This window comes from Manis javanica, chromosome X, assembly GCF_040802235.1.
Source record: "Manis javanica isolate MJ-LG chromosome X, MJ_LKY, whole genome shotgun sequence".
In the NCBI taxonomy this organism is placed as follows: domain Eukaryota; kingdom Metazoa; phylum Chordata; class Mammalia; order Pholidota; family Manidae; genus Manis; species Manis javanica.
In genome coordinates this window covers 96,550,136-96,622,224 of record NC_133174.1, presented here as the reverse complement: position 1 = coordinate 96,622,224, position 72,089 = coordinate 96,550,136, and the positions used below count along the sequence as shown (strand labels likewise).

The 72,089-nt window shown below is 37.4% G+C and overlaps 1 long non-coding RNA gene across 2 annotated transcripts; it reads left to right on the top strand.

Moving 5' to 3' along the window:
• Positions 1-18,858: 18,858 nt before the first annotated feature.
• On the top strand, positions 18,859-56,335 carry LOC108392645 (uncharacterized). Of its 2 annotated transcripts, XR_001852070.3 has the most exons (5): positions 18,859-19,637; positions 34,522-34,577; positions 38,421-38,519; positions 39,962-40,137; positions 43,963-56,335. It is a non-coding gene; the product is annotated as an uncharacterized lncRNA (long non-coding RNA). The 2 variants fall into 2 exon arrangements; XR_001852069.3 differs by lacking the exon at positions 43,963-56,335 and having other exon boundaries at positions 18,861-19,637; positions 39,962-43,197.
• Positions 56,336-72,089: the final 15,754 nt, after the last annotated feature.

The window sequence follows — 72,089 nt, the reverse complement described above, 5'->3', positions numbered from 1 at the left end:
CCCTCAGAAGCTGGTTTGGCTTCTTTCAATTGTTTGTTTGCCTCAGTTAGTTTAGAAATAGTTATTTTACAAAGAAGCAAACTCCAAATCCTGAAAATATTTGGAGGCCTCAAGGCATCAACTACAATAGGCCCCCCCACTCAGATTTGTATTGTTCTGTGTTGGGGCTGTGGCTTTCTAATCTATTCTGAGAGGGATAAGTTTGGAGCAATCAGAAGTTCCCCATAATGGCCACTGGTGTTCTTTTGGGTTAAGTTGGTCCTTTTCATTAGAAAGGCACATGAGGAAGAACAGTAGACTTGAAACACAAAACTGGCCAATGTCCCAGAAAGAGGGGGTGTCCTGAAAGCATTTTGATGTCTGAGATCCCATTTCTTCAAGGTTTTTCTCTAGAGCACAAATAAAAATCCCTAAACAGCAGAGTTTCAACAGGAGCACTCTGGGTCCGAAAGGAGTTGGACTCAAGGCCAGCACCAGTTCTGGTAGGGACAGCCTGGTTCTGAAAAGGATTTGGACTGAAGCTAGCACAGGTCCAACAAGCACAGTTTCAACAGGAGCAGTCCAGTCCCCAAAAGGATGGGGACTGAAGGCCAGCAGTTTCAATGGCATAGTTCCAGCGGGAAAAGTCCCCTGCCCCAAAGGATGCAGACCAAAGGCCAGCACAGTTCCCCTGGCAACAGCCCAGTTCTGAGAAGGAACTGGGTGCTCCCAGAAAGAATAAGGCCTTAAAACAGATTCTGAATCATGCCTAGAGAGCTCAGAAACACAGAAGTAGCAGAGCTCGAAATCCAGGAGAAAACTGGGCCTCCAATGCCAGGTTGGCAAGTAGACCCTGAGTTCAGTGGGCTGTGTGGGTGCCAGTATAACAGAGGAAAACTGAATTAAATCCCTGGGATTTAAAATTTAACATGAACATTAACTTGAAAATGAACTCAAGTGGCCCCCAAAACTTTGTTACCACTAGCAGGTGGCATTTTCTCTCTCTCTCCGTTTTCTGAGGGAGAAATTGCAATGTGGGACATGCAACTCCCTGTTTTCAGGGTCAGAGATAATAGCAGAAAGCTGATTTTGCAGAAGCCATCCTGTCCCAGAGTACTGAGGAGGAACCTGTAAGAGAAACAAAAAGCAGTGGAATCCGTACAAGAATGTCTGCTTGCATCCTTGCAAGTTGCTACTTTATGTGTCTGTGAACACCGCAGCCCCTTTCCCCCAGTTTCGCCTTTAAGAGCCACAGCTGCTTGTGCTTGTGGGGAGCAACGGTCCTTTAAGGCATGAGCCTGCCACTGCCTCATTTGCTGGCAAATGAACAAACTATTCCTTTCCTTTCCTCAAAACCTTGTCGTTGTGTTTCGTGGTTTGAGTTTGGTGACAAGGACCAGTTTCCAGGAACACCAGCACCTTTTTACTCACCAGTCTCAGAGCTGTCGTGGGGGGTCTTCTGTGGATCCCACTTCTGATTGCCAAGTAATGTTAACCTTAACAATAAAACAGCTATTTCACCAGCAAAAGCGGGTTTATTGGGGAATAGCAGAGAATTGCAATGTGGGATATGCAACATACAGCAAAACCAACAAAGGAGAAGGCGTGTTACTTTGTGGAGGGAAGAAGGAAATTGGGAGGGGTTGTTTGGAACAAAAAGCCCACTGGCAAAAAGCAAGAAGAGTTCAGAGTGGCAATGGTTCCTCATTGGCTGAGCTGCAGGGCTAGTCCATTTCTTGTAGGTGATGCAAGGGCCATCTTTCCCTGTTGGGGCCTGTAATTGATGATTCCTGCCTGTTGATGATTCTTCTGCTGGGGTCTGTAATTGACAATTTGTCCTATAATTGACATGGAGGGATACCCTCTCCCATTTGGCCTCCTGTCTCCCCTGCAGGGAGGTTTCCCTCTGTTCATTTTCACAAATGCCTTTTTCTCAAACTTACTATGAAAGACTATTTTATAAAGATGTTACCCACTCCATTCCCAACTAGAGATATACAGATATCAACAAATCTGTTTCTTGGAGCAACCTGATACCTAGGAGCTGTTCCGTTTTCTTTGTCCCATACAGAGGGTCATCATCCTATAAGTATGTGTGCCTTATCTCATGTGCTGTGAGAGCGGTATTTTCCACAGCAACTGTGATGGTTCCTTTTAATGTGTCAACTTGGTAAAACATTATTTCTGGGTGTGTCTGTGAGGGTGTCTCTGGAAGAGCTTAGCATCTGAATCCATAGACTGACTAAAGACGATCACCCTCACCAGTGCAAGCGGGCATCACCCAGTCCACTGGACCTGATTCGAACGAAAAGGTGGGGGAAGGATGAGCTAGTTCTCTCTACTTGAGCTGAGGCATCCACCTCCTGCCCTTGGACACTGATGCTCCTGTCCTCCCTCTTTCAGACCCAGACTGGGACTGACCTCATCAGCCCCCTGACTCTCAGGCCTTCAGACTGACTGAATTACACCACCAGCCTTCCTGGTTCTCAAGCTTGCAAACAGTAGACAGCAGAACTTCTTGGCCTCCATAACCACGAGACGGTTCTTAGAATCAGTAAATACCTACCTACCTACATACGTACATACATACATATTCTATGGGTCTGTTTCTCGGAAGAACCCTAATACAGGAACAGAATGCTAGTAGCAGCCAAGGTCTAAAACTAGAGAATTATGCTTCTGTATGACTTTCTAAGAGAAAGCAAACACAGGAGAACCTATGTAGAAATTTGTTCTATTTATCTTCTCCACCCAACTTTCACTCCGTTTCTAACGAAAAATATATCAAATGAACAACTTTTGGCTCCCAGGGTGGGCTAGTACAACCTTCAGGCTTGACCAGGTGCATTCAGTCACTGGACTATCTATGCTTGGCCAGCATAGAATTTCTGCAGGGGTTTATATGTGCAAAGACCCAAAAATGCGATGGGTTATCTTTCAAGGGAGGGAGTTTCTTGTTACTCGAGCCATTCATACAAATCACAAATGGCTGCTTGTCAGGAACGTGACAGAAGAAACCCTTCTTCATATGGAAAGCTGTACCAGAGATTCTGTGGTCCCCTGAACCTCTAAAATTTCCTGACAAGAAGCTAAGCCAAGAACGGCTCTTCTAAGAAGAATTCCAAGTGTCTTGCTCAAAACCCTTCTCTAACTGATTTTTTTATTTTTTGAGGAACACTTGTAGGCACCCATAAGGACTCCTCAGGCCCCCATAGAATACTGTTTCTCCAAGAAGAAGATACTGGTGTTGCCCGTGTTCTTGTTTACGAAGCCGCAGAATGAGCTTCACAAACACTCAAGGTAGGAGAGCAAGGAGGAGGCTTTTATTTAGAGATAAAGTGAAAGGACAGAGCTTCCAGCTCACGCCAGGAGGGGACAAGAGAGTCCGGGGTGCGTTTCTCTAGTGGTTTTATAGGCAGATGAGGATTTTTCGAGAACATGAAAAAAAGCTTAGGGGTGTGGACTTACTAAGTGGCCCTAGGATATTTACAAGTAACTTGATACAAGTAACCTCCTGCTCTGTTGATTTCTCCCCTCCCCCACCCCCCGCCCCAGATACCAGCATCTTGGTCTGGGGGCATACTAAACAAGGCCACCTGCTCAGCCTGACCCCAAGGTGGGCTGAGGCATTGTTTGCTAAAGAGTAAGTTAAGTGCAATCTTACCTTTAAGATGGAATCCTTCTTGCCTTTTACTGTGTTATGGCTGGGCTTGCATGCTAAATTAGTTTGCCCAGTTGGCAAAATCACCTCATTAGATCTGAAGGAGAAAAGACGGCACATAGGCCTGGGCCTTTTAGCATGTTAAAGTGAATCTTATACATGATTATAAATAATTAGCATAAAATAAACATGTGCTACTCTTCTTTATCTGGCATACACCAACTGATCTCACTGAAGAATGACTCTAGTGCTGAAGATTTAACACAGAGTTTTAGTAGGGGGTTTTCCTTGAATGTAGTTACATTGCTCTGACTGCAAATATCCTGCCTTGCGTTTTTTGGAGGCCCTCACCCTACTCTGACTACACCCATGGTCCCCGTCTCACTGGGAGGGCAGAAAAGCCACCTCCATTGCCTAACCCAAAGCCAATCAGAAAGCTGTCCACTGGTAAAGACATTAATCTGTCTTCATTTGTGGTATGCAAAATGTCACCAACAACTTTGACCCAGTGTCACACAGGGAGAGATTTCTGGATATTTTATTTTGATGTTGTAGGGTTTCTCTTCACCTTTGCTGGATAGTAGTCACAATTTGTGTAGGTCACAACTCTCTCCCCAAAGCCTGCAGAAACCTGTCTTTTAACATCTAGAGCATCTTCTAGCAGTGTCTCCCTCCCTTACCATGGAAGGGCAGGAGCAAGGAACACGGTCCACTCACTCTAAGGCTTTTAACCCAGAGGTGAGTAGCACGGTACCCCAAACAGGGCATCTTACCACAAATCTGAAAATTCAGTGTCACAGCCTCCCAATCTCAGTGTTCTCATCTGAAATATGTAAGTATTCATCATGCCTATTTCTTAATGGGACAACCTTGACAGGAGGGAATCCCTGTCTGTCCCAACTTCTTGGCGTTTGGCCTTCACCTCACTCCTTCCTTCCCCTCCATCAGGTAATTTGTGTCTCCCATCTGGAAGGGCGGTTGTCATTACCACTTCTAGCCACCAGAGGCCCTCAGTTTTCATGGTCTAACTGAAATGGGCCTTTTTATGTATCTAATGTTTTCCCACTTTTTATACTGAGGTATAATTGATGCATAACATTATATTAGTTTCGGGTGTACAACGTAATGATTTGATATTTGTATACGCTGCAAAATGATCAACTGTATTTGGGCAAGTCAGGTTGACATTTACAAACCAACCTTTAGAAGCTCAGTGTAGCAGAGGGGGATAGGCCCAGGGAACAGAGACCCTACGGAGGGAGGGGGTTTCAGTGCACTAATGGATAGACCTCTACCTCTTCACTGGAGTCCTAGCTGCCACTAGATACCCTGCCTTTCAGTGGGGCTGATGATGGCTGCCCTCGAGTCAACCTCCCCCATCCCTGCTCCTGTTCCCAAGGGGTGAGTTTAAGGGGTCCTATATAAATGTGAATGGTAGCCCCTGGAGTTGTACAGAGCAGTCTCTGAGGACGTATGTCCTAGGGAATCTGACCCTACCAGCACTCCAGTTTCTATTCCACACTGTGCAGACTCAGGCCATCTTCCTCTTTCCCACTGAACGTGCAAATTAACTTTGCTTGAGGAGTGGATTTAAATGCCTTCTGTTTTACAATAGTAGGTTGGGAAAGCATTCCCCAGTCAGATACAATGTCCCAGGACCCATAATACAATCACACAAAAAAGATGCAGCTGTTAGAGTAGGTAGATAGCTAGACATAAGCAGGGAAGGGGGAGCAGGACTTCAGCTGGTTGCTTGCTTCCATCCTATGCACTCTGTAGAAGCAGTTCCCGAGGGATGGGGGTGAGGATACAGATAATAGATCGGCCTAGACAGGCTGGTTCCAACATGGAGGAGAAGTTGATTGTGACTTAACCTCCAAATACATTATGCACTCATTGACATAGTAGAATTCATGACCCTCCATCACAGCATAGTAAAAATCATGCCTCCCTTCACAGCACCTCAACAGGACAGTTTCAAGAGAACCAACTATGGTCAAAATCCCCCACCTGACATGAGGGTGGAGCAAGCCCCAACTCCAGGGAGACTCCACCTGTCCCCTTTGAAGCCTAATCTCACTTAGTGAATATTCATCTCCCTTCGTATAAAAAAACGGCTCCCGATTTATTTCCCTTGGTGCCACCTTCTCTCAGTCTGCTTACACCCCAGCTCTCGAGCATGTATTCTTTGTGTTTTTCTGAAAGTTTCTTCTCCAAGTAAATGCTTAATGCTCAGTGGCTCTTTGTGTCTGTTCTTGAATTCTTTCTTGCAATGAGAACAAGAACCCGTCTCCAGTAACACAGCCACTTCACATAAAGCCTGTTCAAACACACCATGTCTCCTACAAACTTTTACCTTGATTCCATTAACCCTTACATGTCTAACTGTAGCCTCTATTAGGACTTCATCAAATGCTTGGCTTCACAATACCAATTAAGGGGCATGTGTCCCAACATGACATAATACCCATTCTCATAAAATATCCAGGTAAAGGAGACACAATTTCTTGTGGCCTGTTTAAACTTTCCAACTTTGATAACCTTGTTGACTCTTACATTTATATGTTCTTTCAGTCTAATCGCCACCCAGGTCAGGGATTCACCAGTGTGTTTTGTTACCACTGGCATAAGGGGTGTATATTAAGGATTCCTGGAAACCTCGTTTCCACCCCCTGACCATTTTACTCACTCTCTGGCAAAAGACTTTCGGTCCTCAGTGAGGGGCTAAGCCATGGGTCTCTAGCCCTTTTGTGAACTTTTTACTGGAGATGGTCCTTGCTCTTGTTGCAAGAAAGAAAGGGGGGAATGTTAGATAAAAAGATAGACATGAGCAGCTAGAAAAGGGAAGATAAGGCTCAAAGACAAAGCCCAAAGCCCCCCAGCTAAAGTTCAGGGGAAGAGCCACCCAGACTCTGCCTAAGTCAGGGGTCCCACATGAAGACAACAAAGGCTTCGCGGAGAGATAACTTCCTTCCCAACCAGATCCCAACAGGGGAACAGTCAAACGGAACGAAGAACTACCTGAATTACACCTCACCCTGGGGAACTGACATGCTGACCGAGAGGGATGACGATATAGAAAGACCTGTAAATCAAACAACCTCACCTTGTCAGTCAAAGACGCAACTCCTTGCCTTTGTCCACCTGGATGATGTCCTGCTCCTCCCTTGGAGTGTATTCAAATAAAACATTCACTCTGCTTCACTGGTGTGTCTCTGACTTTGAATTCTTTGTTGCAGCAGAGACAAAAACCAAGAACAAACCCAACCTGTAACACCAGCATATTTTTGTCTTGGGGAGGCAGCTTTGAAGCTAGCGGCCCAGGCTCAGATGGCCTGAAATCTGCTCTAGGTCTAGTACCAAGAGCCCACCGAGGACTCTCTTTTAATTTCATTTGAGCTGTTACAGATAACAATAACAAGGGGTTACCAGGTCTACTTTAAGTTGTTTAAGTTCAGTGAGAGAGCAGGGTTTATGCACAAGTGGGGCCAAACTCCCGGCTGCCTCCACAAGGGGGCAGACTCGCTCTGGAGGTAATACTTGCTCTTCCTTGGAAATGTGGCCCTGTGGATCAGGGGGACATCCAGGGGCATCAGGAGGACCTGGGATATAGGCAGATTTTGGGGTAGCAGGGTGTTTGGGGGCTGAAGACCCCAGGGGATTGTGGTCTGGAGGAGAGGGCTCCAGGTATGGAGAGCCCCTGGGGAGCCACAAGGGCCGTGGCCCCTCAAATTCTTCTAGCCCTTCGGAAGGTGACACCCCGACCCTGAGGGGTGTGGGGTCGCTGCCTTTCCCACCGCCTTCTCTGCCTTTACGACCTGGAGCCGGGGCTCGCTTCCCTGCGGCAGACATGGCAGGAGGCACATGCAAGTCAGTGCCTCAAGCGGAGCACTTGTCAGGCTGGGATGACAATCTCAGTCAAGTTGGTGGCCGAGGAGGTGACTGCCGCTGAGGGGGGCTGTTGGCAGCTGGGCCTGCTGGGAGGTGCTGGGGGAGGGGGGGGGCAGAAAGGATGGCGGCAAACGGGACCACAGTCTGTGAACGTGAGTCTGAGACAGGAAGTGGAGGGACGGGGGAGGCGAGAGGGATGGGGAGGCGGGAGGGAGCCTGCGTCTGAGCGGGTGGGATGAGGTGGGAAAGGTTCAGGCAGGCCGGAAACGGGAGGTGGAGCGTGGAAATGTCAACAAAGGAACGCCTCCGAAATAGCGAGCTCTAAGCTCATTTGCTCAAGAGTCGATTGACTTGCCCGCGGTCCAGTGAGTGATCAATTTGTCTGGCTCACTCAGAGTCTTAGAGACCGGACTGGCTTATCCTGCAAGCCTGCGCAAGTCTTCTCCTTTACGTTCTACCTTTAAGTTCTGTCAGTAAAACTACGTAGTCGCCGTGTGGGAGCACTCCAGGTTCTGCCAAGTGTGCTTTTCCCCCCCAATTTCCACCTTGGGAGGGTTCGTGCCGGCAGAGACACAGTTATTTCAGGAAGGAAACAAAAGTGTATAGACCAAATATCAGCATGGTTAATAAAAAAACAAACTCAAAAGAGAGAAGGAGAATTTGGATGTTTAAACGTTATTAAAGCTACTTAGAAAAGGACATACAAAGTTGAAACGGATGTTGTGAGAAAGGAGAGTGGAAGTATTACAGTTGGAGCTGGAGAGTGGTTCATGCATGCTGCCCAACCCAAGACTGTAAAGGACGAATAAAGAAAAGTGAGAGAAGCTTTTACAGGACTGGGCTCTGCACATACGAGGGACTGAATTGTGTGCCCTCGACAGCCATGTGCTGAAATCCTTGCCTACAGTGTGGTGGTATTTGGACATGGTGTCTTTGTTAGGTAATCAGGCTTTGATGAGTTCGTGAGCGGGGTCCATATTGTGGGATGAGTGCCCACCAAAAGAGACCAGACAGCTTGCCCTCCACAGTCCTCCACCCCCACCCTGCCTTTCTTTTGTAACACAATCAATGAATGGGAAAAAAACTGTTACATCAAACAAAACCATAATCAAAATTCAACCACAGAGACCAGAAGCTTTATTAAGGAATGCTACACATATAATAATAGGGAGCTGTCCACAGATTTTAATTAGTTATGTAATAAGTTGAAAGTTTTCCTTTAGAGTGGTAGTTTCCAAAGTGGTATTCAGATACCTAGGAGGTGTGCAAATAATCCACTGGCGTCCAGGAAAAAAAATGTGTTTACATTATGTTTATTGTACCTCACAATGCATTGGCTTCAAAATTTGTGCCTTCATAATTTACCCTCCCCAAGTTTCCTTAATATATGTAGGTGTAGTATAACTGAATATACATTTTTATGGTTGGTTTGAAAATATTTCATGGAGAGGAATGCATAGTCAAAACATTTATAAATTTAGCTTTACAGAACCCAAAGTCACAAGCCCTCACACTATGGGTGCCATCCAAGGACACAGAAACAGGGGAGTAGATGGAAAAGCTAGTGACTCAGCCTCTTCAGTCTGCTCTCACCAGTGACTGCCAACATCCCCGACAAAAACAGCAGTAATCAGCCCCTACACTTGCAACAATATATTCAGTGACTACCCCAGTGCTCTTACATACACAAACACTCATAGTGATGGTAAACAACCAAATTATCTTATTTTGATGTGGGTATCACATACTCTCTGTCTGTAAACATCCAAGTTAAGTGTTTCTCCTCCCAGGGTAAAATGGTAAGATGGCATAGTCCAGGTGTCACAGAAACAAAAAATGCATCATGTTTTTATGGTTAGCGTCAGTTCTTCATGGCACCTGGATAGTGTGAGTTTATCCTCAGAGGCAAAATTGTAATCTCTACTTTAGATATTTAAGCCTCCCAATCCAGTAAATGGATGATAAATATTAGAAGAAACACCAGAAACTTATCAGTGGATATGTATTGCAGTGAAAATGTTTCTATACAAAGGTTTGCGGAAACAGTTTTTAAACAGAAGTATTGACAAATTTGGCTTTGCTGTCAGACACATACCTGCGTTCCAGTTCCAGCTCAGCATACTCTTACAAGATGTCCATAACATATGCTGGGGCTCAAGGACATCTCAGAAGTCACCCAATCCTAATTCCACTCTCATTTCCACATGGCTCTAATGATGCCAGTTCTCAAGGAGAAAGAGAAGGGAGGCATATCTGAGAAATTGTCATATCCCTGCAGTACGGGCCTCAGGTGTGAATCACATGGCAGAAGGGGACAGAACTCTTCTGTCTACCTGTAACTAGCACCCTCACTCACAAGCAAGGGTCACTTGGAACCCCAAATAGCAGGAGCTGGTTTTCAGTTCCTGTCAGCACAGGCCTTTGCTGAAGATCTCTGCCTCTGTGGAATATGCCGCACATGTCATTCATCATAGAAATTAGATTGTCACTTAAGTCATAAGACTAACTTCTCCATCTTATGACACCCTAAAATTATCTTTAGAGCCAGAACCTGAAACCATAACCCTGGCATTCAAAGAATATTTCCTCAATATTCTTAAGGAAAATAAATATTTACAGTAATTGTCATTATAGCAAAATACACTATGACAATAAAAAAAAGACATAATCAAAGCTATCACAAGAAGAGGAAAAGCAAACTGGCCTATTTGGAAATGAAATTTTATGTATCCATTATAAAGATAAGGAGAGTTTAAATGTATTAACACAGAAAAACAGTAAAATAAAATTACAGAATTAAGTAAAAAATTATATCATATATCATAAATCACACATATTGAAAAAGGTGCTGTATATTTCTTCTTAAGACATAATTACTGGTAAAAGCATTGATAAGAAAACTCGAAGCATATACAGTAAACTGTTGAAATAGTTGAATATGAAGGCAGGGGAGTAGTGCAATGGGAGGTTTGGAGAAATGAAACCTTAGAATTCCTTTAACTTTTTAAATATTTCACAAGGACAGCCAATTTGAGACAGGGACGGTGGGTGTAGTCAGAGTAGGGTGAGGGCCTCCAGGAAAAGCAGGGCAGAATATTTACAGTCAGAGCAATGTAGCAATGGGCAAAGTAGTCCCTATTGAAACTCTGTGCTAAGCATTATGCAAAGTCAAAGTCGCACTAATTCTCTAGGGAAAGATACCTAAGAAGATAGACATCTTCAGTGAGATTAAAGCTCAAAAGGCCAGGAGCAACTTGGCCTGGAATGTTTGAGTGTTCTGCAAGGGTATCAGCATAACCCGTGACTCCGCTGTCAGCCCTAGCAATCAGACTACCACCCAGCCCACCTTGAGGACAGGGCAAGTGATGCAAGTCCACACCCCTAAGTTTTTTTCATGTTCTTGAAAAATCCTCAACTGCCTGTAAAACCCCCTAGACAGTGCACCACTAGGGGCTCTCTTGTCCCCTCCTGGCGTGAGCCAGGAGCTCTTCCCTGTCACTTTATTTCTAAATAAAAGCCTGTACCTTGCTCTCCTACCTTGAGTGTTTGTGAAGCTCATTCTACGACTTCATGAACAAGAACCCTGGCATAAAATTGATCTTTTACATATTTTGCTAAATGTTACTTAAAAAACACTATACAAAGACAGGAAAAGATAAATCTGGCTTATGTCAAAAAAATGAACCAAACAAGTATAGCAATTTTAGATATAATAAAATTCAAGAAAAATATTTTTCATTGTACTTCCAAGGCTATTTCAAAATCTAAAAGGAATTTCTCATGATGAACTCGTACATACCCCAAAACAAAGTTTAAAATTTATACAAGAAATCTGCTAGACCTACAGTAAGTTAAATAACAATACCAAGGAAAATAAAATTACTAATACAAAAGGATATATGAACCCCTATGTTTATTGCAGCTTATTTACAGTAGCCACGTTATGGAAACAATCTAAGTGTCCGTCAATAGATGAACAGATAAAGAAGATGTGGTACATATGCACAATGGAAAATTATTAGCTGTAAAAAGAAAAGAAAATCTGCCATTTGCAATAACATGGATGAACACAGAGGGTATTATGGTAAGTGACAGTAGTCAGTCAGGTAAAGATGAATAGCATATGGTTTCATTTCTATGTAGAATCTGAAAAACAAAACAAACAAAAAAACCAGAACTAGACAATCAAACACAGAGAACACACTGTGAGTTACCATGGGTGAGGGGATGCATGAAATACATGAAAGGGATAAAAAAGTTTAAACTTCATATTATAAAACAATTTTGTCACAGGTTGGAAATACAGCATAGGGAATATAGCTAATAATATTGTAATATTGTTGCATGGTCACAGATGGTAACCACACTTACAGTGGTGAGCATTTCATAATGTATATAATTGTCATCACTGAAACCAATATAATATTCTGTATCAACTATATTTTAATAAAAAAATCACAAAAATAAAGAATACAAATAAATACTGATAAGAAACTTTAAAACACTACTCTTAAAAATGAATTGATTAAAATTTATATATAAAACCTAAAAAGTCCCATTAAAAAAGCAGCAGCAAAGACTTGCCCTGCTGGGATTTGGACTTGCTTGGGTCACATGAACTCTTTTTTCCTTCAGGTTCCTCCCTTTGGAATGGGAATGTTTATCGTATACCTGTCCCACAATTGTATTCTAGAAGCAGGTAACTTGTTTCCCACTGGAGAGGAAACTTGCCTCAGAATAGATCAAACCTAGAGTCTCACCAGTGTGTGACTTAGGTGATGAGAGTGGGACTTTTCCAAGTTGATATTAAGGTGAGATTTTAGAACACAGAGTTGAAGATGAAATGGATTAAGACTTCTAGGGATACTGAGATGGGGTCAGTGTATTGTGCACATGAAAAGGACATAATTTTAGAGGGCTGGAGAGTGGACATGATGGGTTGAATTGTGTCTCTGAAAAGATATGTTGAAGTCCTGACTCATAGTACCTGCAAGTGTAACCTCACTTACAAATAGGGTCTTTTCAGATGTGATCAAGTTAAGAAAAGGTCATTGGAATGAGGCCTAATCCATTATGACTGGTGTCCTTATAAGACTAAGCGACACAGACACAGTGACACATTCAGGGAAAATGCCAAGTGACAGTGAAGGCAGAAATTAAGAGTTAGGCTGCCACAATCCAAGGAGCCTGGGGCTACCAGAAACTGGAAAAGACAAGGAAGGATCCTTTCCTGGAGGCTTCAGAAAGAGCACTGCCCTGCTGACACCTTCATTTCAGACTTCTGGCCTCCAGGACTTGGAGGCAATAAACCTCTGGTTTGAAGCCACCCAGTTTGTAGTTACATCAGTCCTAGGAAACTAATACAACACCCGTACCAAATCTAGGACTTCCCTTTTATTCAGTTATTCAGGTTTTCTGAGTTTTTTTTTATCATGAATGAGTGTCGAATTTTTTCAAGTGTTTTTTTTTCTGCAAAGATTGATAAAACCATATAATTTTCTTTTGTAACTTATTAGTCTGATTAATTAAAATGTCAGATTTTTGGATATTGAACCAGTCTACATTGCTAAATTACACTTGCTAACATTTTATAAAGGAATTTTCATCAGTATTCATAATGGATATTAGTATACAGTTTTCTTCCTTTTCTTTATACTGTTTTTGGCTTTTGTATCAACATAATATTAGCTTCATAAAATGAATTGGGAAGTGTTTCCTCTGCTTCTATTTTTCTGAAGACATTGTATAGAACTGGTGTTAATTATGTAAACATTTAACAGAATTATCCAGTGAAATCATCTTGGCCTGTAGATTTCTTATTTGGGAGGCTTTCTAAATAGGCTTTATTTAAGAACAGTTATACATTTGTTGAAAAATTGATAATATAGTGCAGAGAGTTCTCATATATCCCCTCACATGATTTCTCCTATTATTAATATCTTGCATTATTTTGGTATATCTGTTACAGTTAATGAACCAATATTAATGTATTATTATGAATCAAGTACATAGTTTGTTCAAATTTCCTTGCTTTTTACCTGATTTGTTTCTGTTCCAGGACCCCATCCAGAATACTACATCACATTTATTTGTCATGTCTTCTTGGGCTCCTATTGGCTGTAAAAATTCCTTAGGCTTTCCTTATTGATGATGACCTTGGCAATGTTAAGGCATATTGGTCAAGTATTGTTTAGAATGTACTTCTATTGGAGTTTTTATGATTTTTAAATCATAATTAAACTAGGGTTATGGCTTGTTTTCTTTTGTGAGGATACAACATAAGTACCATTATCATCACTTCATATGAAAAGTAAATATTTCCATCATGACTTGTCACTGTTGATACTGACACCGATCCCTTAGGTGAAGTAGAGTTTGTCAGGCTTCTTCACTGGGAGGTTGCTCTTTCTCCCAACCCCCTTAGCATACTGCACTTTGGGGAAAGAAGTCATGACACTCAGCTACACTTTAAGGTGTAGGGATTTAGGTTCCCCTTCTTTTAGGGCAAAGTATGTGTATAAATTATTTAGAATTCTTATGCAAGAGAAAGTGGTCTCTTCTGCCCCATTCTTTTATTTATTTAATATTTATTTATATCAGTATGGAACATAGGTATGAATTTTGTACTTTGGGTTACAATTCACTACTAATTAATTTGTTATTCCAATTGCTCCAGCTTTGACAATCGGGGCTCTTTTGGTTGGCTGCTGTACCACCTTAACACATCCCCATCTATATAGGGATTTTTTTTAGCACTTCCTTATTTTCTAGAACTGCAAGATGCTCCAGACTCAGGTTTTGCATCTTTTTCCCATTTCCTGAATGAGCTATTTGTTCAAGGAGCTCTGATTCTTTTTATTAGAGAATTGTTCAAACAAGATCTGGACATTAGGTGTTCTCATTGCTACTCTGGTATCATTTCTTCTAGGACCTCACAGATGAAAAAGTGATTCAATATATGTGTGTCATCAAACCCTTTATACACACACACTGATAAATGTTTCTATATTTAAACATTTATATCTATATGTGTATTTTGTTTTTTTATTATTTCTCTCCAGATATCTTCCTAATCCCTTGTGATTCTTTTTATGACCATTGGATATTTAAGAGTGAGTAGTTTGATTTCCACATATTTGTGGGTTTTCGTGTTTTCCTTCTGCTATTGATTTTTAGTTTCATTCCATTGTGGGTGAAGAAGGTATTTTGTGTGACTTCATCTTCCTAAATTTGTTAAGACTTGTTCCGTGGGCTTCCTTGGGGAACGTTCCATGTGGATTCTGCTGTTACTGAGCTGAGTGCTCTGTAATGTCTGTTACGTACAATTGGTCTGTCATGTTGTGGAAGTCATCTGCTACCATGTCGATCTTCTGTCTGGTTGTTTCATACTAGGTATGGAAGCCCCTCTTATTTTTGTGTTACCATTTCTTCTTCCTGTGTGTCGAACATTTGCTTCATATATTTGGGACTGCTTATTTTCGGTGCACATATTTTTTTTGTATATATTGAGAAATGATCAGCACAATAACTTTATGTTATGGAAAGGATATTGGCTTTGTAATCAGACTTGGCTAGTAGCCCTGAGGCTCTATCACTTAGTGCTATGTGATCTTGGTCATGGAAGTCCCCTTTTCTCAGCCTCAGTTTCTGTCTTTACAATAAGAGGGAGCTGAACTCTAGCAATTGTTTTTAAACATTTCTGGTCAGAGTCTATACTAAGAAAAACATTGTACATCACAATCCAATATACACATATACATGCCAACAAATCTGAAACAAAAGTATTATGAAGCAGTCCTTACTCTTACTATGCGTGATATACTGACATTTTCTGTTCTTTTTCATACTTTTAATTGATGACTGTGACCCAATAATTGACTTCATCACCTCATTAATGCTTTACAACCCACAATTTGCAGAACTCTGAATTAGAGGGTATCTAATATTCCAGCACTCTGTTATTTTTGTTATACCTTCTTTTAAAATAATAGTAACAATACCTAGCACTTACTGAACTCTTGTTATGTGCTAGACACTTGGTATGTGTTAGTGTTTTAAGCACTTTATTCATAATAACTAAGTTTTCAACAACTGTGATTACTTTTATTAGTGCAGTTTTAAAGTTGAGGAAAATTAACATGGCTGATATTTGTACCAAATTTATAGTGGACCACAAAATAAATTTCATGATGTATTTATGTGTGTTGAATATCTTAGAACATAGCCATTTTGTACAATGATTATCTTGCCTGCTTTTACTATTTTAAGCTCTGGGGGGCACTATAACAAATTGTGGGGATCTGAGGGGAGAAAAAAATGAATAACGTATTATTGGGTCAAAAACTTTTTTCTCTTACTCTATTGTGTAATTAATCTTAAGCAGGTTCTTATAATATAATACTACATCAGGGGACATTCATATGTAGGTGTGATAACTACTCAAGTAGATATCTTGGGGAGATATATTATAAGCAGATTGTTGGTAGAGCAATACAAAAGACACCAAACATGTGCCCTCAGTCACCGTATATCTGTATTGTGTGAAGTATTGTAAAAAAACAAAACAGAAACATGGGTGCTATTTCCTCCCAATTCCAGTAATTATCCAACTGCTTAGAACCATCGCCAATATTCATCTTCTATGAATTAGCTGGAAAGCCCCAGAATATGATGATACAGTATTATTAGGTATCAATTCCACTGAATATATAGTGTGGGAGAGGTGATGGAGCAGATATGGAAGATTTCAAACCAGTTCTTCTTGGATAAACAATAGAGGTAGTTGATATTTAATGACTCTGGCAGTAAATCCAATAAAAATCTGTCATTTCCTTTTTTCATTCACTACGATCTGCTAGATTCTTATTTTAGCACTGGAGATTCAACAGTTAACATAAAGTACCAAAACTCAGGGAGCTTACTTATTGTTTGTTTTCTAAGTTTGGATTTTTGTTTATTGTATTGTTTATAGAGAGGACACATACATATATTCCCTTAAGTGGAGAGGAAGTGGGAATTATATGTTTTATTTATTTGAAATACTAGATGCTATTTATGCATAACAGTAGTGAAAGAACTATGGGAAATTCTAAAGAATAAATCAGTTCTGCTCTTAAAAGGCTTAAATTAGTTAAATTAGTGGTTTCCAGCAAGGGGTGATACTGCCCTCCCCTCGGGGAATATTTGTCAATGTCTGAAGATATTTTTAGTTGTCACAACTTGTGGGGGAGGGTAGTGCTACAGGTAGCTAGTGGGTAGAGGTCAGAAATGCTGCTAAACATTCTCCAGTGAACAAGACATCCCCACAACAAATAATTTTCTGGCCCAAAATGTCAAGAATGTCAAGTTGACAAACCCTGAGTTAGAGAGACAAACTATATACATTAAATGTTTTGTTTTAATCACAGTATTTAAATTTTGTTCATCACAGTATTAGGTGACAAATGGTAAATGAGTGATGTAACAAGGTGACAGAGATAAGAGAAACATCATTCTAGAATGAAATGTTTATCGATAGAAATGTGGCTCAAGCTGAAGTATGTCCCTCCTGCTTGAGATAGAGAAAAGCCTACAATACTGCTACTTTCTGACTTCATCTCCTGGCACTCTCCCCCTCACCCCTCCACTCCAGCCAACTGGCTTTTGCATTTCTTTGGAAATATCAAGTATTCTTCTGCTCTCAGGGAATCTGCTCTTGCTGTTCCCTCTCACTCAACTGCCCTTTCCCAAGATACCCACATACACACTTCCTCACCTCCTCAGGTCTCCGCTCTGTTCAATCTCTTACTGAACCCTTCTTTAATCATACTCTATATAAAATATTAACTTCTGCCCCCTCAGCTGCCTTTCCCCTTATTACGTTTTTGGTGTCCATAGCAAGACCTTGCCTTGCCCAGAGCAGGCACTCAAGAAATATGTGCAGAGTGAGTGAATTAGTTAAAGATTAATAATGGGAAGGTTCTTCATCCTAGGCTATGAGAAGAAGCTTGATAAAGGAGCCTGACTACTATTATCCCCAATGAGCTAAAACAGTGCTGCCTCATACTAGGTACTTCATAGTAAATGAACAGTCATGAAATAGCAAAGGGAGATTAATCACAACAAGTCTATAATCACCTTTGAAAAGTATTCACAGTGAAAGGGCAAGCTCCCAGATTCTATTTTAGCCAATTGGGACCCGGAACCTATTTCACCCAATCGGAGCTTGGTCTCTCTCCCCTCCAGTCAGCAAGAAGTATACCCACCACCCCTAGACCCTGCCAATTGACCAAAGCCACGACTCATCACCCTCCCAACTACCCCCAGGCACAGCCAATCAGCCAGAGCCACGGCCATCACCCTCCCAAACCGCCCTGGAAACCCATAAAACCTTTGTTCTGGGGAAAAAGCGCTCTCTTTCTCTGGCACCTGGCCACTGTGTTGGCACGGGTGTGAGATTGAGCTCTGGCTAGCTCGAATAAAGGCTCTTTTGCTTTTGCATCCGTGTTGGCTCCTTGGTGGTCTCCTTGGGATTCGCGACTTTGGGCACAACAATAGGAAACTTACCACATTTTGTGTATAGTCTCACATCTAACTATTAATTCCGAGTATTCTTACAGCTTTTTCACTTTACATTTGTTCCATATACATTCTTTGTAGTTTAGGAGTGGTTTCTGAAATTGCACCCTAGCTGTATTTTAAGCCAGGTATCCTTTAAAACTTAAGTACATTTTACGAAGTCTAATCCGAAGGCAGCTCTTTACCAAGCCAGTTCTACAATTTTTTGTTTTCATTTGCAGTACTCACTAATTCACCAACCGTGCATTCAGCAAAATACTTTTAGGGAGGACTTTCTGGGCTAGGCTGTGCATACGTTATCTGGTTTTGTTCATACTAAAGGAAACCCATATTATAACATTCAGTGATACATACGTGCACTATATATCAGAGCACAGGAATGAATGTACATACACATTCAATATATATTCACTATACCAACTCTGATTTACTTTCTGTTGGTGGTCCATGGCTCAAACCCTCAAACCCCTGAGCTATGACTACTTGCACCCCGCGTACGTCCACCTTCTTTTCTTCCATTGCCTTTCGGCGTCCTCCCTTCTAGAAGGGCCACGAGCGCTCCTTCCCCTCCCTCTTGCTACGCTTCTGGACCCAGGGCGACCAGTGATTTTCCTGCTACCCCTCCCGTGGCAATCCCGCGGGCACCAGAACCGAGGACCTGCTACGTAACCGCGCTCGTGGCTGCGTAGTAACAGCGCCGGAGCAATGGAAGTGCGCCGATCTGGGGGCGGGGCTAGAGATTCGACGCTCACTCGCGAAACGACGTGCAGCCCCCTTCGGGGGAGGAGCCTTTTCAGTCGACCAGGCTGAGTAGCGATCGTCGCCCAAGCGCGCGGTTTCTTACTCTCTCGCTTTGAACTGGGAAAATTCGCTTTGGGGGAGTGAAGAGGGTAGTCAGTGGCCTGACGATCACGTCTGGTGAGTTAGGCCAGCCTGAAGCCAGCCCCACACATGCTAGGCTAGACCGGCCGAACCGTGAGAAAAGTGGGGCTAGCGTCCCGGGAGGGGTGATCCGAGGGGCCGGGGCCCAAGGGCCCAAGTCCTGGATCCGAAATGTTCTTGAGCAAAGAACGGACTCACCTCTCCAGTGGATCACCCCTTCGGAGGTGGTGCCTGTCGCTGTGCTGGCTGTCCAAAGGTACCTGTTAGGGGATGAGCCACGCGACCGGATACCGAAACCGCCTCTTTACTGCTTTGATGTGACGATCTCCGACAGGGTGTACCAGCAGTGCTACCTGGTCCCCAGCCTAAACGATCTCGTGTACAAAAATATTCTGAATGTTGGCATAGAAATGAGAATTTCCAGAGTCTCGTGTCTTTACAACGAGAGAACAGGCCAGGGGATCCTGTGCATAGATAGCGTCCACTGTGGGAAGACCTTGGACACTATTTCCTTAGAAACTCCCCTTAGAAATAGTGCGCACGAGGAGATACAAAAGAGGCCTTGAAGGGGCGGTAGGAGTCTTTTACCTGGCGCTGTGGAATAAGGAAGACCCGTATGGAGATATCCGGCTAAGGAACAAGAAACCTGAGGAACACAGTTGTTATGGTAAGGAATTAAGAGGCAACAACGGAGGGTTAAAAAATTGTTTTTAAGAGCCTGGCGTTAGTGGGAAAGGAAAAGGAGGTGCTTTGGTATTGTTGAAGTATTACAAGCCACGAGTGGTAGGAGACAAGTTTTCCTGAATAACAGAGAGGCTAATGAAATTTGCACAGCCCCAGGCTGGCTTTTATGCCTGAAACAGTTTACATCTGATCTGGCACACATCCTTATTTGCAGTCAGTATTCCGCATGTGTTCATTATGTTTTTGACTACAGTGGAATTAGTCGTAGTTTCATTGCCATTCCATTTGTGGAAATAGTACTTTCGGTGTTGGTTGGAGAGTGCGTAGATTTGAATAAGGCATAAAAGTTGTAAATATTTGTGGGTTTTGCATGTTTTAAACCTTTTTTATTCAAAAAGGATGTTTCTTGATTTATTCTTTAATAGTTTACATTAATGAAATGCCATTGTGTCTTTGAGTGTAGCATTTATGTAAATAGTGCCTTTTTGAATGTGTGATTTCTGCGGGAAGGCTTAGAATTCTCATGTTTTTGTTTCTTATTTCTTAGCACGGGTAGTAGTGATCTGAGAAGCTCAATTCTTCGTCAGAAGTAGGAAGTTAACCTGAAAATGCCAGCTCATCATCAGCAATTGCTCTAAAATGTGTTTCATGTCTTAGAGATGAAGTAAGGGGAATGATAGTAACAACTGGCATGTATGAATACGGAATGTGGAGGAAATAAAATGCAAAAAATGAAAACGAAAGTACTGAAGGGAGAAAGATGATAATTTTCTACATTTACTGCTTTTTAGGTGGTTTTTTCCCTCATTATAGTCATAATGCTAGATCATAACCTTACTATGATGTGTAACAGCAACGAACCTGAAAGTGAAAAGAGGACTGGGTCAAAATGTGCAGTTAAAGTAATATCCAGTTATAAGGTGGAAAAGGTGTTTTAGAAATGTGTAGCCAAAGGTAATTTAAATAACTGAAGCTTTAAAAACAGGATCATCATTTCGGGGATGACATAACGGAATGATTTTTGTGTCAAGCATGGAGTAAGGCAGCCTGGCCATACTACTCTAAGTGTTGATCATTTTATTTTTAGAATTGGTTGTATAAATGAAAAATCAGTATGTAGAGGAAGATTTAAGGGGGAAATAATTTGTAAAAATATTTAATTTTTCTGATTATGAAAGTAATATCTATTCATTATTGAAACCATATTGTTCCTACAAAAATTAATATCCATGTGCTAAAAAATACAAACTACACATTTAGAAATATATTGAATTAAAAATGTAAGACACAAGTATAGTAAAATGACAAAATCTAGAAGTGGTGTATTGGTGTTCTTTCAGGTTCACTGTGTGTTTTAAAGTTTAAAATAAAATGCTGGGGTGGAGTGAAGGAACACTTTTACCTCCCCCTATGCCTTCAACTTTCAAAACTCCAAATTGTCAGCAGTTTGGTGTATAACTTTGAAAAAAATAATTGTATGGTATTGCATGATTTAGTATTCCCAGGATCCCAGGCATCTTTAATGTACATCCATACATATATTCTTCTGCCGTGTGGAGGCAGTGATTATATAAAATCATGCTCATGGGAATGAGTAATTTGTCATTATAGCAGTTATTTGTTTTTCAGGTTTAGAACCAGTGCTGAACATCATTAGGTTTTATACATATTTGTTCATTATGTTCACGTATTTCTGTTGAATGGATAGATTGCTGGAAGTGAAATTGCTGGTTATAGAGTATTGAATTTTTTATCTAATGGATGTTGACAAATCACCTTCTGAAAAGGTTGTACTAATTAACATTCCCATTTCCCCATATCATACTATTTTTAATTATGTCTTTTTGACTTTTTCTAATGAATTTCCAGGATTTCTTTGCTAATGGCTGTTACGTTTTTGTGTATGTATTGCAAGTTCTTCTCTCACACTGTCCCTTTTTTCTCTTTTGTTTATGGTGTGCTTTTTTGCTTTCAGAGCTTTCCTATTAAGGTATACTGTGTACACAGTAAAGTAGGAAAGTCTTACAAATACAGGTGAGTATATATCTATATACAGACACACACAAACACACATATATGTACACACACACACACACACACAGATTAAGATACAGAACTTTTTAAGCACGCCAAAAGGCTCCATCATGCCCTCTTCTGGTCAATAGCCTACTCCAAAAGTAACCAATATTATCATCTCAAAGCCAGGTTTTTAAAATGGAAGTAGATCATGTTTTAAACTCTTCTGCCTCAATCTCTCCAGTGACTCCATTGCACTTAGAAAGCGACGCAGACCTTCTACAAGGGTGCAGACGGCATTACAACCGTCAGCATGCTCTGTAAAGATGCCTGATAGTAAATATTTTTGTCTTTGCTGGACGTACCATCTCTGTTGCAGCTATTCAATTTTACTATTGCATAGTGAAAACAGCCATAGACAATACGTAAAGAAAGGGGTTTGGCTATATTACAATAGAACTTTACTTACAAAAACTGGCAGTAGGCCAGATTTGACTTGCGGGCGGGCCATAGTTTGCCAACCCCTGCTCTTCAGAATCCCCATCATTTTGTTTCAGAAAACCAGCTCTCTTTTTGATCCTCAGAACTCTAAGCTCTTTCCTGCCTCAGGTGCTTTGCTCTTACTCTTTCCTCTCTGTGGAATGTTCCCTTCCATCCTTAGGTTTTAACTCTAAGATATAAAACATATTAGAAAAGGGTTATTTAAACCTATATTGCCTCCCCTTTGTTACTACTACATGACCATTCAATTGCCCTTCATAGAATTTATAGCACTCTGAAATAATTCTGTTTTTTTCTCCTCCCAGAAGTTTATAAGATCTATGAGGGCAAGAACTCTGTTTTATTTTTTTTCATTGCTATGGGTCATTTCCTTTATACCCACAACAATGTCTGGCACATAGTAGGCATTCAGTGAGTGTTTATTGAATAAAGGAATGAATGAATGAAATTACATTAATGGATTTTCTAATATTGAACTACTTTTGAATCTCTGCTTGGTCATGGTTGTTATTTTTACATCTGAAAAACTACAGAAGTGAATTTCATCCACAGGTTTTGTATTTTTGGGGTGATACTATTTTATTCCAATTTAGGTGTCAGGTTAATTAATATTAGCCTAGTAGAATGGACTGGAAAACTTCCCTGTTTTTCTTGTATTTACAGAAATCATGTATTCACTGAAGGGTTGGTAGAATTTACCTCTAAAACTGTCTGAACCTAAAACCATGGCCCAGGATTGGTGGTTGGAAGAATGACTCCTTTTCAATTCTTTGTAGAAAAAGTAATGAAATGAATAATGCTTCTTGAGTCCATTTTTGAGAGTTAATATTTTACTAGGAAATCTCATTTCACCTAGGCCTCAAAGTTCTACAAAATAGTCTGTATTTCTTCATATCTATCTTTTTAGGTACATCCCCTTTTACATTCCTAATGTTTGTGTGTTCACCCTTTTTTATGATCAGCCTTGCCAGAGGTTTGTCTATCAGAGGTTTGTCTATTTTATTGCTTTTGAAAGAAAAGATTTTTGGCTCTGCTAATTAAGAAGTCTAGAGTAGGGAAATATTTTCTACTTTATTTTTACCATCATCTTTAGTTCCTTTTACTTCCCTTGTTCACATGTTTTTTTGTACTACCTTCTTGAGTTTAATGTTTGGTTTATTTTTGCTTGTTTATTTCTTTCAAAAGCTTTTAAAATTCTGAAATTTCATATGGGTACTGCTTAGATTTCATTTCTCCTCATTACCCTTATCTTCTGATTTTAAATTTGAGTTCCTCTTTAACCACCAAAATCTTAGAAAAAGCTTACATATTAGATATGAAGTTCCTTATTATACCAAGTTTTTGAATTTTAATTAAAATATTCCATATTCTTATTTTTTAATCTATTTTACTTGCCCATTTTCTCTGACAGGAATATTGGCTTCTCTTTATGATGGTGGTTTTGTTCATTTCTTCTTATAATTTTAAAAGTTTTTGATTTAGATGTTGTATACTGTGTAAAGTTTCATAACAGTAATATCTTGTTGGTGGATTTTACTCTATTAATATGGAATTTGTCTTTGTGTCCCTTTTGCCTTGAATTATATTTTTTCTGATAGTAGTATTTAGCACTTCCCCTGTCTTTTAGTTAACATTTAGGGCAATGGTTCTCAAATTGAGTGGGCATCCATATTATTTTAAAATCCAAAGTATTTTGAAATGAAAATTGCTAGCCCCTACTGCCAGTTTCTGATTAAGTAGGTCTGTGGTAGCGCCCTATAAGGCGCATTTCTAACAACTTCACTAGTGGTAATGATACTGGTGGTGCAAAGGCCACACTTTGAGAACAACTGGCTTAGTGTATGTATCTTTGTTCATCCCTTTATTTCCATTTTCTTTCAGGTTTGTCTCTTTTAAGAAACATATAGCTAAGATTTTGCTTTTTAACCCAAACCACTTGTTTTCCTTTTATGAGAGGAATTTAATCCAGTTAAATTTAATGTGATTAATAATGTTTGTATCTGTTCTTGCAATCCTACTTTATATTTACTATATTCCATCTTTTGTTTAGTTTTGCAGGATTAAAATATTTTTCCTTCTAGTGCTTTAGAAATTACACATTACATTCATAGTTTTCTAATGGCTACCCCTAATGTTTTACCCCTAATGTTTTAACAAAATTATTCAAACTTATACTTTTGTGACAATCTCCAGAATTATTCAGAATTTATAATATCTACCTCCCAAACAAGACGTTTAGAACTCTGCTTGGTTATGAAGCAGTTTGGCGTACAGCTATATTGGATTTGAAAGTATTTGATTTGGGAATTTTACATCATAAATGGCTTGGGCTCGCAGCCCCGGCAAAATTATAAAAAATGGTTGAAAATAAAAAAAACAGCCAAAGATATACCTAATATATACTAAACAAATGATCAATATGAGATAAAATATATGGCAAAACTGTAAGATAAGGCGAACAATATACATGATAAAAGTGACATTCCATCAATGAAGTAACAACTCTTAAATGTATGTACATCTAAAAACATAACCTCAAAAATGTAACTAACCTGGTATATCAACCAACTTAACTTAATTGATATTTATAGTACACTGTATCCAACAATGGCAGAATACATATTCTTTTCAAGTAAACATAGAATGTTTACCAAGATAGACCATATTGGCCATAAGACAAGTCTCAGTAAATTAAGAGAACCTAAGGGGAAAAAGTAAACCCAAATAAAAAAGATGGAACGATATTCTGTATGTCATCAACTCCAAGGTATCCATTTTTGCATATTTTAATATCTCTGAAATTAGAACACATTCTGTAATAAATTGTACATCGTTATTTAATTGGCACCCTCTTTCTTAGAGGTACATAAAATGATGGTGTTTTTACACTTCACAGCATTTTAGGACAATAAAATATAATAAAATTTGAAACAAATTACTGAAATATAAAACAAAAAAACAGAGAACAGCAAAACCTAAAGGCAGTTCTTTTAAAACATACACAATAGGGAAAAGTGTAGCAGTAGTGACCAAGAATAAAAAAGAAAACTACAAATAAAGTTGTAAAACAGAGAGAGTATAGAAGTTTCAATGTACTAATCATTTTAAAAATCACAAGAGAACAAATATTGTAATAGCACTTGTGCATATTTCTAAAAACATCCAAAACCGAACTATTATTTTTCATTGATGTATATAGGAGTCTACTTTGGATTAGAAAGACATGTAGCTAATTAATGATATCAGCTGCCTCTAAGAAAGGAAAGAGGGGAATGTGATCAGGAAGAGGGGAAAAAGGAAATTTAAACCACAACTTCAATGTTCTATATACTTTATTATTCATGTTTAATGTGAAGCATCCTGACATGAGCAAGCTAAATGCAAATAATTTATGAGATAATGGGAGAAATTTGAACAAAATACTTGATAATGTTTTAAAATTTTTATTTATTATAAATAATTTAGGAGGTATATCATGTTTATTTTCTTTTAAAAAGTCCTTATCTTTTAAAGACACATATTGAAGTGTTTATGAATGAAATGATATCTCAAGGATATTGTGGGGTTCATTGTACTCTCCTATCTACTTTTGTAGTTTTAAAACTTCCACAGTAAAAAAGTTTAAAGCATGAAAATATTTGAAGCAAAGACGCCAAAATAAAAGTCTGAAGATGTGTAATTCCAAGTGTGGGGTATACTGGCATTTACTATGCTATTCTTGGCATTTTTTCAGTTTTTCTATCTTAAAAAAGAAAGAATAAAAAGTAGGTTCAAAACATAGCATGTACAGGTGATCCCTGAACTAATTCTTAAAAGAAGAGTAGAGATTTGCCAAATTAGCCAATTATATACAGGCACAGAACAGTTTTCAGAGGTACAAAGATAAGAAATTTCGTGGAAACCTCAAGGAGCTGCCAACTGTTCTGATGTTGCTGGAGCATAAAGTGTGAGGCACGGAATAGTTTAATGGCTGAACAAATATTAAAGGTCAGCATCAATGGAGGACCTAATATGCTATATGAAGAAATTTGGGCTTTATTCTCTAGAAATTAAGGAAGAAATTTTGGAAGATATTAAGCAGTGGTTAGCATAATTTTATTTGAATTTTAATAGCTTATCCTGACCACTATGTGGAGGACAGTTTAAGAGAAAGAACTCCAGAGTCACAGAAGCCAGTAAATGATGACAAAAGCCAGGAATATAGCATAGATGCCTCATTTACCTACATCCTGTCTTAATTTAGTGGATTCAGTATTCTAGCTGGGTTAGGCAATTGTATTAATTTGCTACGGCTGCTAAAATATGCCACAGTCTGGTGGTTTAAACAAAATAAATTTATTTTCTCATAGTTCTGGATGCTAGAAGGTCAAGATCAAGGTGTCTGCAGGTTTGTTTTAGCCCAGTACCTCACTCCATGGCTTGCAGATGGCTGTCTTTTCTTGCTGTGTCCTCACATGGTTCTCTCTCTGTGCACACACATCCCTGGCCTCTCTGTGTATCTAAAGTTCCTCTTTATTCCTTTTTATGGCCAAAATACACACCCCACATTTTGTTTATCCATTCATCTGATGACGGACCTTTGAGTTGTTCCCTCTTTTCACTATTGCATATAGTGTTACTGTGAACATTAGTGAGCTGGTATTTGGGTCCCTGTTTTCCGTTCTTTGGGGCTTATACCTAGGAGTTAATTTTTGTTTATGGCATAAGATAGTGGTCTAGTTTCATTCTTTTGCATGTGGCTATCCAATTTTCCCAGTACCATTTGTAAAAGAGACTGTCCTTCCTCCATTGCATGTTCATGACTTTGTTATAAACTAATTGTCTGTATACGTGTAGGTTTATTTCTCGACCTCTCAATTTTGTTCCTTTGATCTATGTGTCTGTTTTGTTACCAGTACCCTACTGTCTTGATTGCTATCGCTTTGTAGTATAGTTTAAAATCTAGGAGCATGGTACCTCCAGCTTTGTTTTTCTTTCTCAAGAATGCTTTGGCTATTTAGGATCTTTTGTGGTTCCATACACATTTTAGAAAACTTGTTCTTGTTTTGTGGAAAATGTCACTGGAATTTTGAGGGATTGCATTGAATCTGTAGATTGCTTTGGGTAGTGTGGGCATTACAACAATAGTAATTCTTTCAATCCATGAGCACAGAATATCTTTCCATTTATTCATGTCTTCTGATTCTTTCATCCATATCTTACAGTGTTTAGTATACAGGTCATTCACCTCCTTGGTAAAAGTTATTATTTAGGCATTTTTATTCTTTTTGATGCAATTGTAAATGGGATTGTTTTCTTAATATTTCTTTCTGATAGTTTGTTCTTATGGTATAGAAATGCAACAGATTTCTGTATACTGAGTTTGTATCTTACAGCATTACTGTATTTGTTTATGCTAACAGATTTTTCAGTGGAGACTTTTGGGTTTTCTTTATATGGGATCATGTCAGCTGCAAAGAATGACAGTTTTACACCTTCCTTTCTGATGTGGATGCCTTTTATTTTATTTATTTATTTATTTATTTTACCTTACTGCAGTAGGTAGGACTTGGAATACTCTGCTGAGTATAATTTGTGAGTGGGCATTCTTGTCCTTTTTCTGATCTTAGAGGAAAAGCTTTCAGTTTTTTACTTTTGAGAATGTTATCTGTGGGTTTATCAGATATGGCCTTTATTATGTTCAGTTATATTCCTTGTATACCTATTTTATTGAGAGTTTATATCATAGATGTTAAATTTTGTCAAATGCTTATTCTGTATCAATTGAGATGATCATATGATCTTTCCCTTTCATTTTGCTAATATAGTTTATCATGTTGATTTATTTGTGGATGTTGAATTATTCTTGCTGCCCTGGAATAAATCCCACTTGCCTAAGGTGTATGATGCTTTAGTGCTTTGTTGAATTTAGTTTTGCTAATATTTTGTTGAGGATTTTTGCATCTATGATCATCAAGGGTAATGACCTATAATTCTCTTTTTTATGGTATCCTTGTCTGATTTTGGTATCGGGGTAATGCCATCCTTGTAAAATAAGTTTGTAAGTGTTCCCTTCCACAGTTTTTTGGAAGAGTTTGAGAAGGGTATGTATTAAATCTTCTTCAAATGTTTGGTAGAATTCCCCAGTGAAACCGTCTGGTAATGTATTTTTTTGCAACGGTTGTTGGAAGATTTTTGATTACTGTTTCCACCTCCTTACAAAAATTGATCTATTCAGACTTTCTATTTCTTCATGACTCATTTTTGGTAATATGTGTATTTCCAGGAATTTATCCATTTTTTCTAGGTTGTCCAATTTGTTGGCATATAATTATTCATATTAGTAACTTACAATACTTTGTGTTTCTGTGGTATCAGTTATACCCTCTGTTTCATTTATGATTTTATTCATTTGAGCCCTCTTTTTTGATTCGTGAGTCTAGAAAAAGGTTTTGTCTTTTTTTTTTCATTTAGAACAAGATCTCTTGATTTTCCCTGACTCTCTGTGTTTGTTTCTATATATTAGGCATATCAGCTACCTCTCCCAACCTTGAAAGATTGGCCTTGTGTAGCAGATGTCCCATAAAACTCAGAAGCATATGCCCACCAACTACCAGTGTCAGGCCCTCAGTGTGTGTCTCCTGTGTAAGCTTTATGAGCCTTCCTGCTATAGTGGGGCCATGGCTGCAGTGTGAGGGTGAGCAGGACTCTCACCCAGCCCAGGAGCTGCCTCAGCACAGGGCTGGGTAGGGCTGTGGGGGGTGCACCCTGGTGACAACAGGCTAGAAAAAGAGTTAAATAATAGTACCTGCCAGTGTCAGAACAACCAAAGTCAGAATTAGATTGCAGAAATGGCACCTGCCAGTGTCTTCATCCTCACAGAGAGTCCCATGAAGTTTGTGCCTCTCTAGCAGACACACTACAAGATTAATAAGTGGGCCTCATTCACGTATTGTCTAGGTGCATTTCAAACTGGTGTTTTTGCACTGAGTCCCAGTGTGTTAGGTGTGCATGAGCCTTTTAGGAGTAGGTTCTTGGTTCCCTACAGTTCTGTGGTTTTCCTGGATGTAATCCACATTTCAAAACCAGGCATTTTAGGAGTTTATCTCTCCTGTGCAGGATCTGGGGTGGGGTGCCTGAGTTAGAGAACAGACCTTTCCCTTCTCAGGGAAAATTTCATATTTATGAGATCCCTCCTGATTGTGTATAACCACCACACCTGGAGTGGGTTGGTTTTTTATTGGCAAGACTCTTTCTCTGCCTCTCCTCCCCATTTTGATGTCGCCTTTTTATCCTTTCTCATGGAAGCTCTGTTCATGCAGTTTTCAGAGGAAATTATTCCATAATGTAGTTGTAAATTTGTTGTGTCTGTGGGAGAAGGTGAGTTCAGGATGATTTTATGCCATCATCTTGGACGGCTCTCTCTGCAGTTTTTTTTACTTGTTTGAACAGAGGTACGTTGCTCAATCACTCTATGCCTTAATTTATTCATCTCTAAAATGGAAAGCATCCCTTTTTTGCCTCACAAAGTTAGCTTTAGGCTTTTTAACAAATGTTTATTTGAAAGCAATTTATAAACTGTAAATGTTAAACAGAGTCATCATATATAGAGTCCCTCTGTAGAAAAAATACATCTAAGAACTAAATAAAAATATTCAGTTAATTCTTACAGACTGTATGATTGTAGGCCCTTGGATATGTTAACTCCACACGAGTAACTTGTTTAATTTTTACTCTTTGAGAACATTCAGTTTTTCTCAATAAATGATATTGCCCAAGCAATATGAAGAATTGCCTTTAAATTTCATTTCTCTTTCTTTTTTCCTTGACTATTAACAATACTGAAAACATATTGATAACTTTGAGTTATTTGGGAGAAATCTTTAAATAAACTGAGAAGTAAATGGTCCTAATTATTTTTTTAAAAAGCAAAACTTCTACAGAAATGTAACTAGAGTGCATATTATCTCCATTGATGAGCAGAGGCCAAACTTTATTCAGTAGTGTCCCAAGCCCCAAGTATGGCATTTCTGTTTCAGGGTAGTTTTTCAAGAAGTGGCTTAGAAATGAAGTTGATAATGGTTCTCCATAATTGAAAAAGCTCTTTTACATTTTTTTGCTTTTTTGTTACTGACATATAATTGGCATATGACATTACATTTGTTTCAGGTGTACAACATAATGATTTGATATTTCTATCTATTGCTAAATGATCACCATAGTAAGTCTAGTTAATATCAATCACCATACATAGTTCCTTGTGAGAATTTCAAGGTTTACTCTCTTAGTAACTTCCATATATGCAATACAGTATTGACTATAGTGACCATACTGTACATTACATCCCCATTTTATAACTGGCAGTTTGTATCTTTTGACCCCCTCCACTCATTTCACCCACCTTCCATGCCCCGCTTCTCGCAATCACCAATCTGTTCTGTGTATCTATGAGCTCAGGTTTTTGTTTTTTTGTTCTTAGATTCCACACAGAACTGAGATCATATGGTATTTGTCTTTGTTTGTCTGACTTTTTTCACTTAGCATAATACCCTCAAGGTCCATCCATGTTGTTTTAAACAGTAAGATTTCATTTATTTTTATGGGCTGAATAATATTCCATTTACATATACCACATATTTGTTATCCGTTAATCTATCAATGACCACTTAGGTTGTTTCCATGTCTTGGTTGTTGTAAATATGGGGCTGCATATTTCTTTTTGAGTTAGTGTTTTTGTTTTCTTCAGATAAATACCCAGAAGTGAAGCTGCTGGATCATGTGGTAGTTATATTTTTGCTTTCTTGAGGAGTCTTCATGCTATTTTCCAAAGAGGCTGTACCAGTTTTTACATCCCCATCTAGAGTGTGCTGGTGTTCCTTTTTTACACATCCTTACCAGCACTTGTTATTTGTCTTTTGATAATTACAATTCTAAGAGTTGTGAGTTGATATCTAATTGCAGTTTTGATTTTCATTTCCCCGATAATTAGTGATGTTGAGCATGTTTTCATATACCTGTTGGCCGTCTGTATGTCATCTTTGAGAAAGTATGTATGAAGATCCTCTACCCATATTTTAATTGGATTGTTTTTTTACTAGTGAATTGAATGAGTATTTTTATATTTTAGATATCAACCCCTTATCAGATATATGATTTACAATTATTTTCTTCCATTCAGTTGGTTGCCTTTTCATTTTGTCAATACTTTCCTTTGCTGTACAGAAGCTTTTCAGTTTGATGTAGTCCCACTTGTTTTTTATACTGCAGTTTTAATGAATGAATTAAATCTATATGTGTAACATGGTTAAAAGTATATTCCCATAGACGTTTCATGATAGGTTTGGAAATTATGTGTGTAAATTAAAAAGTCATTTTGTGAATATGTGTTAATTTGTGTATGTGGTTTGATTGTGCTGGGTATTTTGAAGACTACAAAGTTTAACATCCTTTATATCTGGTAACTTAGATAAGTAGATAAGACATGCATTGGAAAGTTAACAATAATCAGTAGTAGTACTGCTGAGATCATTAAACATTACAGGTAGCCTCTGCCTTACACAATCCTTTAAAAAGTCTTTTATATACTTGCTACCAAGCATAGACCTGATCTTTTGTTCTTTTCTAGGCATCTAGATCTTGACCCAGGATGGGGTCAGTGAAAGCAAGGGGCGAATAGACAAAGAAAATAGCTCTTCTCCCTCCTACATGCCAACATACACCCATCACTCTTATCCACATAAAGAAATGCTCAGAGTAGATTTTGTGAAGAAATGAAGTCAGCATGCCCACATACATACATTTATAATGTCTTTTTTTACCTTAAAACATGTATATACATGGCCTTCTCCTAAATTTTTTCCTCATTAAAACATAAATCCTCACCTGAAATAAAGGTAAAATGAATCATTAAAAGAAAAGTGATTATTATATCATATATATATGTACTCACAAAAATATAATTCTGCTAGGCAATGAACCTGTATCTTAGTTATGCATTAGGCTTGAAACATAATGTGTTTCATATGGTAATTTTAGTAGTATTCAAACTAAAAGTAAAAGAATTTTAGTTAATCATTTTCCATCTTAGTTTTAGAAAAACCTGAATTCTAAGATGTGTTTTGTTTCTTTTCTAGTTATTTCCTTTGAAAGTTTGCTGTTAAGTGACTTCCATTATCTCTTCTATTGAGTTCATACCCATTTGAATTAATTTTGAACGTATAATTGGGGTAGGTAATTACATTTCCGAGTTACTAAATTAAAAAAAACAGCATGACTTTTCAGAGGAACTTGTCGTATAAACATCTATATCTTGTCAGAACTTAGTATGAACACTTATATAAGAAAACAGGCATAGAAAATATTCTGACTTACTGCTCACAAAGTTAACCGTAGTATTTTTTTCTGTAAAGTAGATGTAATTTCTTAATTTTAAAAATTTTAATAGCCTATAACTTGTTCTTTGAATGTCAGGAGTGCTCAATATAACTTGAATCATTGTGATAGCTACTTGTCATTCTTCTAATTACATATTTTTATTTGTTTAGGGAGGGGAGGTTAATTTCTAGGAGATAAAGATTAAATCATTACCCGATACTCACTTTTATCCATTAGCTTTGAGTTTTTCTCTTGGCTTTGATTGATTCCTTTCCTTTCCTTTTCACATGTGACTAAATTTTCTATCCTTTTTGTTATCAAGCATTATTATAGGAAGTTAAGTATAGTTGAGCATAATTTTTAAAATCTCTTACTGGTGAGTGAGTATGTGTTCAACTTCTTCATCTTCTGTTATGACTCAGTCTAACATTTTACTCCATAACAAATTTTCAGCAAGTCCTCTGGCTAGGCTTAAGAAACCAAGAAAGTAGTCTAGGATTATGGAATAAAGTATGAAAAACAGAAGTGGTGTATTGACCACACTTAAATCTTACTGTTGAAACTCTCTTTTGCCTCAGCAACGGTTTTTATGCTAGGGTAATAATGAACACCAAAGCATAGGTAGCCTACAGGAAAGCAATTCACCAACCTCGGTGAACTCTGAAACACTTGCTGTCAACTTGCCTCAGCTAGCAGAACTGACAACATGACAGTGTTGTCCAAAATCTGTTTTTTTCTGAGGCTGTCATATGTCTTCAGTTCTTAGGGTGTATTGTTCAATTAAAGTATTTAAAAAATTTTAAGTTTCATTGAAATATAGTTGATATGCAATATTCTATTCATTTCTGATATACAACATAGTGGTTCAACAGTTATATACATTACTAAATGTTCACTGCAATAAGTATAGTTACCATCTGTCAACTTACAAATAAATTGCAGTATTATTGTCTGTATTCCCTATGCAGTACTTTCATACCTGTGACTAATTTGTTTTATAGTTTGAAGTTTGTACCTCTTCATCCCCTTCACCTATTTTACCCATCCTCCTCCCCCATTATGGTACTGGCACAAAAGTAGGCACATAGATCAATGGAACAGAAGAGAAAGCCCAGAAATAAGCCTATACTTATAGAGTCAATTAATATGTGACAAAGAAGTCAACTAAAATATTGTTTTACCAAATTCCTTGTCACAGTATCTGGTACATAATAAGCGCTCAATAGTTATTTGCTGAATGGATGTCATAAATCATAGGGGAGAAATTATATTCTCCTTCGAAACTAAATGTGTTGGGTAAATTGTACATAAAGGAGAAAAATAGACTTGGTGATAGAGAATAATCAAAATTGAAGAGCCTTTCATCTCAATGTAGTTCCCTCTTTGCTTTTCACATGTTATTATATCAGAAAGAAGTATCATACCTAATAAATATACAGTCCCTTTGAAGGGAGTTATATCCAAGAAAAAGACTGTATTTGGATTTGTTCAGGCTATTTTTAGCAAAGATTAACAAAATGTTATTTTAAGCTTGAATTCCACCAACAGTGAGTGGTGATCCCATCTCTCAAGATTATTACCCTCATGAATTTGACTTAACTTGAATTTGTTACTGAATATAAAAGGCATATATGTTTATTTAAGAACATTTAGAAAATATAGATTAAGTATATAGGAGATAATTACGTTATCTCTATAATTCCAGCAACAGAGAAAACAAGGAAACATATTTCCAGAGAAAATATGGAAAAGTTAATGTACGACAAAGCAATACCACTTGTTGATATTTTGGAGTAAAAGTTTATTATGAAAGTGAATTTAGTTCCTCTCTCACTTTAATAAGAATTACCTTTTCGACATTCAGTTTACATGTTATAGGTGGTTGTTTGATTTTTATAATTTATTAAACTATTTCTCATTAGTCTGTGCTTTTTTGTAGTGAATGACTTGATTTGGTTTATAGGTTAATTTAGTCTATCTCACTGTGTCTTTAACAGGTCGAGAAAGCACAAGCACTGGTACCCCAGGGAAAGCCAGGAAAGCCAGGAAAACTGTAAGTGATAAGTTCGAATGTCAGCTATGGAGAGAGAAAAAGTTTGGCTTCATACAACACCTACATTACAGCTGTGTTTATCCTGAAAGTATTCCATGGAAATTTATTTTTGAAAGCAGAAACTTTCTCAGCCTGCAAAATATGAGAGTGTTGTCCAAAATCTGTTTTTTTCTGAGGCTGTCATATGTCTTCAGTTCTTTGGGTGTATTGTTCAATTAAAATATTTAAAAAATTTTAAGTTTCGTTGAAATATAGTTGATATGCAATATTCTATTCATTTCCGATGTACAACATAGTGGTTTGGAAGGCTATCAACACTTGATGAATTTAAGAGTGCCCAAAGCCTTGGACATTTTGAAGTAACCGTCCTAGGTAACTTAACTGTTCTTATCTTTGAGTATTATTAATTTAATATTTTAAATACAGATGATGCTATTTTGCTTTAGGAGTTTAAGTGCCCCCCACCCAAAAAAAATTGTACCCAAGGAGAGCTCCTGTTTGGCTCAAACTAATTCTGGAATACATTAAGCTCTAATTGGCAAGTCTTTGGAAAGTATTTGGGGAGAGAATGGAAACCAAGGGAACTTTCCTCACCACTACCTGACTACTTCTAAAACTGATTCTTTTCGCCTTTAGAAACCATCACTTTCTTGCACATATTCTCTGCCTCTTTCTCAGTCATTTGAACTATTGAAGGGTAATGTGGCTAAAGAGAAAGGGGTACTCATCAAGAGAAGCTTCTATGAACAGAGGTGTGTTTAGCCCCTGAATTGAGAATTTGAACAAAAGTCTTAAGTTACTCAGGATGAACAGAAAGAAGCTATTGCAAAAGCTTCCCTGTCTGATAAGGGAAAATAAACTGATTTTCTCTGGGGTTCAAAACTAAGAAGTAGTTATAGAACTTAGAGAAATTTAAAGGAGGCAATGCATTCTTAAACCTATATTTAATTTTTAAGTTTGCTTCTAAGGAAAGAAAAATATAGACAAAAAATTAATTCTAAAATAAAATCTTAGCCAAAATGAGTGATTTTCAGAGTGAAGGAAAATTACATTTGTATTTTAAAATAAGGTCTTGTTACCTTAAAATGAAAGAATGAGAAAAAGTCATTAGCAAATTAATGCCTGAAAGAAAGCTTATTTCATAGATTTTTACATCTAAGGTACTAGAATAAATTACTTGACCTTTATGTAGTTTCCTTTTTTCTCTTTACTCTCTCCCACTTCCTCTTCCCCACCTCTTTACACATAAATATGTACATACATGTGATTGTAAACACTGGTATAATCTATGAAAAGTATGAATTCTGCTGACTCTGTTAGACAGTCTCAGACCTAAGTTTCAAATGCTTCCTTTTACTAGACTGTATTACTTATTCTTTTTGGGTAGTTTATCAATCTTAGTTTTATATCTAGGAAACAAAAATTATAGTAAAGATTTCCCATACTTCACAAAAAGTAACCATGGAAATCATGAGTTCATCTGGAAAAAGAATTGGATATTTTTCTTCTTTTTAACATGTTACTAATCCATTTAACATCTCAGCTATCTTACAAGTAATTGTAAACGTTTGTAGCTTTGGCTGTGCATCACTTACAAGCAAGAATCAAATGTGAAGAAGACAAACTTGTCATTCTGCCCAACGAGCTGTAATCCATGTTAGAACTTTGCTCTTTTATATCCTACTGGTTTGCAAGGACTTAAGAGGGTTTACAGGGATAAAAGACAGTAAATAATAAACCACATATGGATAAAACAAAACAGAGCATTTCTAAGGAAACAGAAAAAGTAGTTGTTACTAGGTAGTTGGAAAAAACCAAATTACTACCACCTGTCGGTAATTTTCTTGTGAACTTTCTGGCAGAAAGGAAGAAAGGGGATTTTTCCTGAGGAAGTATTTAATTTTCAGGTTAAAGAAAGCTTGAATATCTTCCAGTCCTACCCCCTGGCCAAGTAGAAGCCAGGTCATGATTAGAAATTATGTCTCCTGAGTCTCTGAACATAAACTTCTCTTGCAGAGAAAACAAACACTCACATATAGGCGCCCTTTTGTTTTTCTCCTCTAACAAAACTCAAGTCTAAACTTACTCTACGAGGTTATTGTACAAATAGCATAGAATAACAAATGTGTTAAAGTTTTTCCATTACAGGTTCCTTTTTAAATATACGGAAAGGCTCCTCAGATTGGTTCTTGCATCAAACTTATTATATATTTTTTCAATATAATCATTAGTCAACTCATAGTATAGCATTTCTGTAAAGGAGTATATTTTCACCTTGATTATTGTTATATAATCCAAATATTTAGCTCTCTAATACAAAGATAAAATCTGGAGAATTAAGATGCATGGTATTAGACCCAGTGATTCTTATAGAACCTTGCTGGGAGGAGGTAGCCTCTTAAAATCATCTGAGGGAGACCTACCCACATTCCTTGGAATTTGGACCCACCCTAGAGAAGCAGCCCATTCAGTCTCTCTGCCCTTCCTAAGGGGGCTTGTTGCCACAGAGAGCAACTAGCAAGAATACATCCTGTCTGTCAAATATGCAGGAATAGAGTAAAGGTTGAGAACTACTGCTCTATTAATAATACTTGAAGTATTGATATTCTGTGATTTTGGCTAAAATAAAAGATGAATATCAGATGTGAAATTGGTGAATTTATTATATCTTTTGTGAAAGTATGAACCCAAGTTGTATTACAAGACCAGATAAATGGCCTATATATTTTAAGCATAGCATAAGCAATGAACTCAGAAGAGAGGATTAAATCTCTAATGTACTATTTGTTAAGAGACAGAATCCTAGAACTGAAAGGTGACTTTAAGTGCATCCTGTACAAGGGGATGAACTTGTTCTCTAAATGGCCATGTAGTGAACATCTGCCAAGTGTGCTTTTTTCCCCAATTTCCACCTTGGGAGGGTTCATGCCAGCAGAGACATAGTTCTTTCAGGAAGGAAACAAAAGTGTATAGACCAAATAGCAGCATGGTTAAAAAAAAAAGCTCTCAAAAGAGAGAAGGAGTATTTGGATATTTAAACGTTATTAAAGCTACTTAGAAAAGAACATACAAAGTTGAAATGAATGCTGTGAGAATGGAGAGTGGAAGAAGTACTAAAGTTGGAGCTGGAGAGTGGTTCACACATGCTTCCCAACCCAAGACTGTAAATGACGAATAAAGAAAGAGAGAGAAGTTTTTACAGGACTGGGCTGTGCACATACGAGGGACTGAATTGTGTGCCCCTGATAGCCATGTGCTGGAATCCTTGCCCACAATGTGGTGGTATTTGGACATGGGGTCTTTGGTAGGTGATCAGGCTTTGATGAGGTCGTGAGGGTGGGGTCCACATTGTGGGATGAGTGCCCTTAAAGAAGAGACCAGAGAGCTTGCTCTCCACCCTCTCCCCACCCCCACCCCACAGTGAAGTCACAGAAAGAAGGCATTGTCTGCAAGCCAGGATGAGGATCCTCACAAAGAACCTGAGCATGCTGTTACCCCTGAGCTTGGGCTTCCCTGCCTCCAGAACTGTGTTAAACGAGTGCCTGTGATTTAAGCCAACCAGTCTATGGCATTTCATTGTGGCAGCCCAAGTGGACCCATAAGGCATGGAAGACCTTAAAAGAACAGGCTTGCCAGGATGATTTCTCAGTCAACAGTCTGAGAGGTTTTGTGGTACTCAGGTCCACCTAGCCAAGACTTCACGTGTTAAGATTCCTAAAACTAAGAAGACACCAGCAGACATTTTATGCTAATTCCACTTACCATTGTCACCGAGCACAGAGGCGAGACTGGGTGTTAGTTATAACTTCCAGTTCAGTAGAATATAAACTTTGTGCCTTACAGGCGGTACACCTTCTTGGGATCCAGGACATCTAGTCTGACAGACCCTGAAGTTTCCGGGATGGAAAGAACACATTCGGCAAGTGTGCTGCTAGAATGATGGTGAGAGAAGCTGTTGTGGCCACTCTGGGGATCAGTACGCACCCCTATTCAACATTTGGTTCAAATGCCCCGAGTGGAGACAACACACACACACAGACACACGCACAGACACACACACACACTATCAAGAGGATACAAAAAGTGCATTGCTTACATAATGAGCCTCTTTAAGAAAGGGTAGGGCAGACTGCTCCAAAAAAAAAAAAAAAAGGCCTGAGAGAGTCAGTAAGGAGACCGTGTTGGGAGTTTCACTCTGGTCAGTGGATGGGGCGACACAAGGGTTCCTGTGTGCTGGCAGGGGCTCGTGTAGTTTGCCCCTCGTCCCTCCCAGCCAGTGTGCAGAAGGAGAGAACACGTGGGCTTTTTTGTGTACCCATCCAGATGTGGGGCATTGGAAAGAGGGAGGACTGAGGCTAAAGAGCCCTCAGCAGGCAAACCTCAAGGCATGGAGTCAGGCACGCACTTACAGTCCACCCCTGACATGGGGCTGTGGCTGAAATGTGCCATTTCCCTTTAACTGAATTTGCGCTTGTTGAAGCAAGCCATTATGGAACTCTATGAGTCCTGCCGCCTGAGGCCAGATAGAGAGGCGACAGGTCCACTGCCTGCCTGCTCGACAGCCCAGCGTTCTGTATCCTGAGCAGTGAGATGAATGCCTCAGTCACTATCAATTTCTGGAACTGCAAAGTGGATATGGAGTGTCTTGGTGAGTTCTCGTATGTGTGACCTTGACTTATATTTTGGAATTCTGTAAAGCGAGAGTCCCAGAGTTCTTTGCCCCACAGGGGACGATCCTGGACAAGAGACTGTTGTTACTGCTATTGGCTGGACCAGACAGCCAGCCCCATGACAGTGGCCCGACAATCTGTAAAAATATGCTGTTGGGGCTGACTATTGGCCAGGACATCCAGTGCTGAGGTGACTGCCTAAAGGTCCGTCAACTGTACTGACTGATCCTCGGGTCCCAGACACCCATCATAGTAGAGATGTCCTAGTTGAGGGATGAGAGCTCCATCACTGGTGGCCAGAGTGATGGTGACGATTCCAGGCACAGAGTGGAGGAACACCCATTGCTGTTCACTCAGCTGGTCCCAAGGGGCTCCCCTGGTCACCAAGGGGTCAGAGAGCAGGGTGACCTCGTCCAACACTCTGGCATCTGGCAAGGGAATGATGCTGGGGAAGGTCAAGCCCTCCTGGTAGTGGGATGGATACGCCAGAGGGCCCAGGTTTGCCTCCATCTGTAACAAGGAAGCCTCGGTAGCTTTGCCCAACTTGCAAGGGTGCTGCGACTATCACCCAGGGCCTAATGGGCAACTGGCTACTGAGTGTCACAGGCCCAGGCCTGTGAGCACTTCTAATGTCAGGAGAGCTCAATATGTGGGCAGCATGGCCCCTCTAATGTCTTGTATCCTGGGGCTGAGCAGTGTTCTTTCTTCCCACAGAATCCCATGGACAACTTACGGTCATCACAGGAGGGTCAGAGATTCCAGGAGGCATGAGAGGAGGCTGCTGAAACCTCAACAGTAAAGGACTCTCCAGGAGTCCCTACCAGGAGCGACTGCTGTTTTGCAATCTGGACAAATTCTGGTGCCTTTTGCCCATAGGGGGCCCTTTGAAGGTGGGCCAGTTTTTAAATAGCAGCGTCATTTAAAATGGGCTTATGTAACATTTGCAAATGAGGACTTTCCCACTGAGCCCACAAAGGTCTATAAAATGTTGGGTTTGTTTTAACATTGTGGGTGCCAAGAGGGTCAGTAGCTCATCTTGGTAGTGTCAGTGAGGGAGCAGCCCTTGGTCTACCAAATAATCTTCAGGAATTTAACCGAGGTGCCGTGGCCTAGCCCTACCTGAGGGCTGCCCAGGTACCCTGTGCGTAGCCAGGTAAATGTGCATCACGTCCCTTCAGAAGTGAAGGTGAAGTTGCACTGCAGTGGAGGTCCTGTTGCTATAGGCACTGAACAGAACACATGAGCCAAATCTATCTTAGCAAAACCTTTACCAGTTGCTGATTGTTTGGAGGCAGTACTTTCAGTAACTCTGGATGTGGGGTCTTAATGGTATTGAGGCACTAAGTCTGTCGTAATCTGTACTGAGATGTCACTCATTCTTTTGTAGTTTAATAACAGGTAAAATTGGGAAACGTTAAATGGAGAAGTGGGTTAAATCGCCCATTCTCTGCATGACCTACATGTTCGATTTTAATCCTTACAGTCCCTTCGGGAAGGTGAAATAGAAAAGTAATGGGGATAATCACCTCTTCTCTATGAAGAACTTACATAATGGGTTTCAATCCCTTGGGGCACTGTTTATTCTTCCATAGCCCAAAGTCAGTATTTTCAGTGGAGTTCGTCTGCTGGGTCCCGTTTGGTCAAGCCAATTTATAAGTGGCAAAGACTTAATTTAATGTCATTACCCACTGTGTCAGAGTGCCTGTGGCCACTGTAGGATATTTTAGGACAATGGGTGCTATAACCAGGGGCAATTGAGGCAAGGTGGTACTCCAATGCATAAGGCAAGGCAAACCTGTTTGTCCTCTGTTTGATATTCAGTACGTCCTCTAATGTTACGGGGTCTTCCTTTTAAAATTTAGTGAGATACTCAAGTATTACCATAACTTGAGCCCCAATGTCAATCAAGAACAAAAAGGTTTCCTAAATGGTGCATTTTAACAGATTTTGAAGTTAATTCACAATCTGTTCATACAGGTGTAAACCCTATCAGCATCTTTTTTTCTTGTGGTAAAATTCACATAACATAAATTCACCATTTTAAAGGGTACATGTCAGGGGCATTTAGTGTATTTACAATGTCTTGCAGCCATCCCCTGTGTCTAGTTCCAAAGTCTATCATTACCCCAAACGGAAACGCCATCCCACTTTCCCCTCCCCTGCCCCCAGGCTCTGGAAACCACTAATGTACTATCTCTAGAGATTTACCTATTCTGATATTTGATACCAATGAAATCATACAATATATGTGGCCTTTTGTGTCTGGCCTCTCTCACTTAGCATAATGGTTTCATGTTTCATCCATGGTGTTGCATGTATCCATATTTCATTCCTTTTTATGGCTGAATGATATTCCACTGTACAGATATACCACTTTTGTGTACTTTTTCATCAGTTGATGAACACTTGGGAGGTTTCCCCCTTTTGGTTACTGTCAGCAGAGCTGCTATGAACATTTGTGTACACATTTTTGTTTGAACAAATGCTTTTGATTCTTTTGGGTCTCTACCTAAGAGTGGAACTGCTGAGTCAGTCATACGGTAATTATACGTTTAACTTTCGAGGAACTGCCAAACTACTTTCGACTGTAACTGAAGAATTTCACATTCCCACTATACTGTGCAAGGGTTCCAATTTTTCCATATCCTGGTCAATTTGTTTTAATTTCCATTTGACAAAAGAAGTCCATTATACTCATCCTTGTGAGTGTGCGTTGGCTTCACATGGTGATTTTGTTTGCATTTCTCTAGTGACTAATGATATTGAGCTGATTTTCATGTCCTTATTGCATATGTGTATATCTTTTCTTGCATTCATAGGGGTCATTTAAAAAATATATTCTTATTAGAGAGAACTCCATTCCTAGGATTTCTTTTCCTTTAGGTATATGTTGACTAGGCACCTGGGTAGGGATTATTAGAATATAACTTACAAATTAATACTTTTGTGTAAGGTATGCCCACTTATTGGATAACAGAAAATTATTTTTTCTTTAGCGATTTTGTTTCCAACCTAAGAGAAAGGTAGAAAATGTATCATTATTTTTGTTAAAGCCTTGAGAATTAAAAACTCCTCATTTGGATGTTTTATATCTTGATAATCCTTGGAAAGCCTTTAATTTTTTAAATATGGATTTGGAATGATTAACATTTTTCCTTATGTTAGTTTTATTATTGGCCATAAAGGGTTAACTCAGCAATCCTGGGTTGTTCAAACTGTGCACATTTTGAAGAACAGCATATCTTCTGGACCCAATCGGAGTCTGGACTGATGTCTGAGTCTTTGGACCATGCTGTACCTATCTGACCAGTTAAGTTAATCCTAACAATGTGATTTATTGTGAATGCCTGTTTTTGCTCTGGTTAATGGACTGGAATCTTGAGCGGCTGTGATCAGTCACACAGGCAATGCATGGTTATGTGACTGATCTTCATTAAAAGTCTCCAAAGCTCAAGTTAACTTCCCTGGTTAGCACATGTCATTTCTATTAAAATTAGGTGAATCTGCCCGTGACTCCTCTGGGAAGGGATACTTGGAAGCTTGCCTCTGGTTTCTCCTGCGTTTTTCCCCATGTACCTTTTTCTATTGTTGATTTAATCTGTTTTCTTTCACTATAAGAAACTATAACCATGAAGGTCTCTTCTGATTTGGGAATAAGAAGAGGAATGGGGACCTGGGTAGGTAAGATCTGTCAACGTGCCTGTGTGACTACCCGATAATCTCTGGACACCAAGTTTCAGATGAAGGTCCTTCATTGACAACACTTCACATGTGTTGTCTCACTTTGTTGCTAGGGGAATTTGAGCATGTCCTTGTGCAAATCCATTAGGAAGGGACACTTGGAAGATTGAGCCTGATTTCTCCTTGACTTCACCCTGTGTACCTCTTCTCTGCATATTTTAACCTATTTGACTTGAGTTTTCACTGTAATAAACTGTAACTATGGCGTATCAGCTTTTTAATTTCCTTGAGTCCTTAGAGCAAATGATTGAGCATGAGTGTGAAACAGATTATGTATTTTAACATACAACACATGGAAGATAATTTACGTCAGGTTAAATTGAGATACTTGGTTATTTGTGAAAGTAACCAAACTGAGATTTGGGGATAGTTTAACATAGGTGGGTATTGTTGAGTTTCATGCACTAATCATCAAAGAGAACAAAAAGGGGTAAGAGTGTGTGTGTGTGTGTGTGTGTGTGTGTGTGTGTGTGTGTGTGTGTGAAAGAAATAGAGGAGGAAGAGGAGAAAGAGAATGTGGTGGGAGGAGAGATAGAGGTAGAAAGAGAGAGAGGGAGGGAGGAATAAGAGAGTGAGATTCCTATGCATGTAAAAAATGAAAACATTACTGGAAGTTTATATGCAAACTTGGTAATAGGGATATATTGAGAAGGGGCTATTGGGTACTGTGCTAATTCATTTAGATATTAATGAAAACATTTTCCAATTATTTGTTTATATTAAGCATGCATCATTTTTATTTAAAAAACCCTGACATTTATATATTGAATGTATGTGGAAGGTAAAGCATCAACACAACATACACTTTCTAAATAATAAAAAAATTAACGATAAAGTATGTTGAAAAATGGTGTAGAACTAAAACCCTTAAAGACTTTTCTTTCAGTTGTGGAAATAAAAAAACAAAGAGGAAAATATCTGGAAGTAGAGAGACTCAATGACAATATTTTTACCTTTTTATTATTATTTTTTAGCATTCTCAGTGAGCATTCCTGTGGTGATGAATACTGGGGAAAGATATCTGACTGCTTCTGTGGTTGAATAACCTGAGTTCAGATTTGGGTGCTTCACGTCCCACCTTTGTAACCTTGGGAAACAGCACTTTCAGGTGCCTGTTTCCTCAGACCTTGGACAATCCTGTGTTCTGCCATTCTTTTGTTTCATCAATTTTAAGAAGTGAAAATATGGAGTGCTTTTTGCATTTGCATTCTTTATATTATTATTGAGGAAGGTAAGTTTTATTATTCACTGACCATTGTCTTTTTAATGTTTCCTTATTTTAGGTATGAGGGTGTGTGATAAATTTCATTTTTCTTCCCCAGGCAATTTGTGACAAAGTTTAGATAGATATCTAAATATTTATTTGCTGGCAATTTAAATGCTGGTGATAGTGCCAGCATTTCTAGGCTGAAATTTGACTTTCTCATGGACCAGGTGAAGAGGGGTCTCTATATTAACATTAATAACTGGACATTTTTGACACCTTTATTTATCTTTGATATTCCAGACAAAATACAGTGCACATTTGACCTCTAATCAATCCTTGCAAGGAAAAAATATTGATTGTTGGTCTATTTGTCAGAAAAGGAAACTAGGTAACAGTAGCTAAGAGAAAAGCATACAGCCATATACTGCTTAAGCAGCAGAACTACACTCAAACCTCATCTACTTTTCTTAATGATTCTGTGATTGGAAAGCTTACCCATGGAACCACCTAATTTTAATCCATGAGAAAATATAATGGCTGGAATGTGGGTCATGATGCATGTTTTGGTTTTCTCCTATACAGAAATTATTGCAAACTTTGTTTCACATATATATAGGCATGACTGTTTATCGTGGCCTTACTCCTGTGTATCCTAGGAAAAGCATGGTGGCTTCTTAAAAAAAAACCTCAGGGTTAACCACAAAGGGAGCTTTCTTTTTGTTTAATTCTGAGATGAACTGTATCACAGAACCGTTGTGTCTTTGTAAACTGAATATATGTGGCAGAAACATATATTTGTGTGCATTGATAAATTATTGTGCTCCTTATCAATCCTCATTAGATTTCTCTTTAAGATTCTTAACTTATCCTATCTGTAAGAGTCATACAACTGAACCTTCTTATTACTGGCAAATGTGTAAATTGTAGCACTGCCTGAAGAAAGCAGATTCCAAAATGTCACCAATTCAAATTAATTTCTCAGTGACTGCCAACCACAGGGAAGTCTATGGGAGTTCAATCTCTTGTCAGGACTCTTTTCTCTCTCACTATTGTCTTCATACATATTTTTCCATATATTAATCTGTCTGTTTGGGCCCAGATATTAACTCCATGTGAGCCTTGCATTCCTCTGTATCTGGAGAGTTTGACATCTCTGCCTTCTCCTATCATGGTGTTTATTCAGAGTATCCTGAGAGTTTGTGGGCATTCCACCCACATCAACTGACTTACCCTCATGACAGCCTGTTATAACAAGAGTATCTCTGATCACAACTTATGTATTGTTCAAAGGAAAAAAACCCTTTCCCATATATTGCTGTGGCCCTGTGTTCCTCATAGTGCCATCACAATGTCAAGTTCTAACATTTTATCTTCTACTTCTCTCATTCATTTGAAGCAATATGAGTCACATGTGAGACTTTGTGGTCTGGTACAATACTGATGCTCTAACAATAAATTTAATGTGTCATAAAAAGCATTTGTTCATCTTGTGCCTTAAGTACCAAGGAATTTCTTATTGACTGGGGTTACAGTGACTTATGCCTGGAGGTTGAGGTAATAAAGCAGTGTTAGGCAGTGACTGGGCCTTCTGTGCATCAAGGTCTGCTACCAAAATTCCCATGACAAGCTTTAGTAGAATTGAGCGTGTGTTTCTGTTGGCCAATGGAAGGAAACACCCAGAACCCTCCTGAGGCATTCACTGAAGGGCATCTCCAGTGCCTCCTCCCCATTCTTGAGTCCAGGAGTCAACTGTGGTGATTGAGTATTGGAGGTAATTATATGCTATCTACATATAACCTTCGGAGATCCAAAGACACAAATTGGTTGGAAGTAAAAGGATGGAAAAAGATGTTTCGTGAAAATGGTAACCAACAAAAAGTAGGATTTACTCTAATAATATCAGAAAAAATACATTGTAAGACAAAAATTCTCATAAGAGACAAAGAGACATCATACAATAATAAAAAGATCTATGCATCAAGAAGATATAACAATTATAAACATGTATCTAATTATTGAGCTCTAACATATACAAAGCAAAAAAAATTGACAAAACTGAAGAAATAGTTTTATAATAATAGACACAAGAACATCAAGAACACCCCACTTTTAATAATGTATAGAACCAGTAGACAGAAGATAAACAAGAAGACGATTTAAACCAAACTATAAAACAAGTAAACTAAGAGACATGTATAGAACATTCTACCTACCAAGAGCAGAATACACATAATTTTCAAGTACATATGGAAAATTCTCCAGGAAGAGACCATATGTTAGGCCACTAAAAAACTCAATAAATTCAGAAAGATTAAAATTATGTAAAATGTGTTCCCTGACCAAAATGGAATGAAATTAGAAATAAAAAACGGAAGGGAATCATGTTAATTCACAAATATGTGAAGTGATAGACACACTCTTTAAAGAAAACCAATGAGTCAAAAAAGAATCACAAGGGAAACTAGAAAATAATTCGAGACAAATGAAAATGAAAACACAATGTACCAAGACTTGTGGGATGCAGCAAAATCAGTGCTCAGATGGATATTTATAGCCATAAGCACATATATTAAAAAAGAAAGATCTCAGATCAATATCCTGACTTTTTACCTTAAGAAACCAGAAAAAGAAGAGCAAACTAAGTCCAATCCCAATAGAAGCAATGAAATAATAGAGATTTAACTGGATACTTACAAAAAGGAGAAAAAATAGAATCAACAAAGCCAATATTATTTCTTTTAAAATATTAATAAAACTGACATACTGTTAGCTATAATGGCCAAAAAAAGATTAGATTGAAATTACTGATGGATTGTTGGTGAATGCTGTTAACCATTGTATTCTAATAAATTAGATAACTTAGATGAAATAGACATTTGTAGAAATATGCAAACAAAACTGATTCAAGAATAGAAAATCTGAACAGTACTATAAATATAATGGGATTTCATCAGTAATTTTAAAAAATTCCAACAAAGAAAAGCTCAAAACAAGTGGCTTGATGGTGAGTTCTAGCAAACATTTAAGGAAAATTAACACCAATTCTCAAACACCTTGAAAATCAGAAGAGGAAAAAACACTTCCTAATTCATACTATGAGACCAGTATCACCCAGACACAAAAGACTGACAAAGACATTACAAGAAAAGAAAACTACAGATTAATAACCCTTATGAATATAGATGAAAGAGTACTCTCCAAAATAGTAGCAAAGTCATTCTAGCATTTTATTAAAAGGACCATACACCACTGTAAATTGGGATTTCTCCTAGGAATGTGAGGGTGAGACAACAGTGTAACACATTATATTAATAAAATGAAGGGAAAAGCCACATAATCATCTCAGTTGATGAATGAGAGTGTTTGACAAAATTCAACACCCTTTCATGATAAATAAAACAACAAGCTAGAAATCAAAGGAAGTTTCCTTAATGTAATAGAGGGCATTTAAAAAGACCCCAAAGCTAATAGCAGCCTTAATTGTGACAGACTGAAAACCTTCCCCTTAAGATAAAAAATAAGACAAGGATATTCACTTTTGCCACTTCTTTAACTCCATAATTAATAACAAACTACGATCCTTTCAAATTTGAATTTTGGTTTCTGACATTTTCCATAGGACAAAATATATGTGCATTGGCAGGAATAGGAATCGTTTACATTGGAATGGACAGGAAACATTGGCGTTTACTATCAGTTTTCCACAAGTTAACTTTTGTCTCTTACAGAGTGGAAAAGTAGCCTAATCAATCAAAGACGATGAAAGAGGCTTACCTATGTACAATGGGATACTCCTATAGGGCCCACTGGCCAATGCTCAACATTCCACTGAAAGTGCCTCCAGTAATCCTGTGGTTATTATACTAAGTATTTGACATATCTAAAACCAATGCTTGAAAAAGGGATTATCAGAATCTAATTTTCAAATTTGTATATTGGAGAGGCATGGATACTTCTTACATGACTGAAAGGCTAATTTATTATATAGGAATTTAATTTTTAACTAAAAGCAAAGGTGGCAAAATTCAATGTTATAAAATATATTAGAAAATGTAAAATACTCATTTCAGAATTTCATTGTTTGATCATCCTCAATAGACTGTGGAGTTAGTGTGGGAAAATTTCTAGTAGTAATATTTGCCCTTCATGTTGATTTAATTGTGAATTCTTACCTCACAGGCTTAGATATTTTATTCAAAGATAAGTTGAAGTACTGGATACTTGTTTCTCTGAGAAATTGGAGATAGAGTAAAACTAGTTGGATGATGCTCAGTATCCTAAAATCATCATGTGATTCTAAAGGTGTGTATGAATTTAGCAACAGAGGATATATTGGGACAGAAACAAAGAATGAGGTAACAGGGAAGTTTAATGGTTTTACTTAAAAGATTTACCTATTATTTATAATGAGAAATATATTACTTTTTCAGTAGAAAAATAACTCAAATTATTATTTCTAGGGTTTGTGGAATGTACCTCATCAAAGTGATTCACATTAAGATTAGACAAATGAGAATTCCAAGGAATGTGAAAATATGCTGTGGAATTGTTTTAAAGGGTATTCATAGAGTTTATAAAACTGTATGTATGGATAGAATAAAATCTGGAAGAATAGACACATAGTTTACACTGAACCTTTTAATTCATTGTGAGAATTTTCAATAAGCATTCCTATGAAGAGGGACAAAAAAAGAAATAATATCTGCCATTGTGATACACTGCACATTGTTCTAAGGGGAAGACACAGAGGCATACAGACTAGCTTTGTCATTAGGTGACAGTGGAATATCCCATGGGCTGGACAGTCTTACCTCTGAAGCTTGCCTCTAGTTGCCCTACAGTTCCTAGGTGTTTTCCTTTCAGTCTCACTGTGCAGAATACCAGTCTGGTCAGCAGGTGGCACTTATCTATATTCCTGTGATTCCTCAGAACAGAGAGGTATTAAATATACTTTTTGAAAAAGATGCTTACGATACAACATGGGGAACAATACAAACATATAAATTCATACATCCAATTAAATAATAATGCAGTGTATACAAAGTGAGGTAGAATGCTATGTAGTGATATGGAATGATGTTAAGTTGCATGAAAACAAAATTCTAGAATAACATGCATTGAATGACACAATTTGGGGGGAAAATGCCACTGAAATGGATTACAGATGCTCATGCCTCCTTATCATTAACTGAAGACAGATCCTCTGAGCATTCGTGTAGGCTGCACATAGACATGAGGAATGTAGTAGACCTAATTTCTCACTACCTGACTGCAGAAGGCACTTTGCAGGCTGAAACCATAAATGTGTTGTATTTTTTTGGAGAGAAATGGTGAGAGATGATGAATTGAAAGTCAGCTTGTGAGACTGTATGATGCAGATTTATGGCCACCTTCCTGAATTCTACAAAAACAGTTGTTCTCAAACTTTTTGTTCTGAAGACCCCACAAAGGTTTTAAGTGCCTATGTTTGTCAGTAATTGAAAATTAGAAAATAATGCTAAGAACTTATAAATTATTTGTTTAAAAAAGAAATGTTAAACTATTTTTTTGCTTCAATAAAAAGAACATGCTTTATGAAACAAAGTTTTCATTTTCTTTAGTGAACTTTGATCAACCTTTTGAAGGTAGAGACATTATCACTTTGTTTCACCAAAATGGGAACTAGGCAACAGGGAGTTTAAGCAGCATGCTGTAAGTCATAAGGTTGATGAGTGGCAGAGTTGACACTCGAACCTTCATTTATCTTTCTGAAAGTCTCTGATTTATAATGAGTGACCATGAAAACATCCCACTATTTGCAAAGCTAGATAGAAACTAGACAGGCTAGACTGTGGGTCTTGATAACTATCTCCATTTCCTATGTTTTAAGAACTTGTTGAAATCGTTCATGTAGTTTGCACACTGGTTTATCTCTAATCCATCATGGCCCTTCTCTTGTGGATCCCACATAGAGCAGAATGACTTTGTTTTGCTCTAGGGTATGTAGATCGAGTCGTGTGCTGAAGCTGGCTTGAATCAGTTCATGAGAGCTGATTCTCTACATTACTGGCCAATTCAGCATTCAGTGACATCTTCTAGGTAGCTAAAAAGTAGGCCATGGTGGGAGATTTTAGACTAGGAAACCTAGAAATGCTGGAAACCAGAACTACACTCCTTTCTGCAGGGCGTTATGCACATAACTGCCCAGGACTGATCACACAGGCATCCATTTTAAGCTTACTATGGGAGAAAGTGTTGCATCATAGCGCAGTTCTATCTCTGACATGAATGTGTATGACAGAAATTGTGTGTTCTTGTGTACCCCGATGATAATTTTGTGCAATTATCAATTTTACGAATTTTTTAAAAATCTTAACATGGTTATTAGAAACCTACCTCTAAGCACAATATTCACAGACAGTATGGGTTCAGCATTAACTAGGCAGAGCCGATTCCCAAATGTGAGATATTTACCTTTATCTCCCTGTTGCCCTAGGGCAAGTGTGCTTTGTGGGGTCGTTTCTCTTCTCAGGAACCATTTGGTCCTCAGGACCCAATAACACACATTTCGTATAAATGTAGGCCTAGTTTCCTATGACTGTGGCAAAACCTGATATTCTAGTTTGCATTCCCCTGACATCCAGATGCTTTATCCCCTGCAGATCATTTTAAAGTGACCAACAATCTAGAGGCTTCCCCCTGCACAAATGCACCTCTTCTTCTCATGTTATGGCAGCCTGAAAAGTGATTTGTAACAGAAACTGGAACATGAGTCTGTGTCTTTAACAGGGGAACTGCACTTCTTTCTCTAAATGTCTATTCAGTGGAGAACTTCAGATATTTTCTCAAATATTCATTCATTCATTAGATTGAGCATGGTATAAGTGAGCTCAAGAGCAACGCTTTTTCTGAGGATGTATGTGCATTTCCTGGTTTCCTTAGAAAGCTTACACCAACAAGAATGTTCTGATGATATTTTGGTTTCTATGACAACTGAGATGTGCCATTTTATACTGGAGGCAGAAACATTTAACAAGGATATTTACAGGCTGGACTAGTAGCAGAAATATGGAGCCTAGTAGGTGTCTACTATCACTGAGAATGTATGGCTATATGCATTTTTATGTATGTATGTTTTGGGAAAGTGAGATACTCAGTTGATGATTAGAAGCTATAAGCCCTCCTGTTTTACTGAAGAAGCTGGAAGTTCCTACTGAAGAGACTCTGAGGTGATGAGTCACCTTTCTGTGTTTGTGTGTTCTAAGATGATACCTGTTGTGCGAGGGCATTGTGATCTGAATTCTTTAAAGCAGAGATCTCCAAATATTTCTGATCTTACACTCCTATTTAAAAAAGATTTCTGCTTGTAACCTTAAGGATGTACTATACTTATTTTATATCTACTTCTAGCAAGAAATCATTGTGTATACTTTATGGGAGAGAAAATTTGAAGTCAACATATGGTAAGATTAAATGAGTAGGGGTGGAAGCTCTAATGTGACTTTGTGGAACTTTAGGGTTGATATGGTGCTCATTTTGATTAGCTGACACATGGATTAAGAAAGACTCTTTTAAAAGACAAATGTACTATCACCACACCACTAATTTAAATCTGTCAATGGCTTCCCATTTATCATATAAATATAAGGTACAAGCTCCTTAAAAAAGGTTTTGATTTTTGCTTTGGTGGTTTCAGAAGTGGATGTTGCTGATATTATAGTTATTTATTGTGTTTCAAAAGAAAGTCAGAGCATTTAAAGCATTTACTGTTGCATTTGTCATCAGGATATGTGCTCTAGAAAGAAGTAGGTACTATCTAAAGATATCTAAGTCCTCATAGCATCAAATCTTATACTGCTCTGTGATGCTGACACTCTCATGCTATCATTAAAAGAACATTTATCCAAATTACTTATCTCAATAATTAATAGGAGAACCAGTAAACTATTAAGCACTTTTCAAATAAGAATTTGAGTTAACCAGTATTGTTTTTCTATAAGGCAACTTGCATGTGCATTGCCAAGAATAGAAATCATTTGCATTGCTATGGAGAGGAAACAACATTATCAGTTTTGTACATGTCAATTTCTGTCACAGATTGGTAAAGTAGTCTAATCAACCAAAGGCAATAAAAAAGCCATACCTCTATAGAATGACCTAATCCATGGGGGGCCCATTAACCATAGCCCAACATTCCACTGTAAGGCCCTGGTAATCTCTTGTGCCTATTTCTGAGTCTGACATGTTTTCAAGGTAGGGTGGTATTAAGAGAAGTGGTCACATTTTAAGAGAATTCCTCACTACAAGTGTTTTGTTTTTCTTTTTACCCCCTGCATGAATATTGAAAGCCACACTCTGGTCAGCAGGCGGCACTTACAATATTGTGCTCATCATTTATCGCTGACACACAAATTAATAAACATCCTCAATAAACATTATTTTTATTCTCAGCAAAGGAAATAAACAAGTTTCCTGCCATCACACCACTAACTGAAATCTGTAAGTAGCTCTCCATTTATTCTACAAGCATAAAGTACAAGCTCCTTAATAAAGGTTTTGGCTCTTGGTTTTGCATTTTAGAAAGGGGATGTTGCTGATGTTACAGTTATTTCTTATGTATTTATTATGTTTCAAAAGAAATACATAGCATCTAAAAGACTTGCTATTATATTCTTTGTCATGATATGTGCTTTAGGAAGAAGCAGATTATCTAAGGATAACTAAAGATATCTAAAGGATATCTAAGTCTCTTGGCTCCGTGTCCTATATTCTGTTCCATACTAGACTGGGAGTCTGTCAAGCCCATTTTGCCTTTACCAGCCTGATCCCCGTTAGGCTCTGTCAGGTTTACCAAAGGGAGACAGGAAGTGTGGAGGAAGGAGAAGCAGAATGTGCCTTCCTCTCTGTTCCTGTTCCTTTCAATATCAGCTGAATAAAGGCCTCAACATAAAATAAAACTAAAACAAGGCGATATGATTTCAGTAGGGGCAGAATGTCCAAAATAAAGTTTTCCAAACTTGAAGGACTTTCCACATTGGGTCCCCTCAGAAAGACCACCACCAGCACATTGGTGAACTCTCTCTTGAGCTCTGGGACTCAGCTTTTAGGGTGATTTCCACTGAGATCCTGATGCTTTGGCATGAGCAGAGAGCAGGTCACCATCATCAGACATAGGTGTCTCAGGTTTCAGGTATCTCGCCTCTGATCTTCCTTAGAAACCACTTCTACCTGGGCAGTTCCCTTTCTTCAGAATCTGTGTTCTGGGTCTGAAGGACCCATCCTCTAAGTTTCTGAATTCTCAGAACCACTCTGTATCTTCCTGGTTTGTCCAAACTTAGATGTCCTGGCTCCTTCCTACTATTGTTTTCCATGTTATTGTTTCTTTTATGCCTTTGTCAGCCTCAAAGCAATGCTGTCATGTTAACTCTGACTAAAAGAAAAGAAAAAGAAAAAAAGAAGGCCCCTGCTTATTAATTATGTTTGTTTTTGCTTTTGTCCCTTCCCTTTTAAGTTTTTGCCTTTGCCTTTGCTTTCTAAGAGTTTTACTATAATTGGCCTGTGTGTGTGTGTGTGTGTGTGTGTGTGTGTGTGTGTGTGTTGGGGTGATTGCATATGTCTGGGTAAGTATGTGACTGTTATGTTAGGTATTTTTTTAGCATATTTTGAATATTCCATTTGATATTGTTCATTAATTTAGAAAATTCTCAGTTATTGTTATTTCCAATATTCTGACTTTCCTAGACTCTCTTCTGAGACTCCTTGGATATCTTTTATATGATTAAGTATATAAATTTTAATAAAGAATATTTCCTTCGATCAGTATAGAATATCAGCCTACGAACTTCTCAAAGGTATTTTCCTTACATTCTCTTTATATGGCACCATTTTGCTCTGGTTGCTTTCTTTTTAATCACTTATATCTGATATTTCATTTCATATATTTTTAAAGTCTCTGTTAAGTTATATTTAGGTGTGTATGTCTATAATGTATACTCTCTGTAATTTTTTACAATATGCTAAGGGAAAATCAAGTCTACCTTTATCAGCCATTTCCATCCTTGTTACTCTTTTGTGTCATGTGTAACCATGTTATCAGATTTCTGTCTACCATTCAAGATGTTGTCCCATTTTTGTCCTAAGTACGCAGACATAACATTGTTCTCTTTGTAATGGATAAATAATATATTCTTGATGGCTTACACTATCAATTTTTTAGTCTGTCCCATGGATAGCACTTTGCTTCAATACAAATTTGTCATTGTTGCTGCAATGAACTACAAGGCAATAACTTACAAGTTAAACATGGGCAACTCCTTATCCTTGTGCATAACACAAGGAAATCAATAGGTTCTGAAAGATACACCTAGTTTTCTCACTTGGCTATTAGTTATTATGGAGGTCTCATCTTCAGGAAAATAAGTTATCCTTGACTTTTAAACCCAAAACAGTATTCATAATGTTATTACAATTAAAGTAGATGCTGAATGCCTTTCCTGTGTCAAGGTAATAGGGGCTGAAAGGTTAAAAGAGCACTTTTGAAAGAAAATTAGCTTACTGGACTGGAGAAACACCTGAATTGTAAAGAAATGGGCTTTGAACGGGAGGATATTTACTCTAGTCTTAGAATAATATCCCAAAGCTAAACCATGAGTTTTGTAGAGTTCTTTTTCTGAAGTGCACGTGTTTTCCCTTTTCTAACTAGGAGATCTCTTCTAAGGTGTGTACCTGAAGAATAACATTTTGTGACTGGTTATTTGTTTAGGGAAATGTTGAGAGTCAGAGATTCAGAATGTTTGTTAAGTTAAATGTGTGTATGCATATTTATGGTCATATGATATAATTTGAAAAATGAGAAGTAAGTCTAACTTTTATTTCTAATTAGCACACTGAGAGCAATTTTGTGAGTTTTCTGTTTGTAATTGTTGCCATTTCAGTGCTATGTACAAAAAACAACCCTCCTAAAATTAGGCATGACCTCTCTGAAGAAATACATGAACTAGTGAACAATGTAAGAGAATAATTATTAAGGCAGAAATTCTTGGCCAGTTGTTCTAAAGATTTACTACTAACCCAATGAAATAATACATGTTCTTTTGAAGTACATATGAAAATGTATGCTAAATTTAATCTGGAAATAGAAAGATACAAAAATAGGCAAGAATGTCTTTTCCTAATAAAACTAATTTTATAAACTGTATTTTGACAGAGGAAAGTTGTGGCTCATATTTTATAAAACTACTTTTTTTGGAAGCTTTTAAATTATAAAGCCTAGAGCTTACAAGAAACTAGACTAAATAACTAGTAATTGTAAGGAAGGACCACTGGGGTGAATATGAGAGGAAATGAATTACTGCTTGTAGATAATGATGTAGTGAGGCTTATCAAGACAAGTACCCTCATTTTGAGAGAATTCCTTGCTGAAGATTGTATTTTTTTCCTCAGAAGTGATTTAAGCCCTCACTTGAGAGAAGAGTTAACAAATTAGAGTTTTCAAAATAATTCCTCCACAATCCATGGCTGTTGATTGGAGAAAAAAGTTAATTTGCATTTAATTTTTTTGATTCTTTAAAGAGCAAATGTCATAGAAGAGAAGTTAAAAACAGGAACTTCAAAAAATTAAACAACTCAGCTGAAAAATTTATTTACTTCTTGATCTAAATGATGTTATAGATTTCAGGGTTGTCGAGTATAGTATTTCCCTTTTGTTTTAATCTCATTGTGTATTCACACTGTTCAGGTGGTGTTTGGCTCAATTCTAAAGTGAAATATCAGATACAGTTTTATATATTTAAGGACCTGTGAAAAATTGAATTTATTTAAAAAGTTAGTATGCTGTGTTTCAATGTTATATGGCATTGGTACTGATGTGCAAAAGAGGATCAATATTTATATATCTTTATTTTCCTTTGTGTTTCTCTCTCTGTGTGTATCTATTTTTCCTTCTAGACCAAGAGAAGAGAGAGGTATTATTATTAGGACAAAACATGAAAATAAAAATATCTGTGAGATTATATATAAAGGATCAAACATGTGATAAGGGAATAATTAAATAAACATTTTTATTTAACATACTTCCCTTCTGATTCTTTCTCTCAAGCATGCATTGCTTTTGTATCAGAAAATAACCATAATTGATATTTCAATTACATGTTGAAATTACTCCAGTGAAGTGTTTAACACTTTAAAAGATATAAGTAAATGTGAATGTAAACAAATATTAAAATAGATTGCATAATTTTTCAAATGCCTTTTTCATTTCTTATATAAACATAAGGATACATGCTTATATAAACATAAGGAAACATAAGGATAAAAAAATGGGACATGTGGACTCAAATATTAATAACACATTCCTGAATGATTGAAATAGTGATGCTTTATATAAATATATTTAATTTTAAATATTTCCCCACGAGTACTTACATAATAAGTACATAAGTGAAGCTGAAATAACATTTATAGTGGAAACAGAAGTATTTGCAGAAATGTGAACAGGCAGTGAGCATGGGATATAAGCATCAATATATCAGGCCTGTTGTGAGCATGGTGTGTGTGTGTGTGTGTGTGTGTGTGTGTGTGTGTGCTTGTTGAGGTGTGGGGAGGTATTAGTTTGGAGGCAGATCAATCCGACGTGAAACAAGCTTACAAATCCTGTTGAGAAGAGCCTGAAGTGACTGATTCACTAGTTTTCCCTCTCCCTTTTTTACTGTGTCCTCAGATGACACCTGTAGTTTGAAAACTGATTTGTCTCTGAGTTCACTGAGAGGCCTCTAATCTGCATGATAATGCACCCCATCCAAGAAAAATGCTTGAGGAGGTTATTGCCAAGATACATACGTTTAAATACCATTCCATATTCCAAATTATAAATGAGTATGTGTAAACCAACATGCACATACATATATGCACTTATCATGGAAATAATTTTTACATTATGAAACAATGTTTTTCAACACATAAAGTCGATAATGTATAAGCTAAAATATACAAGTGAATTATAATACATATTTCTACAATGTAAACAGAAAGTTGGAAAATATATGTCAAGCAATTAATATGGTATATCTGAGTGGGAAGGTGCAAGAGAGATCAAGAAAACAATTTTATCTTTCACATAATGGTTTTCTGTACTGCTTGAAATTTAAAAAAATACATTCAGGAAATCTTTTAAAAAGATTCACTAAAAATGATGTTAAAAATAATTATTTACATGAAAAAGTATCAACTATTATCGAGGGAAGATACTCAGTTTTATGCAATATATGCATATATGTGTATACAGATGCATAGGAAATGTGTTTGAAGCATATGCACCCTTATATTAACAGTGAACATCTATAATGTGCTGTCTTTGTATATGTTTCTACATATTTTATAGACTTTGTAAGCTGATTTAATGTTGTGTTAAAATAAAAGATACATTAATATCAAAGATCTCAGTTTGATTTCACACAAACACATAGTCACACACACACACACACACTGTACTGTTAAATCTATGTGTCCAAAAAGAATGCTAATAGAAAAACAGTAGTACACATTGTTGTGAAATAGGAATGGACTAGCATGAACTAAATAACACAACATGGAAATATTTCAACATGCAGCAGAAAGAGGAAAATAAACATTATATCTACAATGTGGATGAGATTAAGTTATCATTTCTCTTTCAAAATATCATATATTCTAGACTTGGGGTGGGGAAAATTATTAATCAACCTGTTTAACTGGTTTGATTTCCTTCCCACTTTGTATTTTATGGATTGACATTAGATGTGCAAAGTACCTAGAGTACTACATTTGATGCCATTTGAGCCCTGTAGGAACATTGCACTTCAGAAGTGCTGAGCAGGTTAAAAGCTTTGCTAGTCAGCAGTTGGAAGGAGAGTCAAGAGATCCAGCTCACAGAACTAGATCTATCTCAAATCATGTAATATTGGGCAAGACTGTTCCCATTTTACCAAATATATTTTTGCAATCATTTTATGTTGAAATTTTGTGGTGCAATTTATTTTCCCCTTGCTCTACAGCTATTAAAAGTCATAGTTGATGTTGGGAAACAAGATATTTTAAACCACACCACAATATAGGAATGAAGATAAGCAGGTCCAAGCTGGAGGCCTATACTTTAAGCAATTGAATATTTTTATTGTGATAAAATATACATATCATACAATTTACCACTTGAACCATTTGTAAGTGTACAGATCAGTGGCATTAAGTACATTCATATTGTTGTGCAGCTATCACCACCATCCATCTCCAGAATTTTTTTCATCCTCTAAAACTGCAACTCTGCACCCATTAAATAGTAACTGCCCATTTTGTCCTCTATCCAGCCTCTGGAAACCATCATTTTATTTACTGTCTCTATGAATTTGACTACTCATAAACGTGGAATCATACATTATGAGTCTTTTTGTGACTGGCTTATTTCACTTAGAATAACATCTACAGGACTCAGCATTATTATAGCATGTGTCAGAATCTCCTTTCTTTTTAAGGCTGGATAATTTTCCATTGTATATACATATCACATTCTGTTTATTAATTCATCTCACAATTGACATGCATTAGTTCCACATTTTGGCTATTATGATATAATGTTGCTGCAAACATGGAATTTTAGTTCTTTTGGGTATATATCCAGAAGTAGAATTGCTGGATCTTATTTTTCATTTGTAAAATTATATTTAATTCTATAAAAATAGGACATTATTTAATTATTAATTCTATTTTAAATCTTATATATAGTTTTATAATTTAAAAAATATATATAATTTTTTGATGATCCACCATACTGTTTTCCATAACACCTGCCCCAGTTTACATTCCCACCAGCAGTGCACAAGGATTCCAATTTGTCCACATTCTTGCCAATGCTTGATATTTTCTGTTTTTTGTAAATAACAGCCATTTAATAGGTATGAAGTAATATGACAATGTGGCTTTCATTTGCATTTCCCTAGTAATTAATGACATTGGGCATATTTTCTGAGAGGATGTGATGTCCAATGTCCCTGGAATTAGAAAAACATTTGCAAACTATGGAAACCACATGGCACACTGGATAGAAGGGCTTTTCTTGGGATGAGACTGATAGCAAAAGTAATCAGAAAGGAAATGCAACCTGCTTCTCTCTCCTCTTAATTTCGTGTATCTCTGTGGTGTTTTCCATGATTGGACCCAAACAAGTGGTAAAGGATAAACAGGGATGTCAGAATCCTGTACACAGCACCTCTGCACACTCTAAGGAAAGCTGAGCTAAGAGATTCATATATCTATCCTTTTCCTACAACCTGCTTCCTCTTAAATCATATTTTGTTCAAGGAATTCAGCAATAAGTTATGCATCTCTTTCAAAACATGATTGATAAAATGAATTAACTAACTGCATCATCAACAGTATCCACTAGCAGGCACCCAAGCTGTCATAAAACAGTATTTGGTAAGGGACTTGTACTTTACGCTACAGGTAAAGAGAAGCCATATTGAGATATAAATTACTGGTAGGAAAACACATAAATATTCCTTTACAGAATGGGTTTCCAAAGTGATGCTCAGCTATGTCAGCAGTAAGCAAGATGATGATGTATTAGAGCCCAAAAAGAGATTTGATTTTTTCAAATATTTAAAATCGAATTCTATATAACAGAGGTCAGTAGACTGAGGCCTGATGGTTGTATCTGGCCTGCTACCTCTTTTAAAAAAGTCAATTTTATTGAAACATAGCTACTCTCATTTTTTATCTTATTGTCTACCACTGCTGTCCTGTTACAATGACAGAGTTGAGGAATTGGGATAGAGACTTGTATGGCTCCAAAATATACAGTATTTAATATCTGGCTCTTTACTGAAAAGTTTGTCAATTTCTGTGTTATAGCTTCAAGTTTGTGTATGTTTCTTCAAGTGTGAAATTATTATTTTATTTAGATATTTAATAACATATGACACAGCTTTAAAGTACTAGAAGAAAGCTTTCTTAAATAAGAGTGCTTGTTTGAAAAGTGCAGAGACCTCTGTTTTATGAAAAAGATATAAAATTGCCCACCTAGCCTAGGGGTCCTATCATCTTAGTTCACGGAAGGAAAAACCCTGGCTGGTGACTTGGACTCTTCAGACTCCTGTTAGCAAGAACTGCCAGTGTCTCCCACAAACAGGAAGGATTAAACACCCTCAAACCCCAAACACAAACAGATACATACACGCTATGATGATAGACTTCGAATAGGCCTGTAATTGATGCAGATTTTACACCTTTTCTGCCTGTAATTCTATCAGATCTGTCTACTAGGAAATAACAGCATAGACAGTTGTCATAAAAGCCAAAGTGTTACCATATTTCCTGCATTAGCATAGCATTATATGGAAATTGGAATATATACATTCACTCTGAGTCAGATTCATTATTGAGAGATGAGCCACTTTAACTTATACCACTTTCACAAATGAATGAACAAAAATCACATCAAGGAACATACTAACAACCTTTAAATAGTACATATGTCAGGAAACAAACTTTTTAAATAAGGAATCATGCAGAAAACTTAGGATTGTTTATAAGCTCTTATTTCTCATCAGATGCACTGTCAGGGTTAACTTGGATCCAACAATACCACATGCTTGGTCCTGAAGGGATTCCAAAATCCACAAAACTCCAAAATTACCTCCAATACTCAATTGCCATGGTTGGCCCCTGGGCTCAAGAATGGGGAGGAGGCACTGGAGATGCCCTTCAGTGAGTGCCTCAGGAGGGTTCTGGGTGTTTGCTTCCATTGGCCAACAGAAACACACACTCAATTCTACTAAAGCTGTGTCATGGGAATTTTGGTAGGAGACCTTGATGCACAGAAGGCCCAGTCAGTGCCTAACACTGCTTTATTACCTCAACCTCCAGGCATAAGTCACTGTAACCCCAGTCAATAAGAAACTTCCTTGGCACTTAAGGCACAAGATGAACAAATGCTTTTCATGACATGTTAAATTTATCGTTAGAGCATGAGTATTGTACCAGGCCACAAAGTCTCACATGTGACTCATATTGCTACAAATGAATGAATGAAGTGGAAGATAAAATGTCAGAACTTGACATTGTGATGGCACTATGAGGAACACAGGGCCACAGCAATATATGGGAAAGGGTTTTTTCCTTTGAACAATACATAAGTTGTGATCAGCGATACTATTGTTAAAACAGGCTGTCATGAGGGTAAGTCGGTTGATGTGGGTGGAATGCCCACAAGCTCTCAGGATACTCTGAATAAACACCATGATAGGAGAAGGCAGAAATGTCAAACTCTCCAGATACAGAGGAATGCAAGGCTCACATGGAGTTAACTAGGTAGTTCCATGGGTAAGCTTTCCAATCACTGAATCATTTGGAAAGGTAGATGAGGTTTGAGTGTGGCTCTGCTACTTAAGCAATATATGGCTATGACCATTTTCCTTAGCTGCTTTGATTCCTCATCTCCTTTCTGACAAATAGACAAAATATCAACATCTCTTTAATGCAAGGATTGATTAGAAGTCAGTAAAGTACATTGTGTTTCATCAGAAATATCATGGATGAATAAAAATGTTTAAAAAGTCCAAAGTTATTTCTGGTAATAGGGGGTTGACCATAGTCCATGGAAACATTAGACTTCAGTCTAGAAATGCCGGGCTACAAGTGTCAGCATTTAAATTGCCAGCAGATAAATATTTAGATGTTTATTTAAACTTTTTTACACACTGCATAGATAAGAAAAATTAGATTTATTGCACAACCTCAATTTCATGAGGAAACATTAATAAGACAATGGTCAGTTAACAGTTAAAGTTACCTTCTTCAATAATAACAGAATGCAAATGCAAAGACATCCTATACTTTTACCTCTTAAGATTGATAAAACAAAGAAGAATGGCAAAATGAGAACTATCCAGAATCTGAGGAAATAGGCACAAAGGGGGTTGGGGGAGAGCTGCTGTTTTCCAAGATCACACAGATGAGATGTGGAGCACCCAAATCTGAACTCGGGATAGTCAACCACCAAAGCAGGCAGGTATCTCCCATAGGAATGTTCATTAAAAATACCAGATAATGTAATAATAATGAGACAAAAATATTACTGTCAATATTTGAGTCTCTTCGTTTCTACAGCTAAAAGAAAATTCTATTTTTTTTAGTTCTACACCAGATTTGAACATATTTCATCATATATAAATACCACCTAGAAAGTGTGATCATGTTGATGGTGCATTTTCCATATACCTTTGAGACATAAAAATTTGCTTTTTTCTTATAAAAAATGATGCATGCTTAATATAAAAAAATAATAGAAAAATCTCTTAAATAAAAAATGTTTAAGTGAACTAGCACAGCATCCAATGGCCTCCTCTCAATATAATCTCTACTACCAAGTTTGTATGTAAACTTCCAGTAATGTCATTTTCTTTACCCATAGGAATCTCTCTCTTTTTTCCTTTCTTTCTTTCTTTCCCCTTTCTTTTTTACTTTCTTATTTATTCATTTCTCCCTCTGTACTCTTTGACCATTATTACATGCACTAAACAACACCTAACCTGTTAAAGTATCCCCAAATCTCAGAAATACTCGGCTGTTACAAATATCCAAATATTTATTACAGATCTTCTACAACCTGGTATAATGTTTATACAAAATCAAATTAATATAAAGAACAAATATTAATATTGTTCAATCCACAACCCATAAGTTCATAGCTTTAATGATCATTAAGAAATGAAATTTCCAGGAGTTACATCAGCAAGGTGGTGGTTTAGGGAGTCTTATACCCTCCTTCCCCTTGCAAACACACTAATTCCGCAACAATTCATGGACAAATTTCCTTTGTGATAAATGTAGAAACTGAATAAAATGCTCCCACACCTTGTTTGAACATGGAACCAGACTCACTGAAGCCAGCAGGCAGATTGAGAACAACCTCATTTCAGTTTCCTTTGGTGTAGCATCATATGATCAGGAAGACACCACCTAGCTCTCAACTTCTCCCAGGGGAGGGAAGAAGTTGGTTCATGTGTTCAGTACCCCAGCTTTTCTCAGGGGATCCCCAGAAGACAGGATTTTGTCTTTCTAGTCTTAGACCTCTGAAGGGTCTGAAATAGTTTAGCCACCTGGGGGAGAATGAAAATGATAGTTTAGACTATTAGATGCCAAAGATCCTCCCCACTGCTTAGCATCAAGTGAGTGAATGAAAAATCTCAGCTCTCACCTTCCCCTTGGGAAGGAAGGAGTTGATTCATGCATCCAACACTCCATCTATTCCAGAGCTTCCCAAAGAAATGGCATCTGACTTTCCAGTCTTGGAGCTCTGATGGTTCTAGCTCAGTCTAGCCACCTGGGAGAGAATAGCAATTTAGACTGATGAAGATCATAGATCCTTCCCTTTCTCAGCACCAAGTGAGCAGACGAAAACACAGCTGCCTGCCTCTCCTTGAGGAAGCAAAGAGTTTCTAGAGAGCCCCAGGATCCCTGGCCAGACTGATAGGTGTAGTCTTCTCCTGTGAGAGGTCAGTCCGTGAAGACTGGGAGAGGGGCCTGCTTTGTCTAATGCACAGACATTGATATAGAGAATTGAGGAAAATGAAGAGTCAGGCAAAGGTGTTCCAAACAAAGGAACAAGATAAATCCCCAGAAACTAACACTAATGAAATTGAGAATCATGATTTATGGAGATTGACCAAGCATTCAAATTAGTTGTCATAATGTTGCTCACCAAGTCCAAGAGAACAATACCTGAACAAAGTGAAAATTTCAATAAAGAGAAAATATTTAAAAATATCAAACAGAATTCATGAAGCTGAACAGCACAATAATTGAACTGAAAAATTCACTAGAGGAATCAATAGGAGATTAGTTCAAGCAGAAGAAAGGATCAGAGAATACAAAGATAAGCAGTTGTAAATAATTTAGTGAGAGGAGCAAAAAGAAGAAAATAATTAAAAAGAATGAGAAAGCTTATGAGATACTATCACACAAACTATGCCTTATGGGAGAACCAGATGGAAGACAGAGAGAGATAGGACTGTAAAGTTTGTTCAAAGAAATAATGACTGAAAACTTCCAAAATTTGGAATGAGAAATGGATATCTACATCCAAGAAATATAAAGGAGCCCAAATAAAATGAAACCAAAGAAATCCACAGTGAGACACATTATAATCAAATTGTCAAAAGTCAAAGTGATAATTACGAAGGCAGCAATAGAAGTGACTTTTCACATACAAGGGAAGGCCCATAAGAATATAAGGAGATTTTCCAGTAAAAACTTTGCAGGCCAGAAGAGAATGGGATGACAACAGGTATATGTAAAGATGCTCAATGTTACTAATCATCAGTAAAATGTAAATCAAAACAACAGTGAGATATCACTTTACACCTATCAGATTGGCTATTAAGAAAACAAAAGATAATAAATGTTAGCAAGGATATGGAGAAACTAGAATTCTTGCACATTATTGGTGGTATGCAAAATGGTGCAGCCATTATGGGAAACAGCATGATGTTCCTCAAAAAATACAAGTATAGAAATAACATAGTAATCCTATTCTAGGTACTTATATGAAAGAATTGAATCAGGATCATGAAGAGATATTTAGCACTCACATGTTCATGGTAATGCTATTCTCCACAGCCACATGTGGAAACAACCTAATTGTCTGTCAACAGATGGAGGAATAGAGAAAATGTGATATACATATATACACAATTGAATACTATTCTGCTTTTAATATGAAGGAAATTCTGCAATATACGACAACATCCATGAACCTTGAGAACATTATGCTAAGTGGAAAAAAGCCAGTCTCAGAAAGACAAATACTGCATGATTCCACTTATAAGAGATAGCTAAAATAATCAAATGCATAGAATCAAAGAGTGAAATGGTAGTCTCCAGGGTCTGTGAGGAGGGGAAATGTCAAGTTATTAGTCAACAGGCATAAAGTTTCAGTTAAGTAACATGAAGATGTTCTAGAGATTTGCTATATACCATTGTACTGATAGTCAATAATAATGCATTGTACAGTTAAAATTTTGTTAAGAATGTTGCTCTCATGTTAAGTATTCTTACTACAAGGAAATAGTTTTTTAAAGTAATAAAATGTACAAACTAGGAGTTGTTAATCCCTGTGCTTTTAACAAAAGTGCTTCATTTTCCACAATTGCTTAGGTTCAAATAAAATTGATAATCAAAAAGTACTTTTCAGTTATCCAATTGATAGTCAAGGTCTATAGAAATGTTTTGGAAGCTATGTTCTGATAATCACTTACCCAGGTAAGGAAAGGAATCCTCGTATGGCATTCTGTCTTAGTAAATGCACATTTCTTAAAATGACTCTCGTGAACACCAACACTCATAGACTGAAATTCATTTTTTTTCACTTTTATCTCAAATTCACATCACCAGAATCCCAAGCTATTACTTTAGAACTTCTTGTACTATGTAGCAGGGGAAATTTAAAGGCACTGGAATGGAGTATTGCCAAAAAATAATGAGTAAGGAAATTTCTTTATTATAGTAAAAGAGAAGTTCATTAATGAAAGAAATCATTCATGAAAAGAAGAGTCAATCAATACAGCAAACTTTATTGTAGTCTTATTTTAAGAAATTGCCACAGCCATCCTAACCTTCAGCAACCACCACTCTGATAATTTGGCAGTCATCAACCCTGAGGCAAGATCCTCCACCAGCAAAAAGATTACAACTTGCTAAAAACTCAGATGATGGTTATACATTTTTAGCAATATAATATTTTTAATGAAGGTATTTACATTGTTTTTTTCCAGACATAGTGCTACTACACACTTAATAGACTAGAGTATAATGTAGACATAACTTTCATATGCAGTGGAAAAACAAAAAATTCATTTGACTCACTTTTTTGCAATATTCACTTTATTGCAGTGGTCTAGAACTGAAACCACAATATCTCCGAGGTATGCCCACATAGGATGATTTAAGGAGAATTTAGATCTTTACTTACATTCACTTTTTTTTGGTAAGTTATGCCCATTTTGTCAGGGGACCTTTTAATACATAATGTTGACATTAAAAATATTGCATGTATTTTTTAAAATCATAAATTAATTTAATCCTCTCTGGGGTCTTCTAAAGTTTACTCTATATCCACCAACAGAATGTAATTGAAAGAAATAAAGGATAAATAGGCTTTACCTGCACAGGTGTCAGGTTATTTTAAGGAACAGAGACAAGGGAATTGAATAAGTAACTGGTGACTCACCTCTTTACCACAGTCATCAAGAGGAGCTGACAGTCTCTCCCAAATTACAGGGGGGATCAGATCCAGTTAATAAAATAACTCCAATAAAATAACTCACTTTCTCAAACTCACACATACAAAGATACATAATTACAGAGTGATGGTTGACTTCAACCTGTTATAGATGCATATCTGCCATTCTTTCTGCCCATGAATATCCTTGCTAACTGTTTCTACCTCTGACCATTTGATAGTTTATTCCAGTCGTCATAGAAACTGCCACAGAATATCAGAATAACAGTTTTACATTAGGTTTCGGAGGAAACTGTGAAGTACAAAGTCATCCACAGAATCAATGCAATGAATAAATGAATAAAATATTAGAAGTGATTATTTCAGCAATCCCCCCTAAATTTACCATTGGAGTAAAATTAAAGAATTTTGAAACAGTGAGTTAAAGTGGAAGAAAAGGATGGTTAATCAATTTTGGGTTTCCTGTCAGACACAAAAACACTGGTTTCAATATCTATTTAGGATCACCTTAGACCCTGAAATAACTTGTGCTAAAAGGGATTTCAAAATCCATACAGTTCAAAATCAGTGCAAAACACTCATTAGCTTGAGATGACCTGGTTCACAAGATTACTACATTCTTTCTTTTGCACTTTTATTATCAAATTCAAAGCCTTGCATCACAGCTCAGTGGTTCACTTATCATTCACAATGCTAATGAATGAATAAAGGAGATAGAGCAGAAAATGTTAGAATCTGGACACAGAGATGACTAATGAAGAAGCAGAACCTGAGTAATAAGGCAGAATGAGATTTTCCCTCCGCCAAGATCCTTGTTGATAATGGAAATACCTGATTACAGCAGAACTCAGGAGTGTGTTGAGGCCATGTACAAGGATGGCTGGTACTTTTAGAACAGCATGGGGAGGAGAAAATTTAGTGAATATTAACCTTCCAGATAAAAATATTAGGGAAACCAGCCACTGAAGAGCTTCCTGGGCTAAATTTTAGACAGATGTTTATTAAAATGCTAGTATGAAGAAACTGATTCCAAAAAAGATAAACTGACTTCCAGTTCCAGGACAAAATGGTATAGACTAGTTTTCCTTTATCCTTTCTCACACACAGTTTCTGTAATATATGTTTATTCAGGTTAGAGAGACTGAGTTGTCGTAGGACACAGTTCTACCTCCTATTAACAGGTATAGAAGGGACTCCTCTGCGGTCAGTTGAGGGACTCAAAAGCAAGAAGAATCCATTTCAAACCTCCTGGGATCCATAGGGTATGTCCCAGGCAAGTCCCAAGGCTTCAAAACTTTTTTTATAGTAAGGAGTAAATGGAAAAGGAAACCAAGACACACATTCCAGTCTTACAGTTAAACATAGAGGATAAATGTTGGTAGGATTGCTAGGTTTAGCAAATAAAATTACAGAATGTCTAGTTAAAGCTGAATTTCAGATGCACAATAAATATTTCATGGAACATGCTAACAAAACAATAATTGTTCTTTTTATAAATTCAAATTAATTGATTTTCAGGAATTTTATATGGCAATCTTCATATTAGGATCATTCACAGCAGTGTTTCCTAATCAAAAAAATATACAGAAAGATGTTTGAGTGCTTGAATGTCAGTTCTGCAACTCACTAGCTCTGTTCCTTTCAGTAAAACTTTCCTGATTCCTAGTCTCCTTGGCTTTTTTGCAGGGACTATGTTTAACACCACAGAGAATTCTCTTAACTCAATAGTCCCTTAATAGTTTTCTCCATAAAACTCACAATTAGTCCAGAGTTCAATAGGCCAACTTTCTTTAAATAGTATCTTTCATCCCTTTGTTTCCCTATAACCTGAAGGATTGGAGATTTTCTAATGCCCCTGTAACTGTAAGTAGCTCCAGCATGGAGTTTTGGGGTTCAGAAGTTGATGTTACTTCCTCTCTCTGGAAGTGAGTCTTATATAGTAAACAACTTGTACATATGTGAATTGGGTGTGTGATTCTTTCAGCATGTATTGACATCTCTCTGCTGTGCTCCAAGATGACATTGACCATTGGCACAGATTATTCATTTTGTGGATTTCATAATAAAACAAATAAAAAACAACTGAAAATACATTGCCATTAGAGAGAATAGAATAAGTAATATAAAATCTAGGCCAAATTGGAATATTATATATCCAACAAAAGAATCAGATGGATCTAAATATATTAACTGTTGACCTTGAAAAACAAAGAGGTAGTTATTTTGCCAGCAAGATGAACTGACTTGCAAATAGCAGAGGAATTGCAATTCAGGACAAGCAAACTATGGCAAACCATAGGCACGTCTAGAGAACAGAAGAGAAGGACTTGCTTTTAAAGCAGAAGGAGGAAGCTGGGAGGGACTTTCTTACTGAGTTCTCATCGGCTGGGTTGTGACTGGACAGGAAGAAATTCTTCCTTCCTCCTGCTGGAGTATGTAAAGTAAGCTTCTTCCTTTTAGGGAATGTGAGGTATGCTTCCTACAATAAGCGGTAGTGTGTGAGAGTTACCCCTTCAGGGATTCCTGACTGCATTTTAAATGAGGTTTCCTTTATTTGTTTTCACATAATATAGAATGAAAAAAATCAGATGTAAAATCATATTGCACACCAAAGAGACAAAATGATATCATTAATGTAAAAAATCCCATACAGGTGGAAAATAATACTCTATTTTTTTTCTCTTAAGACATAAATATATACCCATATCAATAGAAAAAGATCTAGAACAGTATATACAAAACTGATAAAGTAGATTTGATCTGAAAGACCGGAGGAAGAGGAGGGTAGACAGGTGATGAAGGGTGACTCTAGTACTAGAGTCACATTGAAAGGTCTAACTAAAAGAATACATTTCTATTTTACTTATGCACTTAAATATTCACTTCTTAAAAAATGGAGAGATATAAAAAATGTCAAGAATATATTCAAAGAATTGAACAGTGGGCCAATGCTAATACAATATAAAAGAGAGTTCAAGGGCAATAGTTTTGAAAAATGCAGGGAGGACATTTTGTATTGGTCAAAGAAACGATTCATTAAGAAATTGTATATACCTAAGAATATAGGCTAAACAAAAAACTTTCTAAAATGGATAGAGTTAGAGATAGTGACAACTTTGACAATACATAAAATTTACTCAAATTTAGAAATCGAGGACTTTTTAATAAGATTAGGCAGTAAAGGAGAAAAAGTAGATGATAGGTAAAAAGAATTTTTATTGATAAAGTTAGCCAACAAAATGCAAATGTAGAAAACAACATAAGAAACTTATAGGACACAGTAGAAAGGAGAAGTGAAAGAATGAAAAGGAAGCAACATTTGAAGACAATATGAATCAAAATTTGTCCAAAAAATGATGATAAAAATAAAGTAGCAGATTCACAATGTGATCCTGAAAAGCACACGCTAAGAGGGAACCTGAAAGCCATCACAGAGAAAAAAGATGTGATATTAGTTGAGGTCCAATCAGAAGCTGATGTATATCAGTCAGGGTGCAGTAAGGGAAACAGAAACCACACAGGTTAGTAAAAGTGGGGATTTAATAGAGGGAAGTGGATAAATAGGCTTGGGACATCTAAACAGACATAAAGGGAAGACTAAAGCTATACAGATAGAAAAAAATAGGAAGGGACTCCCACGCCTAGAGCTGGTTAAACCGAGGGAAGATCTGGGTGTTCTGAAAACCTGTAAGAGGGGACAATGGTTCCCTCAGAGCTAAGACTCAAACCTCTGAGGAAAGGAGACGCCAGCTAGTGTGGTTCTTAAAGGGGCTCAGAACAGGACAACCACAAACCAGGAATCCTGTCTCTGAGGAGAGGAAGCTGCCTGGATGGTGCTGAGCCTCAGAACCTCAGAGGAGGATGCCACTGCACATGCTAGTTGGGACCTAGACTTCTGAGGGAAAAGGGGATCCCAAAGACTGCTGCTGCAGGGCTTCCTGCGTGGCACAAATCATGAGTGCCTTGGAGTTGGAGGACAAACAGCAAAATCGTCATTGCCCAATGTCCTTTGTTGGACTGACACTATAAATAATGGGAAACAGGGATGGAAATCTCTCTCCTTCCCTCCCTTCTGTTTTAAACATTTTAATTTAGGTGAGATATGGTGAGGCCGACATGGACCAAGAAAGAGAAACCAGCAAGACTTTTACAGTTTATTTGTTTTTTTAATATTAACAGTTCTCTGGTGAGAACACAGCATGCCATGCAGGGTCACTCAGGAGAAGTATCTGGATCAGTCACAAGGCAGAAGAAGAAGTGGGAACTATGGGCAAGATTCATTATGGGTTTTGAGGGAAGAAACAGGAGAAGCAGGGCAAGCAGACTTAGAATAGACTACTTTGAATAATTTCAGCAGACTCTGGGCATGAGGGATGTCCCTTATTGTCTGGTACCTGGTTCTTGGGTGATTTCAGTGGACATACGGTAGTCCAGAGTGTAAGAGCCCAATAAGGGAGGTAGTTGGGGGTGTGGAGTTAATAGGCTGCTCAAGAAAAGGAACTGACAGGACTCTAGCCAGGACCTGAAAATTGGATCAAGACAGCATCTTTTAAAAAAAGATTGATATTTATTGTGATAAAATACACAAAATATAAAATTTACCAACTTACCCATTTTTAAGCATACAGTTGATTCGTGTAAAATACTATTCACATTGTTGTGCAATTATGACCATCATCCATCCCCATAACACTTTTCATCTTGTAAAGTTGAAACTCTATACCCATTAAGCATAATTCCCTTTTCTCTTCTCCACCTGGTTCTGGCAACCAGCATTCTTTCTGTCTCCATAATTTTAACTATTCTAAGTACGTCGTATAAGTGGAATCATATAGTATTTGTCTTTTTGTGACTGACTTATTTCACTTAGCATAATGTCCACAAGGCTCATCCATGTTGTAGCATATTGCATAATTTCCTTCTTTTTTAAGGCTTTTCAAGGTTGAATAATATTCCATAGCATGTATATACCACATTTTGCTTTTCTATCACCAAGTAATGGACACTTGGGTTGCTTTCACCCTTTAGCTATTGTGAGTAATGCTGCTAAGAACAGGGGTATACAAAAGTCTCTTTCAGACCTTGCTTTTAATTCTTTTGGGTATATATACAGAAGTGGAATTGCCAGATCACATGGTAACACCATTTTTAACTTTTTGGGAAATCACCATACTGTTTTCCACAATGGCTGTACCATTTCACATTCTCACCATGAGTACATGAGGGTTGCAATTTCTTGACATCTTTGCCAATACTTTTTAAGCATTTTTATTATGGTTATTTTAAATTTTTTGCCAGGTAAATCATATCATTACATTTCATTAAAGTCATTTCCAGAGATTTATCTTCCTTTGTTTGGAACATAATCTGCTTCTTCATTTTCCTTGATTCTTTTTTTTTTATTAGGAGCTTTTTTATCAACAATAAAAACCATGGAAATAAACATACATATTTTTTTTTGAGAGCGCATCTCTCATATTTATTGATCAAATGGTTGTTAACAACAATAAAATTCTGTATAGGGGTCTCAATGCACAATCATTAATCCACCCCAAACCTAATTCTCAACAGACTCCAATCTTCTGAAGCATAATGAACAAGTTCTTACATGGTGAACAAATTCTTACATAGTGAATAAGTTATTA